Source organism: Haliotis cracherodii, unplaced genomic scaffold (genome assembly GCF_022045235.1).
Source record: "Haliotis cracherodii isolate W230 unplaced genomic scaffold, xgHalCrac1.p SCAF_23, whole genome shotgun sequence".
NCBI lineage: Eukaryota > Metazoa > Mollusca > Gastropoda > Lepetellida > Haliotidae > Haliotis > Haliotis cracherodii.
In genome coordinates this window covers 11,179,555-11,251,643 of record NW_027266279.1, presented here as the reverse complement: position 1 = coordinate 11,251,643, position 72,089 = coordinate 11,179,555, and the positions used below count along the sequence as shown (strand labels likewise).

At 40.6% G+C, this 72,089-nt stretch overlaps 3 protein-coding genes across 4 annotated transcripts in view; 2 read left to right on the top strand and 1 right to left on the bottom strand.

Moving 5' to 3' along the window:
• The first annotated feature begins 12,300 nt into the window (after positions 1-12,300).
• LOC139471648 (2-phosphoxylose phosphatase 1-like) lies at positions 12,301-22,988 on the top strand. 2 transcript variants are annotated; one of them, XM_071254058.1, is made up of 4 exons: positions 12,301-12,383; positions 14,560-14,728; positions 16,980-17,438; positions 20,977-22,988. In XM_071254058.1, exons 2-4 carry the CDS (start codon positions 14,608-14,610, stop codon positions 22,188-22,190), a joined length of 1,794 nt encoding a protein of 597 aa, XP_071110159.1. In that variant the 5' UTR covers positions 12,301-12,383; positions 14,560-14,607; the 3' UTR covers positions 22,191-22,988. The 2 variants fall into 2 exon arrangements, with proteins under 2 accessions (XP_071110159.1, XP_071110160.1); XM_071254059.1 differs by lacking the exon at positions 12,301-12,383 and adding an exon at positions 13,158-13,265.
• A 19,629-nt stretch (positions 22,989-42,617) lies between these two features.
• Positions 42,618-50,483, top strand: LOC139471565 (uncharacterized). The gene is made up of 4 exons (XM_071253943.1): positions 42,618-42,834; positions 45,089-45,440; positions 46,603-46,685; positions 50,377-50,483. The coding sequence occupies exons 1-4, from the start codon at positions 42,618-42,620 to the stop codon at positions 50,481-50,483; spliced, it is 759 nt and encodes a 252-aa protein (XP_071110044.1).
• A 19,628-nt stretch (positions 50,484-70,111) lies between these two features.
• Positions 70,112-72,089, bottom strand: part of LOC139471988 (hepatitis A virus cellular receptor 1-like) — a 5,235-nt gene continuing 3,257 nt past the window's right edge. The window contains exon 3 of the mRNA XM_071254495.1: positions 70,112-70,128. Within this exon, the coding sequence (XP_071110596.1) occupies positions 70,112-70,128 (17 nt within the window). The remainder of the gene's footprint in view (positions 70,129-72,089) is intronic.

The following is a 72,089-nucleotide window of genomic DNA, read 5'->3' as shown; positions in this document are numbered from 1 at the left end:
TTTATTTCTCTGGTTATATTTGTTTCTTTGTAGAAAATAAATTTAAAGACCTTCAGTCATAATTTTAGAGATGTGAATAATCTGACAGTGGATTACCAGTGTATAATATCGAGAATGATGTTACCGAATGATCGCTACCAGTAATAGTTACAACGTACAGTTCCCAGTGTTTATTTCAAGTAGAATATTGTTACCAGTATATAGTTCAGCGTCCATGCTGTCAACCATTGGCTTGTCTGGTCTGGAATAGATTTCATGGCAGCGTGATATAGCTGCAATATTGCCGACTACAATGAAGAACAATATTTACTCACTATCTCACCCATATGCTTGAGGGACCCGTGAAGAAACAAATGTTTGTTTTGAAATTTGAAAAATATTATCAATATTTACTCTGCCTATAAGTCCCTAACGAGGGAAGAAAAGTGATATGAAGAGTAGACAAATGAACTGTTTCAACGTCAGTAAATTCAGAACTAGTGGCGTTATTTTTTAATTTTCTCTTGTGTACTCAAAATATAGAGACGTGAAGATCCGGGGTAGAATAGGTCTTCGGCAACCCATGTTTGTCGTAAAAGGCGACTATGCTTGTCGTGAGAGGCGGCTAACAGGATCGGGTGGTCAGGCTCTCTGACTTGGTTGATGTATGTCATCGTATCCCAATTGCGTGGATCGATGCTCATAATATAAATCACTGGACTGTCTGGTCCAGACTCGGTTATTTACAGACCGCCGTCATACAGCTGAAATATTCCTGAGTGTGGCGTTGAACAACCAACAAACATGTGCGTGAGGAGGACGATGCAATCAATGTATATTTTATGCGCGCTTCTAGAGCCTATCCGTGGGTTGTGTGCGTGCGTGTGAGGTAGTGTTTGGTTGTTTGGTTGTTTGGTTGTTTAACGCAGCACTCGGCAGTCTGTACGGGAATGTGTATGACCTAGTAATACTATACATACCGTATTCGACGTAATAAGCGCCCCGCTCTAATAAGCGCCCACGGCGATATTAGTTAATATATTGGCTAGTGAACAATCTCAATTAGCACCCCTTCCAATTGATTAATGTACACAAGACTTATTTATTTGTGTATAATACGCACTCGTATGTTATATGCACCCTTAATTATGGGCAATTAAATTCTGGAAATATATATCTGTCGTATATAAACATTTCAGGCTGTCGGCATAAATCACGAAATTTACGATCTTTCAACTCAAAATAATATTCTAATAAGAGCACCCTATTTCTAATTTTGAGAGCGCCCTGGGCGCTTATTACGTCGCATACGGTAATACTTTACCTGGTGGAAGAAAAGTGTTTTATGCAAGGAGCATGAAAACAAATTTTCGCATGTTGTGGACAAAGCGGAGTCATTGTATTGTCAAACCATTGTTGATGTTAAGTCTTTGAAAGGCATTTTGAAGTGATACACATAAGGAAGAGAATTTATGTCAACTGCTTTATTATGAGGAACACAATATTTCGGAGTATATACTTACTCCTTCTGGATTGACCTTTGTTTGTTTGTTGTTTAACTCCGCACTCAGTAATATTCCAGCTATATGACGGCGGTCTGTAAATAATCGAGTCTGGACCACACAATCCAGTGATTGACATCATGAACATCGATCCACGCAATTGGGACCGATGACATGCATCAACCAAGTCAGCGAGCCTGACCACCCGATCACGACAAGCATAGTCGCCTTTTACGGCAAGCTTGGATTGCTGAAGACCTATTCTACCCCGGATCTCCACGGCTCTCAGATTCACCTGATGAAGGAGTAAGCATATTCTCCGAAACGTTGTTGACATCCAAAAATCCTCCTCCTTATTGGTGATGTTGTTTTTATGTTCATATCAGACGTCCTTGGTATTTTGAAAGCAAAACAGGGTCCATATCATATATTGGTTGTTTGTTTGTTGTTTTACGCCGCACTCAGCAATATTCCAGCTATATGACGACGGTGTGTAAATAATCGAGTCTGGACCAGACAATCCAGTGATTAATATCATGAACATCGATCCACGCAATTGGTATTGATGACATGCATCAACCAAGTCAGCGAGCCTGACCACCCGATGCCATTAGTAGCTTTTTACGACAAGGATAGTCGCCTATTGCGGCAAGACCTCTTCTACCCCGGATCTTCACGGGTCATATCATATATACAGTCAACTACGGTTGACGAACTCAATGGGACCATTAATTATAATTCGTTATAACCGTAGCTCGTTATAAGCATATGTGCAACATATATACACAAAATGGCCGGGACCAAGAAACAGTTCGTTATATCCGGAAGTTCGTTATAAGCGTGTTCGTTATGAACATGTAGATTCAGGTATTTATTTCTGTACAGCTTCGAAGGCCTGTGGTTTGGGAATGATCATACACGAAAGTCGAAACATATGGGGGAGGTTCATAATTTAAAAGGCAAAATAACATATGACTGACATTACACCTAACCCAGGATTGCCTCGAGAAGAAGGTGAGTGATGGAAAACTAAGTGAGTGAGTAGAGATGTCCGCTGCATTTAAGAGTTTTCCGACAATAGATGAGATGAGGTGAAATAGGGTTTAACGTCGCGTTCATCCTTATTGCGATAATATAGCGACGTGCCTCAGCGTGTGTGGGGATACCCATCTTGAACGCAGTGTTCTCTGAGTCGACCTTGTTTTATCCCCGTATAATGCCGAACGCCAGTTCGGGTAACAACAATCGCCATCTTTTGACGTCTTTTGTCATGGCGAACTGTTGTATGATAGAGCTTTTTCCGGCAGTACCACGACAATGACAACAAGGATGGGCTTCATGACAATAATCTTTGTTAGGAGAGGAACCTTGGTCTGCGGCCTGACGGGTAAACGCTTAATCATCACATGCCGATTTACTTATTTAACACCATGCACACTACATTAAACAATTAAGAGACCCTTTATCCTATACTTTTACAGCAGGCTATATTAGCGGCCCGGCCCTTATTCCTTATATGTAACGACAAATAGATATGAATAAGTTTGATGGGAAGGAAATTAATACAGTTGATAGCCACAAACATATAGGCGTTACGTTCGAATCAATCGGCGAGGGTTTTGCCATGTAAACATGGCTGTTTAAACAACCTCAGAAATACTCATTAAGAAACTTAAGTTTATGTCAAACCGAGACAACTCAAAATTTCTCAAGTTGTGGGGTGGGGTGGGGTGGGGTGGTAGGTGGGGGTTGCACAATAGGTCAGAGTGATTGACAAACAAGAGAGATTGCAATTCTAAAAAACTAGAATCATTATTGTTAGACCAAAATATACACCGCGAGCATCATATTATTTCGAAACTGGTTGGGAACCTGAGCATGCATAAAGATGGAAACGAATACCCTGTCTTTTTTATAAAATATACCACAACACAGTCCCGTCTTTTTTTACCAAATTCGGTTGCTTCCAAAAATACATATTCTATTAGTAATTGAGAAAATATTACCAAACAAACTAATAAATCAATATCATCCGAAGGCCCCTTCATGCTTCTCTTTCGGACATAAAAACATATTTTACATACTAAGCTAAGACAAAAGGTTAGTTAGTTAAATTATGATTTATGCAGACAGGAATAAAAGACAGAGCACAATGTTTGTGTGATAGTTAATGTTAAAATGGACCGCCTCCGTGGTCTAATGGTAGAGCGTCCGCCCGAAGAGTGGAAGGTCCGGGGTTTGATCCCCAGCCGCGTCATACCAAAAGACGTTTAAAGATGGTACTTGTTGTTACCCTGTCTGGGGCTCGGCATTAAGCGGCTAAAACAAGGACTGGTCGGCTCGGAGTCAGTATAATTTGTCTGAGTGGGGTATTCATGTTAAACTGCGGCATGGTATCTCAGTGGGCTAGCACTATAAATCGGCATCAGTCCGGACTAGTACAAGCAGCCACACACATACACGTGCATGCACGTCGCTATATAAGTGCAATAATCTTGAACGCGACGTTAAACTCCATTTCACCTCACCTCACCTCACCTAATGTTAAAATGCATTTACATGTAAGTTTGTCTTTGAGCGTGACTTATTAAATGAAGAAAGAGACATTTTACTTTGAGAGAAGGTTCCGTAAGTGAATAAAATATGTTTAAATCAAATGAGAAGGGACGAATTAGTTTGGTAAACGTTGTGATGTTGTAATGTGATGGGAAACCATTAACTGGTGATGACCCGGTCTCGTGCGAGGAATGATCCCTCAGTTAAAAAAATCCGGCTTTTAACAAGACGTTATGACAACACATATGATAGAAGGCGTCTACCTATTCTCAGTCCATCAATCAGTCAAATCCAACATGACTGTATTACGTATAAAACAGATATTTCGGTGATGCTTGCATCCAAGTGCACTCTTTATATACATGCATATAGAATACGCAAATATAGAGTGAAGTTAAATGAACTCATGATTGCAAATAACGATTTGTTTAACATTGCTGGGGTATGCAATTATACATCACTAACATGGAAGACTATTGGATAGCCCCATGACTATAGCTCGACAATGAAAAAGAAAACGATGTCTTTATTATTAAAAGGTTCACGTACTGAAATCGGGTACTCTTGTAATTTCAAATTTAACCTATTTAAACTGCATTTCCTTTAAAGCATGCCATTCTAGCGCTTACAAAGACGTTCTTCGGTACAGCATCTAGTCAACCGTGTGACGTTGTAAAGTAATGCGTTAATCTTTAGATCGGGGCAATTTGTCACCGGCTTGTCGGAAGTGATAGGTGAATCAGACCCTTCTTATTGTAGATGGCGATTGTATAATAAATCACCAAGGTTGTATATAGCCTAGTTTGTCATTCATGGCCCAGTAGACACCTACACTTAGCAAGTGGAGATTTTTCTGTCAAGTCGCGCGACGTGATCTCGCGTTATCAAAGCTCTTCACAGCGATTCATACCACAAGGTGCGGTGAGCTCATCCAAGGAGAATAATTAGTGACGTTCATGACAAATTTATATTACCCAAAGACACGGGGGTTGCAAATTTGTTTGTTGGTCCTGGCATCAATAAAACTGTGGTCACTTGGCGATAAACTCAAATGAACCGAGACAGGTGTACAATGTGAGTAGAAGTGTCTGCTGTGGGTTAATGGGATACACGATGCGAGATAAATGAACTACAATCAATTTGCAACGATGGACGTCGGAGGTTGTATGTGTGGTCGTGTTTGTTTTTGTTGTTGTCACGTTTTGAAAATGCACGAAAATTCATACAGCATGAAAACTACAGTCTGACAGTAAACTCTGAACCTATAATAATAATAATAATAATAATAATAATAATAATAATAATAAGACCGAAAGCCAATACTTAGAAGTTGCTTCTGCGGTAAACGGAATCAACCTAAAACTGCCCCTAGCAAAGCGAAAGACACTAACTAACCAACCAACCAACCAACCAACTAACTAAAAAGGATGCATTTTAGGATTCCGGCTATACCATAAGCATGACATCATAACCTCTATATGAAAAGAAAACGTATATGTTTCTATTTGAAACATAGAATGGACACCCAGATATTAGGTCGTGACACCTCTTACACGTAGAAAGGAAATCAAAGTAGGATTTGTTCCCAAGTAACCCGGGTGCGTCGTATGAGTCGTACCAGCGCATCATTTGTACTGTGACCTTCTCTGTGACCCTTCACAGATTTGGGCCATAAAATGGCATTCTTTCGTTAGCTGTGGTTCACGAGTGCGTTTTGGCTTAACCCGCTTTGAACAGTATTCGACGTATATCACAGCATGTCAGCTCGGCGTGGAATGAGACAGGTCTTTGATGTTAACACCTTGGTGACACCAGCGGGCAGGGTAGGGTGTTGAGGAAGGGAGAAACAATCAGGTACCCGTTCCACAAAGCGATCTTAGCGCTACGATTGTCGTAAGTCAGTGTTAAAGAATGGGAGTTACGATCGACTTAGCGCTAAGATCGCTTTGTGGAACGGGGGCCTGGACAAATTGCAATTGCGGCGTCTAATACCCCGTTCACATGCACAACATGTACTCACGTAAGTAATATTACACCTGTGTAACTATACACACGTGTGAATATGTAAATTTACTATGCGTTCACGTGAAAAGCATCTTAGGTGTGTAAATAAATGTTAATTATGTAAGGGACACATATTCGTCAGTCTGTTCACGACTTTCAACACAAAACAGGTTGTTTTACAATCACAGTGTAAAGAGAAGAGAGTTACTTAAGAGAGAGTTATTTAATTTGTACACAAAGTTTTAACTCCTTGAAACCAAAAGAAAACACCGTCCGCTCAACTCATTTGTATACACATAAAAGTTGGCAGCTGTTGACAATTTGTAACAGATATTAATCAGATCATCCTCTTATGTTGACAGAAACATTCACATTGCAACAAACACACACAGTGCAAATTTACATTTACATTTGCACCTGCTCCAGACATGATGCAAATGTGCTCCTGGTGTAAATATACACACATGAGTAAACACGTTCACAAGTATACTCACATATGTATTTCTACACACGTATGCACATGTGAACGGGGTATTAGGCGAATAGGAAACCATTGACCCCAATTGTGGTTAGAACTTAGATGACCCCAAGCATCACGCGGAGAGAGATATGAGTGCGTTTTGCTACAATGCCTTAGATCAGGGTCAATGGACATGCCGTGACGCCAAACCTGAGTTTAAGACACAATTTCTCTTCCAAGCGGGGGCGCGGGTGGCCCAGTCATCTAAGGCGCCGCGATTCGCTGTGCAGAGTTGCGTCCCTTGGGCACACCAGAAACCTATGATTGTGAGTTCGAATCCTGGTTCGCCCCGATTAAGTTTCTAGGTTTGTCAGCACCATACCCGTGCTCGTGGGTTTCGCCGAAGTGGTAAACGTCTGAGACCTGCATCATTTCGGGCTTTCCTCCCACATTAAGCTGACACGTCGCGATATAACTGTAATACTGTTAAAAGTGACGTTAAACCCAACTCACTCACTCACTCTCTTCCAAGCACTTGGCTTCATTAATTTTCTAAACTAAAACAATCAGTGTAAGGCATAGTAAGATTTGTACTTCTGAAGTAGTGTGGCATGCAACTGGGATACATTATACGCAACTGTTGCTACCTGTATTCTTGCGAAACTACAGCTTGGTTGAGAATAGTGACTTTGAAATATTGGTATTAGGACTATATAATATTTGGCGGCAATACAGAAATTTCTTGTTTTCTATGGAAGCTTCAACAATGTTTTTTTGTTGTTGTTTAACGCCGCACTCAGCAATATCCCAGCTATATGACGACGGTCTGTAAAATAATCGAGTCTGGACCAGACATCCAGTGATTGACATCATGAGCATCGATCCACGCAATTGGGATCGATGACATGTATCAACCAAGTCAGCAAGCCTGACCACCCGATCCCGTTAGTCGCCTTTTACGGCAAGTATGGGTTACTGAGCCAGGTACCTGATGAGGACATGACACATGCCTGTCAGTGTAGTACCAAGGTACTCGTCTAAATGATGCTGATAATGTATTGATCGACTGTTTTAAAATTTCGTGGGAAAAAGCACGCTCCTTGAAGGGACCAGATGGAAATTCTACTTGAGCTACACTATACTGAACCGCAAAAGAAACGTCACCTCAAGTAACATTGCATGAAAAGTTGTCATTTAAATATTTGGGTAATTTTTGTCAAAGTTTCTCAAATTTAACATTACCTTGTCCGGAAAAAAAACAAATCAAAGCAGATGACAATAAACCCGATCACCTAAACGCATCACGGCAACGGCCATGGTAACCCGATGCACGTGAGTTCCGTGCAAAATGAAATGCACATGCGTTCCCCCATTTCTTGCCCTATAAAAATCCACCAAGATCGGATAACATTCATTCCTTATTGAATTGCTAGAAATCAGCGACATCAAGCCCTTTTGACGATTGCAAGCTTGACAAACAGCCAACACTACAGATGCCCGACCACATAGTGGAAGACCAAGGGTCACCACCCGACGTCAGGATCGTCAGATTGTGCGACAGCATCTTCAAGATCGCTTTGTTACTGCTGCGGAAACTGCTCGACAGACCATGGGGACACACTAGCGACACAGTAGTACGGACACCGTGCGTCGACGATTGACGAGCAGACACCTCCACTGTCACAGGCCACACTGAGGACCCATTCTGACACCACGTCATCGCCGGGACCGTCTTCAGTGGGCATCACGGCACCAGCATTGGCGCCACCAGCAGTGGAAAAGAGTCCTCTTCCCAGACGAGAGTCGTTACTCAGTCGTATCTCAACAGCAGATGGCAGAGAGAGAGAGAGAGAGAGAGAGAGAGAGAGAGAGAGAGAGAGAGAGAGAGAGAGAGGGAGAGAGAGGGGGTGTCTGTCTGGTGACGCCGTGGGGAACGTTATTCGGATGCTTGTGTTGTTGAGAGAGACTCGTGGGGTGGTCCGAGCATCATGGTGTGGGGTGGAATTGATCTTGCACAGAGGGTGGTCTTCAAGAACATCGGTCCAGGGAGACGCAATGGTGTCACAGCAGCTCGGCACATTGATCAAATCTTGAGACCACACGCCATACCTCATTTGGCACGTCGCCGCAACCACAACTTTCAGCATGATAACGCCCGTGCCCACACTGCGAGGGCAACAAGAGACTTCCTCAAGCAGAATGGCAACAGAACCATGCAGTGGTCCCGATTTAAATCCAATTGTTCACCTGTGGGACGAGTTTCAACGACAGCTGAATGACGTCCGACCAAGGCCGACAACTGCAGCTGAACTGCGTCAGGCGTTCCTCAGAGTGTGGACTCAAGTGCATATGGCCTTCATCAACTGCCTCATCCATTCCATGTATCGACGTTGCACGGCAGTCATCAATGCACATGGCGGACACACGACATACTGACTTTTGATGCGATTTTCTCAGAGACTAGTGTTGTGTTTCACTTTAAGAACATTTGACACTTTAATTTCAACCTTGATGATCAGTTTTGCCATGTTTCATCATTTTAATATGTCTCAAAGTATGTTTACAGTGTTTGGACAAATAATGTTTCTCATATATCTATCCATGGTGACGTTTCTTATGCGGTCCAGCATATTTACCTTTACCATGCCTTTCAGATTCACTGAGATGCAACTGTTTGTTTGTTTGTTGTTTTAAGCTGCACTCAGCAATATTCCAGCTACATAACGGTGGTCTGTAAATAATCGAATCTGGACCAGACAATCCAGTAATTGATATCATGAGCCGACGCAATTTGGATTCGATGACATGCATCAACCAAGTCAGAGAGCCTGACCACCCAATCCGGCAATAAGGCAAGCATGGGTTACTGAAGAGGTGAGGTGAGGTGAAATGGGGTTTAACGTCGCGTCCAAGATTATTGCACTTATATAGCGACATGCATGTACGTGTGTGTGTTTGTGTGGCTGCCCGTACTAGTCCGGACTGATGCCGATTTATAGTGCTAGCTCACTGAGATACCATGCCGCAATTTAACATGAATACCCCACTCAGACACAGTATACTGACTCCGAGCCGACCAGTCCTTGTTTTAGCCCCTTCATGGTTGTCGTCATTACACTGTGAAACGTGTGTATCACTTCTTTCTAGTTGTCGTCATTACACTGTGAAACGTGTGTATCACTTCTTTCTGGTTGTCGTCATTACACTGTGAAACGTGTGTATCACTTATTTCTGGTTGTCGCCATTACACTGTGAAACGTGTGTATCACTTCTTTCTGGTTGTCGCCATTACACTGTGAAACGTGTGTATCACCTATTTCTGGTTTTCGTCATTACACTGTGAAACTTGTGTATCACATCTTTCTGGTTGTCGTCATTACACTGTGAAACGTGTGTACCACTTCTTTCTGGTTGTCGTCATTACACTGTGAAACGTGTGTATCACTTCTTTCTGGTTGTCGTCATTACACTGTGAAACGTGTGTATCACTTCTTTCTGGTTGTCGTCATTACACTGTGAAACATGTGTATCACTTCTTTCTGGTTGTCATTATTACACTGTGAAACGTGTGTACCACTTCTTTCTGGTTGTCATTATTACACTGTGAAACGTGTGTACCACTTCTTTCTGGTTGTCATTACACTGTGAAACGTGTGTATCACTTCTTTCTGGTTTTCGCCATTACACTGTAAAGCGTGTGTATCAATTCTGTCTGGTTGTGCTTCCGGTTGCAAAAGAAGCGCTGAAACCTTTTTGGCCATAAAAACTTTCATGTCTTCATATGTGGCTTGATTAAGCGCCGGTGCTCGCTCGTCACGCCGAAGACCCGGGTTCGATTCCAGGCACGGGTACTATGTGTGAAGCCCATTTCTGGTGTCCCCCGCCACTACCGTCAAAGCGGCGTCAAACCATACTCACTCACTCACTTTCCCTGTCTAGCGTCAACAGGATGATGAAAAGAAGGGTTGCATGGTGTTATTCTATGCTAACATACAGCTGTTACATTTTCAGCTGTACACGACGTCGCCTTTTGGAGCCTTTCCACACATCAATACAACATTGGGATTTTCAAAAAGATGTTTGACCCGTGAAGATTCCGGGGTAGAATAGATCTACAGCAACCCATGCTTGCCGTAAAAGGCGACTATGCTTGTCGTAAAGGGATCTAACGGGATCGGGTGGTCAGGCTCGCTGACTTGGTTGATGCACGTCATCAATGCCAATTGCGTGGATTGATGCTCATGATATTAATCACTGGATTGTCTGGCTCGATTATTTACAGACCGCCGTCATGTAGCTGGAATATTGCTGAGTGTGGCGTTAAACAACAATCCAACCAACCAACTAAAAAGATGTTTGCTGAATGATGGTCAGTTTATGCCAAGGAACCTGTCTCAACAAAAGAACCATGTGTGGTCAGATTAAGAGATATTACGTGCGCTTCAAATGAAAATTTCGACAATTTGACTTGGTGTGCGAACCGAAGAGGTGTGGTGAAAAGAGTTTCACGTCTCGTTCAAGATTCTTGTGTGTGAGAGAGAGAGCATGATAACATCCGTGCCAACACTGTGAGAGCAATAAGAGACTTCCTCCAGCAGAATGGCATCAGAACCATGCAGTGGTCCCGATTTAAATCCCATTGAGCACCTGTGGGACGAGTTTCAAAGACGGCTGAATGACGTCCTACCAAGGCCGACAACTGCAGCTGAACTGCAGAGTGTGGCCTCATCAACCGCCTCATCCATGTATCGACGAGAGAGAGAGAGAGAGAGAGAGAGAGAGAGAGAGAGAGAGAGAGAGAGAGAGAGAGAGAGAGAGAGAGAGAGAGAGAGAGAGTCCAACCAAAATGTGTAAACCATTATTTATTTAACTTTAACGACCATCATGTTATTTATTTACTTAGTTTCTGGTTGGTGGAGAGTCATTTATGAAAATATTGGGAGGGGTATGGCCAATCCAGACCTAGACGATTGATTGATGCATGACATTGTACCTCACTATTGCGTGGATCGATGCTCATCATATCAATCAAGTGATTGTCTGCCCCAGACAACATTGCATCAACAAAAAGAAAAAATTCAGAAGTATGCACTGTACCGTAAAAGGAAAATTATGTTTTCTCTGAAGTAACGCAGAGTGATGTATACATACACATAGCTGTTGTTTTTCGTATGTGTACGGTAATGTTGAAACGGTGGTGTCCATATGGTAACAGCTTGGTAAAGAAATAATGTTTATTACTTCAGATTACGTTATTTGTACATTGCTTGTGTTTGAAATAAAAAAACAAGGCAATGACAATGTACTTTGTACCCCATCTGACTATTATAATCAGACTAATACTACTATGCCACCGTTATTCCACCACCAACACCACTACTACGACCACTACTAGTTGCAGGTCGGTAGAAAAAGAAACAACAACCTTAAATATCAAACACATATTTGTTTTATGTCCTCTCACGATTTGTGCTTCGTCAAAATTCGTTGTGGGAGTTTTTTAAATAAATCAGCAACAGGTTTTAATTATAATAAGTAAAATAACATATTTATATTGACAGCAATAGTAAATGAGTTTATTTAATTCTGGTCGGCGGTATAATCAAATCAAGTTATTGATATCACTTCATCATCTCACATGGACTCCCCTGCCTTACATATTAAGATCAATGGCATCGTCGATTATCCAGTAACTCACATCTCCATTCTATTTTGAAATAGATGGAGATATCATAAGCTGGATAAGCATTTTAGCGGTGTGATGTCGTGTTTAATTTTTAGAGTTATGTCCCTTTGATGGTTACATCTCACATCCGGAAAAAATAATGTGATGTTTTCTTCCGAAATATTTGATATTAAGCAAATCTTCCAACCTCATACAAGTTAGTAGACTGTTAGTCCATGTTCAGCGCAATAAGTACATTATATGCACGGTTGTAATGTATAGCGCAGTGTCCTATTGTCCTTGTTTTGGGGGGCTGCGTGGGCAAAATCTTTCTGAACATACCCTCTGACGTAAGGGCTGAAGGTCCCAAAGATTACGCCGAATACGTCATTCGTGCAGTGTTATTGAACACACCAACATTTTCAGTTTATTTATTGTTCAATGAAAAGTGACCCAACTGTATCAGCTGCTGAGCATATATGTTTTTTAAATTTAGAAAAAATACCGTCTTACGGACATTGACACGTTTCAGCTGAGTTTTTGTGTCAACATGGTAAATAGTTCAGTCAGGCCTCTATGTTCTCTCATTATCAGTATCATCTGTGTCAGTACTTAAGTATTGTCATGAATGCTGTTTGATGTTCAATATTATTTGTTTTAAAAATGTTAATCATTTGACGTCGATACATGGTAGACATGATATCATTGACAGACAGTCACAAGGTTTCAGATTGGTTAATTTTATCCACCCAGCAAATAATCTCGGTGAATATAGGGGTCATAACCTGGTCTGTCTGTTTGTCCATTTTTCGTTGTCGTAGCATTACTTGAAAACTGTGACACATTTTCATCAAAACTTGGTACATATTATAACAAGGGGCTGAAGTGGTGCCTTTAGAATTTTATAATTTTTTTTTTTTGGGGGGGGAGTTTCATCTTCTGTTAACTCTTGTCTACATTAGGAACAATTTTCGTGATTCCAGTTCGTGCCGTGTGAATAGAGGATTGAACTTGCATCGCTTGTGCCAGCTTGAAGTACTATTTGGATTTAGTTGATTTTTTTGGACCATGAGTGCACATTTACCCAGTGATCAGTGAAGTTGGTGTGCAGGTTGGGTAGCTTCCTCTTTCTGCCGAACATGATAAAAATTGTACAGATTTTCAGATAACATTGGATTAATTAACCCGAACTCACGACTAACGCTGAAGATCGGAAAGAGTTGTTTAATTTACAAGGGTGTCATATCCTAATAGTCACGAAGGGGTGCTTGATTGGAAAGAGGATCCATGAACTAAGGATAGAGTTGGGTTGACAGGGCTCCATTTCAGGAACTAGCTATAACTTGCATCTGGTGCATGTTGACATCAAAACCTTGTCACATCAGACAAAAACCAATTGCACAAAACCATGATTGGATCGTCTGGTCCAGACTCATTATTTACAGGCAGCCGCCGTCATGTACCTGGAATATTGCTGAGTGCGGCTTTAAACAAAAAAAACAAAAAAAAACATAACATCAACTGTAGATGTATGTAATAAGAAAATATACTGATGAAAATAAATATGGGAACGCTTAGTTTTAGACAATGTAAATTGATATGCTGTCATCTGTTCCTACTGTTTACCAAATACATGTTGGAAACAATGATCACAAACACATCTCAACATCTGAATTTGTTAGCCCACTATTTCAAATGTACTGACATCAAAACTTATTTCCCAATATTTTTCATTGTTCCCTTTTTCTTTTCCATTAGTATATGATCCTTGATACCAGATCAGTTTCTTTAATATTCTGAAATTTTCAGTTCACTGACATGATCGCTTTGAATGGAATCACTTATACATCCAATAAATGTCTTGTCATTATCATAAGATTGACTTCATTCAATCACAATTTGTATCAAATTTGGACATGCATTGGGTTGATGTATTAGGTTGCATTTTTCAATATGAGGTTATACTAGTGTATGTTTCATATAGTTAAATCAGGGGGCGGTCGAGTAGCCTAGTGGTTAAAGCGTTCACTCGTCACGCCGAAGACCCGGGTCCGGGTACAATGTGTGAAGCCCTTTCTGGTGTCCCCCCACTGTGATATTGCTGGAATATTGCTAAAAGTGGCATAAAACCATATCCTAACCTCCACTCCCTGGAGAAAACAGCACGAGATTTGTAATTAGGTATAAAAGAAAAAGTGAAAACAGGTGCTACCCTACCATTCACCATGCATTCATTCCTCCAACATTCTCAACATGCATTTATTCCACACAACATGCTCAAGCTGACCATGTTTACCAAATATAAACCAATACATTTCATCATTTATTCACACAAACTCTGCCCTGAACATTCTGAAGATGGCACAATGTATCTGTTTCAATGTGTTTTCCAGCTCTCTCTGATGTGATGATGTGCTGAGGTGTGACGACCAGGGCAGGTGATGCTGGTCACTCGATGCTTTCACTACGCTGTATCTCACACAATGGGTCGGTGTTCGCTCCGCAGGCTGGTCGTGGTCATCGCGACACTGTCTGTCATGGCAACCATCACATTCTTTATATGTAAGTATCTCTCTACAATACAGCAATTCCATTCTCAAAAGCCAATCTCTCCCTGTGTCCAGTTGAAATATTGTACACCTTGTGACTTAAAAGCAGTATTTGACCACAATAATAAACATTACTTCAGTTACCCATACGGTTGGCCACAACAGTAAACATTGTAACAGTTACCCATACTGGTGACCACAACAGTAAACATTATTTCAGTTACCCTTACTGGTGACCACAACAGTAAACATTGTAACAGTTATCCATACTGGTTACCACAACAGTAAACATTATTTCAGTTACCCATACTGGTTACCACAACAGTAAACATTGTAACAGTTATCCATACTGGTGACCACAACAGTAAACATTGTAACAGTTATCCATATTGGATGACCACAACAGTAAACATTATTTCAGTTACCCATACTGGGGACCACAACAGTAAACATTGTAACAGTTATCCATACTGGTGACCACAACAGTAAACATTATTTCAGTTACCCATACTGGAGACCACAACAGTAAACATTGTAACAGTTATCCATATTGGATGACCACAACAGTAAACATTGTAACAGTTACCCATACTGGTGACCACAACAGTAAACATTGTAACAGTTATCCATATTGGATGACCACAACAGTAAACATTGTAACAGTTACCCATACTGGTTACCACAACAGTAAACATTGTAACAGTTATCCATACTGGTGACCACAACAGTAAACATTGTAACAGTTACCCATACTGGTGACCACAACAGTAAACATTGTAACAGTTATCCATACTGGAGACCACAACAGTAAACATTGTAACAGTTACCCATACTGGTGACCACAACAGTAAACATTATTTCAGTTACCCATACTGGTGACCACAACAGTAAACATTATTTCAGTTACCCATACTGGTGACCACAACAATAAACATTGTAACAGTTACCCATACTGGAGACCACAACAGTTAACATTGTAACAGTTATCCATACTGGTGACCACAACAGTAAACATGGTAACAGTTATCCATACTGGTGACCACAACAGTAAACATTGTAACAGTTACCCATACTGGAGACCACAACAGTAAACATTGTAACAGTTACCCATACTGGAGACCACAACAGTAAACATTGTAACAGTTACCCATACTGGTTACCACAACAGTAAACATTGTAACAGTTACCCATACTGGTGACCACAACAGTAAACATTGTAACAGTTATCCATACTGGTGACCACAACAGTAAACATTGTAACAGTTACCCATACTGGAGACCACAACAGTAAACATTGTAACAGTTACCCATACTGGAGACCACAACAGTAAACATTGTAACAGTTATCCATACTGGTGACCACAACAGTAAACATTGTAACAGTTACCCATACTGGTGACCACAACAGTAAACATTATTTCAGTTACCCATACTGGAGACCACAACAGTAAACATTATTTCAGTTACCCATACTGGTGACCACAACAGTAAACATTGTAACAGTTATCCATACTTGTGACCACAACAGTAAACATTATTTCAGTTACCCATACTGGAGACCACAACAGTAAACATTGTAACAGTTACCCATACTGGTTACCACAACAGTAAACATTGTAACAGTTACCCATACTGGTGGCCACAACAGTAAACATTATTTCAGTGAATCTTGAAATTTTCCCTCTAACCCAATTTTAGTAACGTTTATGCTTTTGTTTATGTCTTTGAGAATGCCATGATATTTCATTTTGAAATGGTTTACGACTGACCATGTTTTCCAGATGAATTTGTTGTTTTAATAATCAGATTAGTTCGAGATTGCAGACTTACGGAAAATCAACCAACTTCTCCCTTACATTCCTACTATATAAATTAAAGATGATAGTTTTAATGAAATAGAAATTCAAATTGACAAACAAAGAAAGTAATTTATCAGCGATAAGTGTATTCGGCGTCACGACAGTCGTCACTTGTTTTTAAACATAACGGTCATTCGGTTGCGAGTTCAACTCCAAGCATGGTTGGGGCCCTCTATCACAGTGGGGAGTTTTGACTGGTGGCAGTGATAGTATAGAGAGCTCCCCGAATGGACTATCGCTGTGAGGAGCTTGTAGCTGGGTCCTGTCTCACACTTCAATGAAACAACTCAACTGGACCCCTGCAGCTTCAATTGCTGTCAAAAGTAAGCAGTAAATGCATTAAGGAGTAATGCAGGATAAGTGTACGAATGAAAAAATATTTCGATTTTTGTAAATTTATTTCAGATTCCCTCAGTCTGGATTCCCCAGGCCTTCCTGGTATTAAGCAAGGCCAGTTGGTGAAATTGCGAGCTCGGCAGCGCCAGTTGGAGGAAGGCATGACACCCCTGATGGAGAAACATGAGTCCGCCGATTCCGACCAAGCACTTCTATTCCACCATGCACAAGAAGGCAATGTTGAAGGCTTTAAGAGTATAAGGAACAAAAACTTTGATGTGAGAATCATGAACAGTAATGTGGTGCGAGAGAAGACACCATCCAAGGGGAAGAAATCCAAGCTGTCGGAGAAGATGTCGTGGCCGGACAAGAGGAAGGGAGACAAGGGGAGACAAGTAGCTAAAGTCCACAGTCCAAAGCACAGGTCTCAGAGACTGGATGAGTTCATGGGAGTGACGAATCCTCTTGCTGTGCCGCGGATAGCCGAATATTGTAATATACCTGTGAGGGAAGTCCGGGGACGGGAGGGTGAGTATCCGTTTCAGACAGGTGGGCCTCCTTGAAAATATGAGAGTGAGTGAGTGAGTTGGGTTTAACGCCGCTTTTGACAGTATTCCAGTTATATCGCGGCGTGTCAGCTTAATGTGGAAGGAAAGCCCGAAGTGATGCACGTCTCAGACGTTTACCACTTAGGTGAAACCCACGAGCACGGTAATGGTGCTGACAAACCTAGAAACATAATCGGGGCGAACCGGGATTCGAACCCACAATCATAGGTTTCGCGCATGCCCAAAGGACGCAACTCTGCACAGCGATTCGCGGCACCTTAGACGACTGGGCCACCCGTGCCCCTGAAAATATTAGAACAATATTCTATATATAGAAAAACACAGCGTGTAATCTTGTTGTGGGAGGTAAGCTCACAGCGGTGCAGGTCTCAGACATGTACTGCTTTGGTATAACAGGGCGGTCGGGTTGCCTGGTGGTTAAAGCGTTCACTCAACACACTGAAGACCCAGGTTCGATTCCCCACATGGGTACAATGTGTGAAGCCCATTTCTGGTGTCCCCCACTGTGATATTGCTGGAATATTGCTAAAAGCGGCATAAAAAACATACTCACTCACTGACTTTAGTGAAACCCACAAGTAAGGCTACTGGGCTGTCAAACCTAGAGACATTACCGGGGCTAACAGCAATTGAAAGCCACAATAGGTTTCTGCACAGAGAATTGTGGCTTCTCAGACAACTGAGCCACCAGTTCACCCCTACCCATGCAACAATGCACTTAAACCTTATAACTTCAAACTTCAAAGAGATTTTCAGAAAGAAAATCACAGAATTCATCATTCCAAAGTACTAATATGACAATTATAACTGAAAAACAGAATAAAAACTTCAGCCCATTCAGTAGCCCACCACGATGTAAAATATTTACAAACTTCACGTAAACTGCACAATGACATGAAATGCAATGATTAAAAATATTCACACTGTGATGGCAACATTATCTGTTTATGATTCTGAATAATGCCCTGTAATCTTTGCAGTGGCAACTATAGTGTAACTTTTACATTTCAACGCTGTTAAAACTATTTATTACCGTATCAATGTAATAAGCGCCCCGCTCTATTAAGTGCCTATGGCGATATTTGCTAATATATTGGCTAGTGAACAATCCAAATCAGCACCCCTTCCAATTATCTATCGTATGTGAACATTTCAGGCTGTCAGCATAAACCACGAAATTTATGATTTTTCAGCTCTGTGTTTTTTACCGAAATAAAATTCTAATAAGAGACCCCTATTTCTAATTTTGAGAGCGCCCTGGGCGCTTATACGTTGAATACGGTATGTACTTCAGTGAGATAGACTGACTTTTCTGAAGTTGAGAAAAGTGATATTTGCATTGACACCTGATATACAGAACTATTGTCATACAAGAGTTGCCTCCCCTTAAATTGTCTCCCTTTATCCTCTCAAGCCCTTACCAGACTGTTGACGTACTGTTGACGTCATTTTTACGTTTGTTCCACATTGACAAGGCAAATAAATGACAGATGGTCTTTTATGGAGTTAATATAACTTCTTGCCGTTTATTATTCTCTCGAAAATGTTCAGTTTTAAACTGTAAATTTCCCATTTAACTTGTCAATCTAGACTGTTCGTTTCCAAATACTGTAAATTAATTTTACTATTTACAGTATTTGGAAGGACCAAATATTTCATAAAGCAAAGAAAGAAGACAACAGATGTACCAATTTCTTCTGTATAAGTTTATTTTACTGACATCCTAAAATAAACGATCAACACGATATGCATGGACTATTCCATGACTGGTGTGATATACCATATTTGACGTAATAAGCGCCCAGGGTGTTCTCAAAATTAAAAATAGGGGGCTCTTATTAGAATATTATTGAAGGTTGAGTTGAAGGATAAATTTTGTGGTTTATGCTGACAGACTGCAATGTATTTTTACGACAGATATATTTTTCCAGAATTTAATTGCCTATAATTAAGAATGCATATAACACACGAGTGCGTATTATACACGAATAAATAAGACTTGTGTACATTGATCAATTGGAAGTCCTTTTACAAGCGCTTCAGTGACTTTGCCCAAGTACTCAAAAAGCTGGCCACATCATTAGAATTTTACCATTTAATTTTTATTTTCTGAAACAATTGGAAAAACTGTATGGCATTAGAAATATGATTCTCTTTAGGACAAGGGGAGCACCAGTTGCCCAGTCGTCCAAGGCCCCGCGATTTGCTGTGCAGAGTTGCGTCCCTTGGGCACACCAGAAACCTATGATTGTGGGTTCTAATCCCGTTTCACCCTGATTATGTTTCTAGGTTTGTCCGCATCATACCCGTGCTCGTGGGTTTCACCGAAGTGGTAAACGTCCGAGACCTGCATCACTTCGGGCTTTCCTCCCACATTAAGCTGACACGCCGCGAAATAACTGCAATACTGTTAAAAGCGGCATTCAACCCAACTCACTAACGCAGATCTGAAGTACTGTATGAAGTGATGCAGAGATTTATTAAGGATTCCATTATAGTGCTTTAGTTATTTTGTTCAAATTTGGATTTCTTATAAAGTGTTTATTTTCATGAGGTATTTTAGCTTTGAATTTTAACATTCATTCAACATGTTCAATGCAATAATGTTAAATGAAGCCGCTTCCTCTTTATTGGTCTGGGGCGGTCGAGTAGCCTAGTGGTTAAAGCGTTCGCTCATCGCGCCAAAGACCCGGGTTTGATTCCCGACATGGGTACAATGTGTGAAGCCCATTTCTGGTGTCCCCGCCGTGATATTGCTGGAATATTGCTAAAAGTGGCGTAAAACCATACTCACTCACTCACTCTTTATTGGTTCTTCAATCTCATTAAAATCAGACCTTAGTTCTCTCTACTGCTAAACAAAGATCTGAGGACATCCCAGTTGAGGTCATGTCAGAACGACCTTTCATCCGACCAATCAGAGCGTCGCTTACCAGATAATGAAAGTGACAGTCGGAATGTGATTTCTAATCATGCATCCTCGGAAACTTTAACATGGGGTATTCCGACGATAGTTATGGGTGTAATGACTGAGTCCATACAATCTAGACCATCTATTATCCATTCCAGAATGTTCTTTTGTTCAGGTTTCAAAATTTTAATCGAGAATTTGTCAAAAATATGTTTTGAAGCGTTGTCGCCAATTTGACAATAGTACCGTAAAGCACGAGAAAGCTGCCTTCTAATTGGTCATTCCATTGGTCGGTCAAAGTTCGCACAAGGTCGGTCTGACGTGACCTTTTATGGGATGTCCTCAGATCTTTGTTTAGCGGTAGCGAGAACTAAGATCTGATTTTAATGAGATTGTTGGTCCTGTTATCAGTGAAATACAAGTCACCTCGACAACATGTATAAAGCTGTAACAAGAGTTATAGTTTTCCAGCATGAACTTGGAAATGTTTCATTTTTACTGACATTTGCTGCAGACTTGGGGCCTCTAGCAGGTCTAGATAGATCCCTGTGATCTATTAACTCACGCCTTACTGTTTCATCCCCAGGTGAAGCTCCTCCAGGCTACTCCCTCAAGTCTGTGTATCTCATTGTACGACACGGAGACCGATCCCCGATGGGCAGCTTCAAGAACTCACCAAATCCAATTCTCAGCTGCCAACATGACTCATCCAAAAAATTTGACATCCCCAATTTTGACAAATTTGTCTCAACGATGCAGTATTACCAATCTCATCTCCATCCCGGAAACACCTTCCCTTTCCACCTGTACCCCCGCTCCCAGACGTGTGAGAGCTCAGAACTCACCGGACAGGGTTCCCTGCAGCATCTGCTGACTGGCTGGCACCTTCACGAGCGCTACGTCCAAAAATGGCGGTTGTTCTCAGAGCCCTTCAGCCCCAGCCAGGTGTATGTGAAAAGCACGGGTTACAGTCGAACATACCAAAGCGCGATAGCTCTTCTCTACACATTCCTCCCTGCTTTGAATTTGACCGATTTGAACATCTTTCGGTCTGATAATTTGTTTTTTTGTTCAGAGAAATCGTTTGGACATTCCTGTTCCTGTCCTGTGCTGAAGCATTACAAAAAGATGAGTGATGGCGAGGCAGGGGCCTATGATAGGAACAACACGGATTTGAAGCGGGTCCGACAATACATCGCTAATGTCTATAATATAAAGAGACAGGAGTTGCCATGGCTATGGTCAATGATAGACACCCTCATGGCATATGCTTGTCATAAGATATCTCTCCCTTGCAACAAAAACAATGACTGCATAGAACCCTCATTTCTAGCAGAACTTTGGCATCAGCTTGACTTGCATGGTGCCAGACTAGATGAATTAGATTCCTATCAAAAATATGCTCGTCTGGGTATTCATCCATTGTTGTATGAGATCAAACAACACATGGTTCTCACCACCAAGAAGAAGGCGAAGGTGAAGTTTGTTCTGTACTCTGGCCACGACACAACGGTCAGTCCTTTGGCCACTGCGTTAGGAATTGGACATGGACGATGGCCAAAGTATGCAACGAGAATTGCATTTGAGTTGTATTCAAGAGAAGAGCCGAAAAAGCATCACTTTCTCCGTATTTTGATGAATGGTGAAGACGTAACCTCAAGGGTCAGCTTCTGCAAGGGTCAGGCTAAGAGTGGGTTTTGTAAATTGAAATATTTTGTTGAGTTTGTTCAGAAGGAAAATCTCTCCCTATTTAATGGTAAGACTTATGCTCAGGCCTGTGAGATGCCAACAACACATTAAAAAGTTTGAAAGTGCTAACGTAGGTCATGTTGAAGTTGCCTGGTTGTTTCAATCATGATACACAACAACATAGAGAAAATGTGTGATTCCGGCTCTATCATGTCTATAGGCAATGTATTGTGTTCAATGAGGATGACAATGATTGTTTGTTGATGGTGACAAGAAAGGGGATCTGTTGGGATGATAGTTCTGAATGGTCTTGTGTGAGCTTATGTCAGCTTTCTCTTGTCAGGCTGCTTATTATAGTTTAGCTTTTGAAGTCTCCCAAACCACAATGTCAATGATGCTGAACCTTTGAATTGCTGATCTGAGCAATGGTGTCTAAGGATGTGCTCCCTGCCACTTCATTTTGGCCCATACTCAACCATGTCCGTGTGCATCTTTGTCATATTGACATTAGTTATGAACGTGCACTACATTTCTGTGAAAGAATAATTGTGTATTATGGTCTACCGGTACATGTGTTGGGAACTTTGACCTCATTCCTGTTTGTTAAAAGATGGTACTTGTTGTTACCCTACCCCACTCGGCATTAAGGGGCTAAAAAAAGGACTGGTCAGCTGGGAGTCAGTATACTGTGTCTGAGAGGGGTATTCATGTTAAACTGTGGCATGGTATCTCAATGGGCTAGCACCAGCACTAGCACCCCCATATTTTGGGGCGACCCTCCCCTGGTTCCCTCTGACCCACCCCAACCTGTAATAAATGACTGGTCCCTGAGTGCTCTAACCAAACCCCTTCTAACAGGGTTCACATACAAGACAGAAAATAGTTCGAACTGTAGGTTGGTCCAGCTGCTCAGTTTGTTGGCGAATTGGATCTTCATGCATGCAATGTGCACTTCTTTCTGGTTGTCGGGGACACGGGTGGCCCTGACGTCTAAGGCGCAGCGATTCACTGTGCAGAACTGCGTCCCTTTGGCACCCCAGAAACCTATGATTGTGGGTTCGAATCCCGGTTCGCCCCGATTATGTTTCTAGGTTTGTGAGCACCATACCCTGCTCGTGGGTTTCACCGAAGTGGTAAACGTCTGAGACCTACATCACTTCGGGCTTTCCACCCACATGAAGCTGACACGCCGGGATATAACTGGAATACAATTAAAAGCGGCGTAAAACCATACTCACTCACTCCCGTGCAATGTGACAGCAGAGGCCATCAAAATGGGCTTAACCTCTTGTACCTTTCAGGAGTCAAACCAGAATCTTGAATACAATGAGCTAATACTCCAATTCTACCCCACTGCCCCTGAACAAATTGAGAAAAAAGTATGAAATATTTACAATTCAGAAGCATATTAAACAACATAATTCAGATTTATTTTTTTCAAAGTGTGATGAAGTTGCTTTCTTCTTGATCATATAAGCTGGATTACATTTGTAATTGCCAACTTTGTATTAATGCCTGGAGTATTTGCTGGTTGGTTTTTAGTTTATGCATTAGGCCAGACGCTTTTTCTTCTTTTCTTTTTTCTTTTTAATTATATTTGCCCCAAAAAGTTCAGGTCGGTAGGTGAAAAAAACCACCCCAAAAAACAATCCTATTTCAAATATATTTACAGTAGAACATGGATATAACGAACTACAAGGGACCGGAGAAATCAGTTTGTTATATACATTGTTCGTTATATACGTTTTCGCGAGGAAACAACTGCCATCTTGGATCAAACCAACACAGTACAGCATGCAGCATTGCCTGCCATGTTAGCGTGTGAAAGTGAAGTGACACTTTGACATCATCTCATGAAATTTATGTTTGTCTTACAGACAGGATTAGTCCAGCTGCATGTAAGATAAGCATACAGCAAGTTCAACAAGTTTGAATCATCATCGCTGATTTTGTTGATTCGCCGCTGATTGCGTATAGCCAATTGTTAGTGACACTTGACACTGAGTGAGATTTCTCATTTCGCTATACACGTCACTAATTAGTGGTATTTGGGCTTGTTGGGGATCAGATATCTGTTCGCTATATACGTTAGTTTGCTGTAGAGAGTTCGTTATATATGCAAATTTATATGTGACAATACAGAGGAGATAAATCGGCGATTTTGTAACACTTCGTTGTATATATCCGTGTTCGTTATATCCATGTTCTACTGTATTTTTTTCCACTAAATGTTAAGTAGGGGGGATTAAATGGGGGACGGAGTTTTCAACATAAAATATTGATAGTTTTTAATTATAGTATTGTAAATAATTTATTTTGATAGTGACTGTAAATAAGGGGTGTTTTTTAAATTTTGTTTACTTTTGTTGGAAGTAAGGAAGAAAATCACTGCTTTCATGTTTAAGAAAGTTTTTTTTTTGAGTTGGCGGCCTTGTGAACCAAATTTTTGAGGATTCTTGCCTCCTGTTTATAACCATGATGATGCTGGGAGAACTCATTCACAGTTTTAGCTTCTCATCATGTCTTCATCAATCCTACACCGCCTCCGTGGTCAAGTGGTAGAGCGTCCGCCCGGAGAGTGGAAGGTCCGAGGTTCCATCCCTGGCCGCGTCATACCAAAAGACGTTAAAAGATGGTACTTGTTGTTACCCTGTCTGGCGCTCTGCATTAAGGGGTTAAAGCAAGGACTGGTCGGCTCTGAGTCAGAATACTGTGTCTGAGTGGGGTATTCATGTTAAACTGCAGCATGGTATCTCAGTGGGCTAGCACTATAAATGGGCATCAGCCGGTCTAGTACAAGCAGTCCCCCACACACACACACAGACACGTGCATGCATGTCGCTCTATAAGTGCAATAATCTTGGACGCGACGTTAAACCCAATTTCACCTCACCACCTCATCAATCCTACTTTAATCATTTGTATATGTATTCAATTGTTTTGGGTGTACTGCGTTTTAGGAGGTTATGGATGGTAGGGCCACGTTCATTTTTATTTAATCTTGATCATGTTGATTACATAGAAACCTGACTTAGTTGATGCATGTCATCGTATCCCAATTGCATGGATGGATGCTCATGATGTCAATCACTGTTAAACAAACATAGAAACCTGCCATACATTTTGACAGATGTATTAAGAATTGTGACCCTTTTTGGTGATCGGTATTTATTAACAATGCAGCATGTTGCAATCTTTTTCAAGCATATAATTTGTTACAATAAAAGCATTGGGACAAGATTATTTGGGAGACTAACCTATTAACTTGGAGAAATACTGTCTCCTTTACTTGCCATGAAGAATGACCTTGATATACTTTGTAAATAAGCTTGTATATGAACTATTCTACTCAAAAGAATTTAAGAACACCCTATTCTCTCATATTACAATAGTTTTATGCCATGATGATGTTTGATCAACTTCAGTATTGTGAAAAAATTGGGTGGTCTTTAACTTCTTTTGAAAAGTAAATATGTCATCCATCTCTGCAAATGACTGATCATGTGAATTGCTCCTACTTTTGGCTGAAAGGTCAAGCCAAAATATAAATACTGTTGATAGCAACGTTAAACTCACTTTATTAGATTTTCAAAGTTCACTTTTTCTTCTTCCCCAGTGGGAATTTTAGTCAACCTGTGTTTGTCGTAAAAGACAACTTAAGTGATCAGACTCAATGACTTGGTTGAATGCATGTCATCGAACCTCAATGGAATGGAGCATTGCTCATAATATCAATCACTGAATTGTCTGGTCTTTGATTATTTACAGATTGCCATCATTTGGCTGGAATTTTGCTGAGTGCAGCGTTATATAACACATTTCACACCAAAAACTATTTTGTGATTTTATTCATGTTTTTTGGAAAAAAAGTTTTTTCACTCAGACAACTTATGAAAAATCTGTGCTCCAACAAATAAAAAAATATTTGCATTGTGGTTTTGATTTCCCCGTTAGAAAAACTTCTTTCTTTGTCCCTAACAAGTTGATGCTTAAACTAGAGATATTTTTTTTGGTCTTATTGTATCCACAACTTTTTGTATTATTTATTTTCTTCAAACAAACTGTCTTTAGATATCTGTGTTATCTATTATGGATGTGATTCATATGAAGCATGAATGTTTGGTAGGACTACGTATGTACTGTTTTATAAGTGTGAGTGAATATGGTTTTACGCCGCTTTTAGCAATATTCCAGCAATATCACGGCGGGGGACACCAGAAATGGGCTTCACACATTGTACCCATGTCGTGAATCGAACCCGGGTTTTACAAGCAAAAAAAAGACGATTCAAAGAGCAGTTGTTTTTGTTGGTGCTTGGAGACAACAAAATGATGTGAGGCGGGCTGTTTGGTAGTGAGACGAAGAAGAAAATCTATTAATTAATGAAAGAGTGCTATGAAGAGTAGACAAATGAACTGTTTCAAGGTCAGTAAATTCAGAACTAGTGGCATTATTTTTTAATGTTCTCTTGTGTACTCAAAATATAGAGACGTGAAGATCCGGGGTAGAATAGGTCTTCAGCAACCCATGTTTGATCAGGTGTTCCGGCTCACTGACTTGGTTGATGTATGTCATTGTATCCCAAGTGTGAAGATCAATGCTTATGACATTAATCACTGGATTGTCTGGCCCAGACTCGACTATTTACAGACCGCTGTCATACAGCTGGAATATTGCTGAGTGCAGTGTCAAACAACTAACGAACAAATACAAAAAATATTTTGTTTCAGTTACACTTAACATGCAGTTAATTTCACATACACAACACAATGAATGTATGTCATATATTGATCCTATTTGCTTTCTAATTATCCAACTTGTCAAAGGTTGTAGTTGTTTCTGTTTTTGTAGGAACTGAAAATGACCAGTGCAGTTTCTGCCAGTTGCATGTTTTTGGTAACTTGTTTCTTTGTTTATAATGTATATTTTGCATATCATTTTGTGTATGAAAATGTTGAGTGAGGAATATGGTAATATTCTGGAATGAGGGAGTTCTTTTCTAAGGGTATGGGGTTACAAGAACACATGCAGGCTTGTGATCGATCTCTATTGTCTTGTATACACTTCACTGGTGGATCCAGAGGGGTGCACTGGTGAATATAGAGGGGTGCACTGGTGGATATAGAGGGGTGCACTGGTGGATCCAGAGGGGTGCACTGAGGGGTCCAGAGGGGTGCACTGGTGGATCCAGAGGGGTGCACTGGTGGATCTAGAGGGGTGCACTAGTGGATCCAGAGGGGTGCACTGGTGGATCCAGAGGGGGCACAGGTGGAGATAGAGGGGGCACAGGTGGAGATAGAGGGGTGCACTGGTGGATCTAGAGGGATTTACAATCCCTTTTTTTATACACCTTACATGTTAACTGCGCCAAAGGACAACTTTAGTATTATGTGCTACCCCGTTTTTCAAAATCCTGGATCCACCTGTTCCTGCATCTTGTGTATACAAGACAGTATTGATGAGGATGCAGATGTTGACCTTCAACTTGAGACTGGTCACCTTGGTCACTGAGACACTGTCCAGGCCACACTTTGTATTTATATGTAATGGTCCACATGTTTGTGTGAACCAATTAACTTGGGTAGGAAGACACAAAATATCCAAAATATGGTGTAGCTAAAGTTTGTTTGGGTCGTTCAGTGTCATTGGAAAAGGGACATGTTAATACTGTATTAAGTGCTGGATGTCTTGCTTTGTTTACAGTAACATGTAAATGTATTTACTTCTGTCAGAGGGGGCATGGGTGACCCAGTCGTCTCAGGCGCCACGATTCGCTGTGCAGAGTTGCGTCCCTTGGGCACACCAGAAACCTATGATTGTGGGTTCGAATCCTGGTTCGCCCCAATTATGTTTCTAGGTTTGTCAGCACCATACCCGTGCTCGTGGGTTTCACCGAAGTGGTAAACATCTTGAGACCTGCATCACTTCGGGCTTTCCTCCCACATTAAGCTGACACACCGTGATATAACTGGAATACTGTTAAAAGCGGTGCTAAACCCAACTCACTCACTCACTTCTGTCAGAAAAGGTTTTACTCTCTTGGTTAGCCTTTTGTAGGGTAACAGACTGTATACATTGTATACAATGCTCCTGATCAATTATTATTTAAAAAGGTTAATCATGTTAACAGTTACTGTTTTGAGATGTGTGTGTTTTATGTTTTTATTTTCTAATTTATCAGAGTGGTTGAGGAAAAAACATCAATTAATTTTTTCAATATTTGTTTTGTGACTTTAGACACCAGTGGTTTGAACTGAAAAGTGTTAAAAAAAAATTCTGTGATAGAGCCCCTTTGATGGGTGCACAGAGGTTATGAGTGAGAAGACTGTGAGTGACCTCCCTTGGTTGTCTCACAACTCGCATGTGTTGAAGTTGAGGGAGGTGGGCATTGGAAGCTGATCCTTATATACCCACATTCCACCACCAGGTAGCGTGAAGATCCAGGGTAGAATAGGTCTTCAGCAACCCATGCTTGCCGTAAAAGGCGACTATGCTTGTCGTTAAAAGCGACTAACGGGATCGGGTGGTCAGGCTCGCTGACTTGGTTCATGCATGTCATCGGTCCCAATTGCGTGGATCGATGTTCATGATGTAAATCACTGGATTATCTGGTCCAGACTCGATTATTTACACACCGCCGTCATATAGCTGGAATATTGCTGAGTGCGGCGTAAAACAACAAACCAAACCAAACCAAATCAAACCACCACCAGGTAGATGTCCGATCCATCCACTACTGTTCACTGCCAGGCAGATGCCTTGTCACTGTGTTGTCTTCATTTACGACCAACAACACTTAGTAACATGACTACTATCTTCACCATCACATGCCACCACCCACTGTTAACCAACCACAACCACCACAACTCCACCTACCACTGTCACCACCAACCGCTACCACTCCCACCATTACCCACACCACCAACCAGAAGTACCACCATCACCGCCATCCCCACCAACCACAGCTACGCCCACCACTACTACCACTACTACCACCAACCACAATGCGCGCGCACGCATGCAAGCACGCACACACACACACACACTTTGATTATCCACCATTCTGTAAACCAGCACCCTAACAAAACAGCACCCTCTAAACCTGCAGGGGGCATGGGTGGTCCAGTTGTCTAAGGCGCCGCGATTCGCTGTGCAGAGTTGCGTCCCCTGTGCATGCCAGAAACATATGATTATGGGTTCGAATCCCTGTTCGCCCCGATTATGTTTCAAGGTTTGTCAGCACTATACCTGTGCTCGTGGGTTTCACCGAAGTGGTAAACGTATGAGACCTGCATCACTTCGGGCCACATTAAGCTGACACGCGGTGATATAACTGGAATAATGTTAAAAGCGGCGTTAAACCCAACTCACTCACCCACTCTGCACCTCCACGTTGATAATCTTCACATCCCACAACACCATAACCTAACACATTTCCACGTCTGGAACACCTGTCTTGTGCATACTGTGTGTATATATCGGTTAATCTAAACCAAAGACCAGCTTTCATGTTGTTTTTCATTTCACATTGTTTGTGTAAATAACTGCATATATGTGCTTGCATAATTATATATATTTGCTTTCTGTGAAATAAATGTTGATATTAGCCAATTTGACTTCGTCATTGTCATCTTCTAACACGCCAGGCTTAATTACAAAATATGTGGTAAATGTCATCGGTCACTTTGGACTGTCGCTGAGTCAACTTCAGCACTGTATGGGGCGGTCGGGTAGCCTAATGGTTAAAGCGTTCGCTCGTCACGCCGAAGACCCGGGTTCGATTCCCGACATGGGTACAATGTTTGAAGCCCATTACTGGTGTCTCCCACCGTGATATTGCTCGAATATTGCTAAAAGCGGCAGAAAACCAAACTCACTCACTCACTTCAGTACTGTTGAGCATCGTTATAACAAGGATGAAGAACGGGTCCCCAGCATCCCATGCTTGCTGCCAGCTTGTTAGCTTGTTGTTCGCTGATACGATCTGACAAGAGAGTATTGGGTGGTCAGACTCCGTTACCTAATCTTGCCAAATTATCCCTAACACTTGGAATACTACTGAACAAGTCTTTCAAGTCAAATTGCACTAGATGTCCGGTTTTTCTAAATGCCGAGAGACCCAGGAATATCGGGGGTAGAATAGGTCTTCAGCAACCCATGCTTGCCGTAAGAGGCGACGGGATCGGGTGGTCAGGCTCGCTGACTTGGTTGATGCATGTCATCGTAACTATCCCAATTGCGTGGATCGATGCTCATGGTGTCAATCACTGGATTGCCTGGTCCAGACTCGATTATTTACAGACCACCGTCATATAGCTGTAATATTGCTGAGTGCGGTGTTAAACAACAAACCAACCAACAAAGATGCTGTAGTAGTCGAAGTGGAAGTAATTTCAATTGTAGCATCAGCTGTGGTAGTAGTAGCAGTTGTTCCACGGATGATGTATTCGTCTTTGTAGAAATTGTGCATAAACCTCCTAAAACATTACAGTAAATATGTCTTTTACGGTGGCCCATAAGGGACATGGAGTCTGTTTTTTTCAATATTATGATATTTCACTTACTTTTATCGTAACCTTTTGCAAATTAACACAATTTGTCATACAAATATGTGATAAGTCATGTATAAAAACAACCCAAAACATGGACAATGTACTTTCAAGTAGCTATTGAATCGTTGAAATGTGAAGCGAAAATGTCGAAAACTAAAATGGAGTTGTCAAAAACAAAAACGAAAATGTCAAAAACAAAAGCGAAAACATCCGAATTTCTTTGTGACGGGTGCCACCAAGCGTGGCAGGATACACTCACCTCTTCCAGAACATCCGAGTTTCTTTGTGACGGGTGCCACCAAGCGTGGCAGGATACGCACACATGTTCATAATATCGTTGTAATCGTACAATCGACTCTGCTTTTGCCGGAGATTTCTTATGAATATGGAAAGGGTTTTGTCGCTTTTATTTAACCTGCGCTAGTAACAGCACTGCAAGCTCTGTTGGACGAGACTCCAAGGGGATATGTCACGAGCGGTCTTGACATATCCATGACAGACTAGGCAATCAAGGATTCTACTTGCCACAAGTGGTCAAGAAATACACTATTCATGCTCATTCTTCCCTTGTTTGCGTGTTGTTGTTTTTATCTTGACCGATTTTCTGTATCTGGGTCGTAAAATATCGGCGGAATGAAAAGGAACGCTGTGAATTAAATGTGCTTACCTTCAATAACAACGTTAATTTCAGCGACAGACCAGAGAGGACAAACATGTAACGGAGGCAACTGGTCTGTGATGAGGACCACGAGAGATAGATATGATGTAACTTTATCATGGTAACGAGAATCCAAATGCAACAGAACTGTTTGCCACGTTATAAATGCAGGTCGTTCGTTGTCAAGAAGCCTGAGAACAAGTTTACCGTCGTCGTTATGCATTGTTGCGATCATTCAATTGATTTGGGTTTGTGTGTGAACTTTAATGATTGACTTTCGTTACATTATGAATTTTATCTTTTGTTTATTGACTTTGACTTGGTATAAACTTGAACCTTTGTTTAATGACTTTGATTGAGTATGAACTAAAACCTTTGTTCATTTACTTTGATTGAGTATGAACTAAAACCTTTGTTTAATGACTCTGATTGAGTATGAACTAAAACCTTTGTTCATTTACTTTTATTGAGTATGTACTCAAACCTTTGTTCAATTACTTTGATTGGGTGTAAACTTGAACCCCTTGATTTACTGAATTAGACTGGATATGATCTTGAATCTTATTGGCATGGACAGGAGGAACGGGTGGCCCAGTCGTCTCAGGCGCCGCGATTCGCTGTGCAAAGTTGCGTCTCTTGGGCACGCCAGAAACCTATGATTGTGGGTTTGAATCCCGATTCGCCCCGATTATATTTCAAGGTTTCTCAGGACCATACCTATGTTCATGGGTTTCACCGGAGTGGTAAACGTCCGAGACCTGCATCACTCCGGGCTTTCCTCCCACATTAAGCTGACACGCCGCGATATAACTGGAATACTGTTAAAAGCGGTGTTAAACCCAACTTACTCACTCACTCAGTATCCATCCAATGACACGTGTCTCCTCGCAAATTTCATGTTTGCGTGTTTCTTTGTCTTTTCAGACTGGGATTGCACTTTGTCCCCTTTCCAGTCCTTCTTTGACAATATTAATGTTTCAGTGCAAAGACGTGTCCAGGATGACAGACATGTTTATTCAGTATTTCGGCCTTGTGGCCACATGTGAGTACACATCAGTGAACAGAAAAAAATTGGTAGTTACGTGACTGACATGGCATTTGCTAAATTAACAACTCCATGAAATATTATAGAAAGTGTGTTTGATAAAGATGGCTACTGACGTAATAGTATGTACATCATTTGAGTTGAGTAAATTGTAATTGATGGTGATTTAGGTATGTATTTTCTAAATGTGGCATTTTTTTCTTTCTTTAAGGAAGCAAAGGCATCGCAGATAAACGGAACTCCTCTTCAATGGACACAGATTTACAATATGTACAAATAATATTCTATAATATAATAATAATTGTCTATGTCTTTGTTCTTCCTAATGTCTTGTTTTTTTAAACAATGTAAAGAGATTCTTAACTTACACATCACTCGTTAAATGTTAAACATTTCTCAGATTCAAACACAGATTTAATGGAAGCATAATGTGAAAGAAAGTGATAGGATCTAATACTTTCCGACCAATTTTGAAGGAAAATATCAACGAGTCTTTGTTTAAAGGGGAAGTGTACACGCAAAAATTACTTTCTTTCTTATTTTAAACAAAAGGGAATTCTAGAATTAGTTAGTATCAGTGTTTGAAAATATGCACTCATTTTTCTCACAGTCAATTTGATACGTGTGATATTTTAATTGTTTTGCCTTCGAAAGTACTAGGTAAATATTTTTCATGATGAAAAAGTACAAAAAAATAGGTTTATTTTCGTGTGAACTTGCCCCTTAAAGGTAGAAACAACTGATAACTTATCCCCAACATCTTGGGCAATCAAAACATAGGAAAAACCACAAGAAAATAATAGTGTTCTGATAGCAGATACCCATGTATGTTGGCCATTATTATCTAAAGATAACAACAGGTAAATCCGGTAAGGGTAACGATAATGCATCTTCCCGAGGCAAGAGAGTTAACTGACTTTAAAAGTCCAGTTTCCACCCTTGCCGAACTAATGATAATAATATTTGATTTGTAAAGCGCCTAATATCCATCGACTGTTGCTCACTGGCGCTGTGACAAAGTTAAAAAGTAATGTCTATGTACATATGCCAACAATCAGGAGATCTATTGAAAAGCTGAGGTGAAGAAGTGGGTTTTGATGAATTACTGGGCTCGATCGTAGCACTACCAGTGGCTATTACCAGCTATGTCCCTTCTATGCCTCTCCTATGGACCAATCAGATTCCAACTCTCGTATCACTTGCGTTTGCTTCACACAAAATGGTGGCGCCGAGTCAGGACTATCTGATCGATAATCAAGATCTATAATGTGATAAAAGGGGTCTTACATCGCGAAATACATCAAATCACGTGAGCACCTTGATTAAAAAGATGAAAATATTTGGAATAATATCTGTTGACAACGAGTTGGCGGTGCACATGCTTTGCAAATACTGCAGTCGATCGAAATCTGCACGACAGTTTACGAACCGGATTTCGATTCGATGCGCGGTTTTGATTGGACTATGCAGAGACTCGTTAGTCCAGCCAAAATGTAACTCCATAATACCAGAATGTGCGGCAAGGGTGGAAACTGGACTTTTATAGTCAGTTAACTCCTGTGCATCGGGAAGATGCGATAATTTTAATCCGATATTTTGTTACTTTCATCTGGTTTTAAATAAATATAATATAGCGCCCAGTCACCCCTAGCATAGCTGTATTTGAAGCAAACGTTCCTACAGCAAGAAATCTTTAAAAATATGACGCATAAACCTTTTCAATTTCTTCAAAATGCCTGGTGCCCCAAATCTCTGCAGCATATACAAGAATTGGTATCTGTTTTTCAAAAAGTATATGACAGAAATCTCCATGTTTGAAAGATGGGGCACAGTTTGGACAGGTATGCCTTTTGAGCTGTTGTGTATGTGAAGGAATGAGTGCGTTTACGACAATATACAATGCTTTGGACAGCACTTTAGGGTTCACATTGGTGTATATCACGGATAGTCAGGTTAGTCCTGAGTGACGTTGGGTGTAAACTTGTATAACTTTTTGGGACATCTGCGCATTTCCTGAAAACCGAGATCAACTGTTCTAATCATTCGTTGAAAATAACTTATCCTGGCATATGTATCTTCAGAAGAGGACCATATCAACATAAAGATATTATTTCAAAACAGGAGATTTTTGCTAAATCTCGCATATTTACCTTATTACCAAAGGTCAAGATAGCGAGAATGTCCTTTACAGAATAATACTGCCAAGATTCTACCACATAAGTCTTCTCAATGGTAAACTTCGAACTGACGAATGGAATACGTTATTATTACGCTGATCTCAAAATGAACCAGAAACTAGTTTACGATTTTCTTGTACTGTGCTATTTACGACTACCGGCGGTCACACAAGACGTCTTATGTACCATGTGAACACCCTGCTGACTGGTTTATGTGTCAGTGTGACAAGTGAGAGTATTAACGTGGTCACGTAAAGAAAGGAGAAATAACACACCCACCTGATACGTTTGATTCATGGAGAGATTACCCATTTCACAACGCACTTTCAATACAGTAAACTACGTTTAAAACGAACACGCTTATAACGAACTGACGGATATAACGCAATGTGTTTTGATCCCGTCAGTTTGCTGTATATTTGCTGTATAAATGTTGTATATATGCTTATATCGAACTACGGTTATAACGAACTAAAATTAGTGGTCCCTTTGAGTTCGTTATAACCGTAATTTACTATATACATATTATTGTGAACAATTTCAAACTGCTTCAGCAATTGAAATAGGAAGTGAGATTTCAAGATATTCTCTTCACTGGTGTTGAAACATTCATCAATTCTTGTTAACCTTATCTATATTAAACTTACTTGTCAGCAATTTCTTCCAGTATTTACATCTGTAGCTTAAATTAGTCATGTAGTTATAGATATGCATTACCGGGACAATTTAGCCGAGGAATTAGTTTGTGAAATTCAATAATACGCAAACATGTTGCAAGTAAGCAGTATAATTGACTGAGCGTGAATTTAGGAGCCTCGAAGCGTTGCCTTTTATATTTACGATTTCATTTTCAACAAACCTTTCCATTGTATCTTATTAAATATGAAATTAGTACACAGTCAACCACGTTTAAAACGAACTCAAACTTAAATTATGTCTCACATCAAAATATGTTTAAATTTAAATTTTTAAACATGTATTACAAATTATGTTAACAAATCAATATGTAATACAATAAACAGTAATAATAAATCCTACAATGTTTTAGACATAAAGTCGTTTATTGCCTGTCAAGACAATATTAAGTATTATTAGTTGCAGAGTGGACACATCAGTAACCTATACGCCGACAAGCAATATTGCCTCAGGGATCTGTCAGGTCATTGTCAATTTCCTTCATTACGTGCAAGTCACATGCTTTGACCAATAAATCCACTCTATGAACAATGGGTCACTGATGTGCCCCTTGTCTATTGTACTGATCAACGTCCATCACTATTACGTGTAAATTGTGCCTGCAATTTCGGCGTATGTTTGTGTAAATGACAGGTATGACTGACAAGCATGACGAGACCATGTAAATACAGGTCAGGGAATAATTCATGCTTTCAGTGCCCATGTGTGGAATATTGTGAAGGACATACGTAATAGTGGTAGGGTGTTGCCTGAATACTACGGTGGCCCATAAGGGACATGGAGTCTGCTTTTCAATATTTTGATATTTCACTTACCTTTATCATAACCTTTTGCAAATTAACACAATTTGTCATACAAATATGTTATAAATCATGTATAAAAACAACCGAAAACATTGAAATGTACTTTTCAGCGATTCAGTATCTTCTTTATACATGATTAATCACACATTTGTAGTGTTAATTTGCAAAAGGTTACGATAACAGTAAGTGAAATATCAAAATATTGAAAAACAGACACAATGTCCCTTATGGGCCACCGTAGAATACAGTTCGGGGGTATGTGAGATGTATCTAGTGGCCGTCATCAGTGACTTACGGCGTATCAGTTTAATGTGGGATGAAAGCCCAAAGTGACACAGGTCATATACATTTACCTCTTTTGTGAACCCCACGAAACTTATAGCCATACAGCGGCGTTAAACCCAACTCACTCACTCACTCATAATGTGGGATTCAAACCAATAGATAAGGGACGCAATAGGGAGCTCTGCACAGCGAATTCTGATGGCTTTGGTCACTGGGTCACTCTTGTAACCTTTTCCTCCTAAGGGGTCAACCATTTAATATTGTTTGAGTACACATTATTTTTCCAAACATTTTCGGGAATAGATTACTTTTTTGAAATTATATAGGTGTCTATACACAGAGAGTGAGTGAGTGAGTATGGTTTTACGCCGCTTTTAGGAATATTCCAGCAATATCACGGCGGGGGACACCAGAATTGGCTTCAAATATTGTACCCATGTCGGGAATCGAACCAGGGTCTTCGGCGTGATGAACGAACGCTTTAACCACTAGGCTACCCGACTGACCCCTTTACTCGGAGAGATAATATTGACATCGTTACCATGAAGTGCACGAATGTTATTGTTCTAAATGTAAATATCAGCCCCACAATTATTAAGTATCTTGACGCCATGGACATAAAACAGCGAGGAAATCAGCTTTAAGAGGTGTATTAAACGTATCGAAATATAAAAAGAACATCATCGCCGTCTTCGCAGGTGGAAAGTCCACGCCATGTTGATCCTTATGTGTGTCGTTGGCACAAACGTAAACAGGGTCACAGGTCTTGTACATGTTTTTTAGATTACAATGACGGACAGACGCTGTCAAAGGTGATGTATTATAGCCACGAGTTCATGGATGTTAAATTGTTTTTCTTTAAACGTGATTGATGGCTTGTGACCTGAAAGTTACTCCTTCACGTACATCACCATATTGAGAAATAGCGTTGTTTGACCTGTATGTATGTTAATGTCACGGCCAAGAATTCCTTAATACATGATTTTCCACACATTCTTAATACACATAATATCAAACATACATCAACGTGACATAATTTATGAAAAGAGAAAATTTGAATTTAAGATGTAAATATTTTGTTTTACGTTTGTGGCCCTTATATACTTATATTGGCAGGAAACGTATACAGACTACAACTACTTTTTCCTTAAGAAGCGGGGCGGTCGGGTAGCCTAGTGGTTAAAGCGTTCGCTCGTCACGCCGAAGACCCGGGTTCGATTCCCGACATGGGTACAATGTGTGAAGCCCTTTCTGCTGTCCCCCGCCGTGATATTGCTGGAATAGTGTTAAAAACGGCGTAAACCCATACTCACTCCTGAAGAAGCCGAAGGTTTTCATATTTATTTAGTTTAAAATAGCTCTTGTATTTACCATAATATCAGCTGGTGATTATACGACATTTTTGGACAAAAGTTCAGGCGAACCTTCACTGAAAGGTCAAGGTCGACACATTAAATGGCATTTTGTGTTACCTGTTCCATTGATTAATGATATGTTTTTTTGCACAGTCTTGTCTTTCTTTGTATATTCCTGTTTCCGGGTTCAAAAGAAGCAACTTCGAAAGACATTTTTCTTTTGAATGCCTGTTTAATATGAATAACATCGCCACGACGATCACTTCACTAATTCGTTAGGAGAACATGATGAGCCAATTGAATATGTTTCTTCGCGCTTCAGGCGGTGGGGTAGCCTAGTGGTTAAAGTGTTCGCTCGTCACGCCGAAGATTGGTTGGTTGGTTGGTTGGTTGGTTGGTTGGTTTGTTGTTTAACGCCGCACTCAGCAATATTCCAGTTATATGACGCCGGTCTGTAAATAATCGAGTCTGGGCCAGACAATCAAGTGATTAATATCATGAGCATCGATCCACGCAATTGGGATACGATGACATGTATTGACCAAGTCAGCGTGTCTGACCACCCGATCCCGTTAGCCGCCTCTTACGACAAGCATGGGTTGCTGAATACCTTTTCTACCCATCACGCTGAAAACCTGGGTTCGATTCCACATATGAGTACAATGTATGAAGCCCATTTCTGGTGTGCCCCGCCTTGATATTGCTGAAATATAGCTAAAAGTGTCGTAAACTCACTCACTCACTCATTCAATTCACCGAGCTTGGCTACCGAGTCGCTTCTTAAAACCAGCATAGGTTGCTGGGAACGTATTCTATCCACACAAGTAAAACTAAGAATGGTTACCCATTGTAAAGTAAACTAGGAACGGTTACCCTGTGTGAAGTAAACTGGGAGAAGTTACTCTGTGTGAAGTAAACTGGTAACAGTTACTCTGTGTAAAGTAAACTGGTAACTATTACACTGTGTGAAGTAAACTGGGAGAAGTTACTCTGTGTGAAGTAAACTGGGAGAAGTTACTCTGTGTAAAGTAAACTGGTAACTATTACACTGTGTGAAGTAAACTGGGAGAAGTTACTCTGTGTGAAGTAAACTGGTAACAGTTACTCTGTGTAAAGTAAACTGGTAACTATTACACTGTGTGAAGTAAACTGGGAACAGTTACTCTATGTGAAGTAAACTGGTAACAGTTACTCTATGTGAAGTAAACTGGTAACAGTTACTCTATGTGAAGTAAACTGGGAACAGTCACTCTGTGTGAATTAAACTGGGAACAGTCACTCTGTGTGAATTGAACTGGTAACAGTTACTCTGTGTGAAGTAAACTGGTAACAGTTACTCTGTGTGAAGTAAACTGGTAACAGTCACTCTGTGTGAAATAAACTGGTAACAGTCACTCTGTGTGAAGTAAACTGGTAACAGTTACTCTGTGTGAAATAAACTAGTAACAGTTACTCTGTGTGAAGTAAACTGGTAACAGTCACTCTGTGTGAAATAAACTGGTAACAGTCACTCTGTGTGAAATAAACTGGTAACAGTCACTCTGTGTGAAGTAAACTGGGAACAGTCACTCTGTGTGAAGTAAACTGGTAACAGTCACTCTGTGTGAAGTAAACTGGTAACAGTTACTCTGTGTGAAGTAAACTGGTAACAGTCACTCTGTGTGAAGTAAACTGAGAACAGTCACTCTGTGTGAGGTAAACTGGTAACAGTCACTCTGTGTGAAGTAAACTGGGAAGGTTACTCTGTGTGAAGTAAACTGGGAAGGTCACTCTGTGTGAAGTAAACTGGTAACAGTCACTCTGTGTGAAGTAAACTGGGAAGGTCACTCTGTGTGAAGTAAACTGGGAAGGTCACTCTGTGTGAAGTAAACTGGTAACAGTCACTCTGTGTGAAGTAAACTGGGAAGATTACTCTGTGTGAAGTAAACTGGTAACAGTCACTCTGTGTGAAGTAAACTGGGAAGGTTACTCTGTGTGAAGTAAACTGGTAACAGTCACTCTGTGTGAAGTAAACTGGTAACAGTCACTCTGTGTGAGGTAAACTGGTAACAGTCACTCTGTGTGAAGTAAACTGGGAACTATTACCCTGCGTGAAGTAAACTGGTAACGGTCACTCTGTGTGAAGTAAACTGATAACAGTTACTCTGTGTTAAGTAAACTGGGAACGGTTACTCTGTGTGAAGTAAACTGATAACAGTTACTCTGTGTGAAGTAAACTTGGAACGGTCACTCTGTGTGAAGTAAACTGGGAACAGTTACTCTGTGTGAAGTAAACTGGTAACAGTCACTCTGTGTGAAGTAAACTGGGAACTATTACCCTGCGTGAAGTAAACTGGGAACTTTTACCCTGTGTGAAGTAAACTGGTAACAGTTACTCTGTGTGAAGTAAACTGGTAACAGTCACTCTGTGTGAAGTAAACTGGTAACAGTCACTCTGTGTGAAGTAAACTGGGAACTATTACCCTGCGTGAAGTAAACTGGGAACGGTCACTCTGTGCGAAGTAAACTGGTAACGGTCACTCTGTGTGAAGAAAACTTGTAACGGTCACTCTGTGTGAAGTAAACTGATAACAGTTACTCTGTGTTAAGTAAACTGGGAACGGTCACTCTGTGTGAAGTAAACTGATAACAGTTACTCTGTGTGAAGTAAACTGATAACAGTCACTCTGTGTGAAGTAAACTGATAACAGTTACTCTGTGTGAAGTAAACTTGGAACGGTCACTCTGTGTGAAGTAAACTGGGAACAGTTACTCTGTGTGAAGTAAACTGGTAACAGTCACTCTGTGTGAAGTAAACTGGGAACTATTACCCTGCGTGAAGTAAACTGGTAACAGTCACTCTGTGTGAAGTAAACTGGGAACTTTTACCCTGTGTGAAGTAAACTGGGAACAGTTACTCTGTGTGAAGTAAACTGGGGAAAAAACATACTCTTCAATTTCTATGTTCACTCTGTAGGAGTGTGCCCAACTGACGTTCATTAAACACTGATTAAACACCACAATGGCTGATAATTTGAGAGCGTTACTAATATTGGATGTTTGTTTTGTACTGTTACACAAGCAAATTGTTCATATGATGTAGTGGTACAGACAGTTCAAAGGCACGTTTAAAACTTCATCTTGCAACACGTATTTAATCGTGTCTGAATTGTCTCTTGTGGTTAAAAAAAAGAAAAGGAAACAGTGAGAAAGAAATAGTTCAAGCATTTGCTGTCGCTTACCCACCATCTCATCGTTCTTCAGATACATAGCTACACATCTCCGACCCACATCATCAGCCTACGGCGAAATACGAACAGCACACAATGGCATAGTATAGTTAAAGATACTACTACCCAGAAGGTATGCGGTATATGTTGTCTCTGAGCGTGACGATGTCAAGAATAGTGGGTGACAAAAACACAGAGATAAAATATGTTCCCGAGTCTTTGGATCTCCTGGATAGTCTGTGACCCATGCGAAGTTTCGTTGTGCTCTATGACAGTTTTGTTTATGGCAGAAAACTTGTCTCAAGTAACTGTTATATGTATGTTGTATACTATTAAACAGCTGGACCATTGTTTAACAGGCCAGTTAGTGATTTCAGGCCGATTTACGAAAATCGTGGGTTATTTTGGACCTATTCTACCACAAAATAAGGAAACTTCACTTCTTAATATTTTTACGGTATATACAAAGTGTATGTGATGGTTATATGAATTGAAATATTTTCTCCGCTTATAAATAGTAACATCGATAATCACAATGGATGTAACGATTAATAGAAGTGTTGCAATTGCCCCTAGCCCGATTGAAATACATCGATGGCGAATTAATATATCAATAGTTCACAACGAAGGTTTGGATAATGTAACGAAATAAAAGAATAATAAAATCGCCCAGTGAGTACATAGTCATTCATAGCATTCCATTGAGTCTTGGCAATGGTGAAAGTGATACCCCTTCACACTATGCAATAAATACAAGCGACAAAACTCTCCATAGTCATAAGAAATCTCTGTTAAATGAAAGTCCATTGAAGATTCCGACTTTACCATAAGCATGTGTTTATGGATCACTCAAATAATGTTAACACCGGTTGGAGTTTAGCATACCCTGGCCTGGCGATTGGCCTCCATCACAAACACATGCGGAGGGGTCAAACAAACAAACAAACAAACAAACAAACAAAGCCAAAGGGACCTTCATTTGGGGAGGCAAAGGTATTAGCAACAATATTATAGTAGTTGTATAATTATTATTCATGTATGCGAACTTATGGCATAAAAACCAGGACAGTTTATAGATATGCCTTACGTGGATAAGCTAGCCACAATAAATGTTTCCTTTTAGGTGTCTAGCTGTTCATACACTTGACTGAGCAAGATGTTGTCATCTTCAGATTCTCTCCTCGCTATTGTATGCTACAGTAAAACATAGTCTTAGCTCCAGGCGTTCATCCTGACGACGTGTACACTGCACCCTCATTGTGGCACGAACCAGACGGTGACCCTGCACTCGGCATTAGCTTATATAGAGAAACGTAAGGGCCACGTAAAAGATCTACAGTGGCCCAAGTTTAAATTTGTCATAAAACTCATCATTTCATATAACCATGACGTTCGCATTAATCGTAGCATTCTTGGCCTGTAATATTACATAAGAAACACAGAGGATTAACCTTCTCACCCATGGTTTACAACACGTCACAAGTTCTAAACATTTGTAGACACTGTCCACCTGATTGCCATGGATGATGCACGTCAGAAAGACGCCGACGTTGACGTTGACGTTGATGGGACGTGATTGATTATCATCAGAAACAATAGTAATTTTACTTGTGCTCCGGTCAGATGACAAAACAAGGCCAGTTTTGTCCATGGGCTGTCTCATTTGCATATGAGTGATGGTAGGCGTGGCTTAGAGGGACAGGCGGAGCTGAGGGTATAAGAGGACATTTTTTCCGTCTTTCGTTGTCCACTTTCAAAATGGTGTATCTCAACAGAGTTTTCGCGGGTGCGCTTCTAGCGTTGTGTGTGTGTGTAGGAGTAGAAGGCCAGTTCAGACGCACTCCACGGATGAGGTACGAAACACCTTGCCAGTACCTTACATCACGACCCACCCTATGGCCTGAAAATTCGGCACCTTTCGAGCTTTCTTCGCGGGGATTACACAATGATGTCAGAAGAGGCAAACCCATTGAAGGTACAGTCTTTCTTTTGAAGTTTTCTTGTTTTGTTTATGTGATTGTTTTCATATTTTGTTTTTGTCAGTTGATTTGAAAGATCTCAAGAATGTTGTCTGCAGTAGAACACCAAGCTAAGAATTTGAATTCTTTAACGGAAGTCGGCTTTTCGAGGACAGTACACAAACATAATTCTAACTTACTCATAGCGTGGGAATGTTCCGTCACCTACTTCAATTTTATGTCATCGTGCGTTGATCCAACGTTTAATGTGGTATCCATGACGGCCATAGTTGACTTACGCGTTCTTCAAAAATGCACGCACCATTTCAAACGCAGAAAACCATTGTTCCATTTGAGGCTCATCATTTGTGAAACATTATCATTAATTCTTTTTTGAGACTCTTTCAAACTTTTCGAGGTAAGGGACCGGCCATGTAAATTTTCGGGACGGGCGTTGGATTTAAAGTAAATAAATATTTTGTTCAAGAAAATATTGAAAACAACGGACATGCCGCATTTTTACAGACACCAAATTGTACGCTGGACGTGATGGATGTCATGAAAATTTGTTTTATGAAAAAATTAATCATCTGTTTTAAGAGATAGACATGTATCTCTTGAAGTTGTAACCGATGAAATTTCAATCTGGCAAAACTGTCAGGGATATCAGCGATTATCGAAGAATGCAGCGAAATCCCGTTAATCCGACCGGTGCCATTCAGGTCAAATCGCCCGGATAATCTCATTCTCGGATTAACGAAAGAACATGTTTGTATACTCAATGACTAGATAAAGAAGTAGACGTGAAGTACATCTTCGGTACTTTTCAAAATAATACGCAAAAAAAATCATCTCAACAATGTAAAGTATTGTAACAATAAAACTTTTACCCAAAGACACTAATTTAGTGCATAAATGTTTAGTCACAATTCAAGGTTTAAATATACCTTAATGCTTTTGTTCAATGTGTGGCACATATCGTATCCCTTCCTTTAGAACATTAACAAAAATAGTATAGCAATTAAAATAAAGCAGGTTATACAGATATCCAGTCTCATTTGACAATTGATATGTAATTGGAATTGTGTAAATGTAAATACAAATTCAACGTAAATGTAATTCATTAATATCTTCTTGTAATTATGCAGCCGGCAGTGGAGATGTGTTTTCTGTATATTGTCCTCAACAAAGAGATGTTTTGGCATATAATGTTTAACTGTCATAGAAAGACTCTGGAACGTAGCAACGGTCAACATTACGTATTGGAGCAATTGGAGTAAATATCCACCATCTGCATTGCAGATCTTAATTATATTTCAAATATTTCATTTTACGACTTGTCAGTCAATCTTCCTAAAATAGTCCCTTGATTGTAATTACTCGAGCTTCAAATTGGTGTTACATCTGACGTGATAGTACAGTAAACTACGGTTATAACGAACTCAAAGAGACCACTAATTTTAGTTCGTTGTAACCGTAGTTCGTTATAACATATATACAGCATATATACAACAAATGGCCGGGGCTAAAATAAGTTCGTTATATCGGTTAGTTCGTTATAAGCGTGTTCGTTATAACCGTAGTTTACTGTATTTTCTTATCATGGCCATGTTCCTGTAGTGGAGTACATGTCTGACGTCATTGGTTTAGTTTTATATAATTTTGACAAATGAAGCCTTACTGACATTGCATAGTGGACATGTCGTGTTCAGCATGACGGATCACTGACAATCGGACGTCAGGCGTCATGTTTCTCTCATTTCTTATGACGTAGTTCACATTACGACCGCCTCCGTTGTTATGGATTCTGTTGTTCACTGTGTCTAGTGTTGTGTAGACGTATTCGTATTCTACATTTACACTGTATACGTCGTTTTCTTTGTAAAATGTTATAAAACCTGTGTCATTTGACCAACATGGATGTTGCAGTTTTAAGGTAAGGGAATCAATTTGGGGAAGAAAAAACATGTGAACATATGCCGTTTATACCATTTCTCATGAGAAGTTTAATTTTTCATGGTAATCAGGCATTTTCAACTCTGAAAGACGAATTATGATTTTTTCGATGTTTACACAAGGAAACATAACTCTTTTGCTTAATCCATCCAGATAATCCTGACATTCATAGAAGCGGCATATATTTACCAAACAAAAACAAAAAACAAAAATGGCTCAATCGGCATGTTGTACATGACAATGGTGAGAAACCATTTTATAAACATTTCATGACCTTACTTATCATGGAACGTAATATAATTTCATCTTTTCCAGTGCGTATCCACCAGTGGGAGAACTCAATCTACAGTTTCGAGAACTTCACCGACTTCGTCATCTACGCAGAACCCGCTGTTGCCAACGCCGAAGTAGGAGCTCCCTGGAGGCCAGTGGGCGTGTTTTCTATCTACCCTCAATACGCGTCTGGAGGCGTCGGATTCAGGTGTAACCGCGGAGCTCAGGGTTATGACGCTGTAGGGAGTGTGGAAGAGCGCCATCTTGAAGTTTACCGAATGCGCTACCCTAACGACCCCAACCTCCGCCGCTACACCGCCAGGCAGAGGAAGAGCGCAGCGTTCATCTGGTTCCCGAGTGAAGGGGCAATGAAGTCCGAGAAGATTGTTTTCGTGTAAGTCGAACAACAATATCCTGCGTTTTACCGATGCTGTCGTTAAACTGGTAAAATGTGTCTTCATAAAGGGTTCAAGATTCGACCCGAGTATTTTCGTTGGTCATCTAACCTGCGATCACGGTATCACCCAAATGGTCTGTCTGCGGCAATTTGGGCTTGCCTTCCACATGAGCTGATTTTAATAGTGGCCCGCCGTTACCACAACGGCCCGTCGTGGGTTTCACAAAAGTGCACGTGCACCCCTTTATGCTAATAGTTCGATCATCAGCGTGTTAAGTATAATGATCAACACCCCATGTTCCTGTAAAAGTCTAGGGGCACGGGTGGCCCAGTCGTCTTAGGCGCCGCGATTCGCTGTGCAGAGTTGCGGGTTGTAGGTTCGAATCCCGGTTCGCTCCGATTATGATTCTAGGTTTGTCAGCACCATACCTCGTGGGTTTCACCAAAGTGGTAAACGTCTGAGACCTGCATCACATCGGGCTTTCCTCCCACATTAAGCTGACACGCCGCGATATAACTGGAATACTGTTAAAAGCGGCGTCAATCCAACACACTCACTCCTATAAAAGTCTAAGTTTGAAGGAAAATCAGTGGCGATAAAATGAGGACCACTTTGCGCATGTCTCTACATAACGCGATATGTTATGAGAGCGAATGTTTTTAAGTCACAGTCAGCAGTATTCCAGAAATATATCACGGCGGCTTGCGAATAATTTAAGCTGGAGTAGGCAAACCAGTGACTGAAAACCGAACACGAACTCCCGGTCTTTTTTGGTCGTCTCTTACGACAGGTGAAAAATAAGGAATAAAAACGTTAACGCAAGAGAAAAAACAGTCTCGAACATCTTCTGAAATCGATTCTACAGGTCATTAAAGGCAAGATAGAGAAGAAAACTATATGTGTGTGTCATTAAAAATCAGAAATGACACCAAGTGTTCGCGAAAGGGGGAAGCATGTCCTGCTCTACCGGTAGAACCCGCCCCTCACACAATGTAAGCTCCAGTAAGTAAGGAGTTGTGAAAACTCTATGTTGAGTGATGTTTCCCGGGTCCCAACGGAATCGGTATATTATGATGATATTCATTTCGGGATTATTATGTGAAAGAATCAGGTGGTCTAAACAGTTCATTCTAATATTTCGATGTCTTTTCCTTGCAGAGCTCTTGTCAAAATCAAGAACGAGTGGTTCAGGTTGACCTCTCGTCCATGGACTGTGTACAACCCACCAACCTTCTGGCAAAGTAAGTGATATTCCCACTACGTTCAGTCTTACGCTCTGCTTCCAAGTTCTGGAAAAAAATGTCATACTTTTTTAATACTAACTTTTTTTATAAAGCGAGCTCTCGTTTGACAAAACTTTCGTTCCTAAATATCCAAATTTCGAAACAGAAACTACATCTTCCCAAATAGAGTGTCGCAATAACAATGCAGATAATCTGGAAATAATCATGAAAAAAATGTCATCCGACTCTTGGAGATTTCAGTATGTAGTTGTCATTCCACATGTACAGTTTGGTTAGAACCATTTCTATACTAACTGGATAAGAGTTGTCATCACATGTCAACGTTAAGTTTGATTATTTGGTTGATGTAACTCTCAAATATCTGTATTGCATGTTGAGAACAAGATAACAACATATGGCTATTAATTCTCCCTAATTATTGGCTGATTAAGTCTTACGGTTGCATTTTGTTACACATGAATATCATAATGGATGTAACACTGGGGAATTATCAAGTATAACTCTTATTTATAATCTTATATGCATGCATCGCAATAGCTTTATCAATAGCTTCTATGGGGTTTTGAAAAGGAATAGACTATTGACATACTTGTATATATTGCTTTCGTGAGGTTATGCATGCAACGTATATATCTACATTCATTCCATACTTACCAATACATATTAGATACATACAACAGTCCATCCATGAGGGGCAATGGAGGAGCCATGAAATTTCACGTTACCTCTCTTAACACAGAAATACTCAAGATATAATTGTTATCCTGAGCCTCACACTCATAGGTTTAATATTGTAACATAGAGGCTGTCACTCATACGTCACCTGGTCTGACAAAAAGCTTTTTACTTCCTGCAGCATGCCAAGCTGTCAGCCGCTGATTCTTTATTGTGGTTACATCAGGTTAAATCGTGATGATTTAAATGCATCTAGTTTTGACCTTGCTTTTGCCCTTGTTCTTGTCCTTGGGGGTACAATGAAACATCATTATCATCATCATCACAAACATCATCGTCGTTATTATTATAAGCAACATAATCATTATGATCTACAATTTCAACACACCATCATAATCCGTCAAGATGGCAAATAATTAAGAGAGGAAGTAAATAAACTGTGAAGAAAGACCTTTTCCGTTTCGTCCAATCCCATTTCGTAAGAAAAGCAAAGTAAGCATAAATAAATACATGGTGTGATTAAAAGGTAATAACAGAAATCATCATTCATAATGCGACTAGATTCCGATTGTTCTTTGGAATGTCTTGGTACTATGGCCTGCCATATAACAGTAGACTAGGCCTACCTGCCGACACCACGCGATGAATAGGAACCCCTACTGCAAGCTGTAAGTGACGTTAATGTCAGTAAAACAAGGGCAACAACTTGTGATGGGGTCAGTGAAAGAGGCAGATCTGTCATTTAGGAATCACGCAAGGGGATCTCCTAAAGGCGTGTTGATTTATGTTAACATGCAACTGCTGACGTTTCCACATCACACTGCGTATATGTTGTTAAGGTCTTGGGGCCTTTCATCTCCGCATTTCAAAAGATTCAGCCTCCTGAACTGTTTCCACGTATATACACGTGAAAGAGAGAGCTAGAGATAAGGAGATAATATTTTATGTAACTTGGACACCTATCTGTCCGCCTACTTATTTCTGTCTTTGTCTGCTTTTTCCAAACCATGACCTATATTCCTATCTGGCTTCTTATTCTTATCTATGACCTCTATACCTATATGGCTTCTTATTCCTATACATGACCTTTATTCCTTTCTATGTTTAATCCTATCTATGGCCTGTATTCTTTTATATCTTTTTGTTATCTGTGACCTATATTCCTACCTGGCTTCTTATTCCTATGTTCTGTATTCCTTTATATCTTCTTTTTGCTATCTGTGTCCTATGATCTTTGAAATCTTCTTATTCCTATCTATGGCCTAAATCTCTAAATGTCTATTAATTCCTATCAATGACCGTTACAACTGTATGTCTTTTTATTCCTAATTGTGGCCAATGTAACTCTATGTCTACTTGGAGCCACGGGTGGCCCAATCGACGCTGTGCAGAGTTGCGTCCCATAGGCTAGCCAGAAACCTATGATTGTGGGTTCGAATCCCGGTTCGCCCCGATTATGTTTCTGGGTTTTTCAGCACCATCCCCGTGCTCGTGGGTTTCACCGAAGTGATAAACGTCTGAGACCTGCATCACCTCGGGCTTGTTTCTTGTATGGCGCGTAATAAATAAAGGTAAACAATCGTGACATCCCTGTCGGGTTCATATTCTAAAGGAAAGTCCTAATGTCCCATTGTTCCAAATTGTCGCCATTAACTCCCATAATGCCTCTGCTCTCTCGTGACCTGGGGTGTCACGTTTTGTGTTATTTTCGTTGACATCTGACAACCGTTATGACCCTTTTCTAAACAGAGTACTTTCAGAAAAGACATCAAACAAAATTTCGTTTAGGTTCACAAATTTTCAAACTGTTCAGGATAACAACCTACATCTTTCTAAATAATCATAACAAATCACCTTGATATATACGCTAAATAGTTTCCCACAATTCACCAGTGGATATCACGCTAGGCCATAACTCTAGAATAACGTGACTTCCGGTTAAGAATGATAAATAGCCTTGTTATCATGGGTGTCAAGCGCGCTTGGTATGTCAGCCAAGAACATCGATCACTTTCGTACAAATACGACTTTATGGGAAATAGGTGGCAAACATATTCACATAGATGCTAAGATGTGCCCCTAGTTATCAGCAGTGACATACATAGAACTTTCATCACCTGAAGCGGAAAGAAGTTGCCCTGATTGGTCGTTTCAAGCATAAAAGAAGTGGTTATCTATAAAAGTCACATGTCTTCACGAATACCGCTGTGCGGCATCAGCCAACAACGAAAATATGTTTCATTGCAAATTGTAAGGGTGGCGGGTGCTTCCGGTAGGGCAGGACATGCTGACGCTTTTCGCGAACACCTGGACCATCGGTGATTTTCAGTGATCCATTCATAGAATTGTAACCCTATTTTTCCTTATACGCTCAGTGGAATCTGTTTCGGAGGATAATCGAGACTGGTTATTCTCTGGCGTTGCCGTTTTATATTCACGTTCTTCCAACTTGTAAATACAAACACTAAGCATATCCATTATGGGTATTTCTGGAGTTGAGGTGTATTTTATGACATTACATTAAATACCCCCAACAAAACAAAACGTAAAAACGAGTATACATATACTTGCTATATATAATTCAAATGATGAAAATAAAAGAGCGATAAATGATGTTCAGTAAATGTAAGAACCATTTACAGTTTTGATATATAGGATGTATCAATACAACCAATAAGCCTGAAAAGGCCTTCAAAAGTACCTAAAATTGTGCTAAAAGACTACTTAAAAACATGTGATGCTACAAGTAGGGTTTGGGGTGGGATGTAGACAGACATGATATGTGGGGCTCAATGTTTGGAGTTGTAGACAGACCCAGGTGCCGTTGTACAAAGCGATCTTAGCGCTCTTAGCGCTAAGGTGATCGTAACTTACGACAGCCGTAGCGCTAAGGTTGTTTTGTACAACGGCAACCTGATGCTCCATGTTGGGGAAATGTAGACAGACTCGCTCTGTGATTCGCCGTGTTGTTTTTATTCTGCCCATGGTTTCTATCAATATGTCGTGTTTCCAGCGTTCAATCAGCAGATGACACAGGTGCAGCGCATGAGGGCGCGAATGACGCAGGCTGAAAGGCAGGCCGCGGCAGCCGAGGCACAGGCCGCTGCAGCCGCTGCATAGGAAAACACCACCATCTCTGACATTCGGAGCAGCTCGGAGGATTCCCGGAGTCATGTGAAGTGACAAGTGCGGCCGGAATTATCCGAATGTATAGGAATCGGACAAAACTGAATGACAATCAATGAATAGGAACAGTGTTTGATAAATTTCATCATATTAATATTCCATAGAGTTTTGATGTCTGGATATGGCTGTTTATAATACTGAAGTCTTAAAATGAACCTATGAACGTGTTTTCCATGAAAATATGTCATTCATTGGCGATATATAATTACCTGTGCTTCAATTTTGTCACTATGAAGATGATATGAAGTCAACATTTTCAATTGAAATATATATACTTTTAATATAAAATGGTTTACTTGAAAAGTGTTTATAACTTCAATAAAAAATTACGCTCACGTTTATAACTTATTTCAAAATAATTTTAGAATAACACAACTCTCCATAAATTTGCATAATAGTAAGTGTTCAATTCTCGTAATTAGCGAATAAGGTTTCGATGTGAAATAATCCCCCAAATAACATGTTAATAGCGATGACATAATGCCATACACTAAGCTACTGTTATATAACTGCTTGTTCTTTGACATGATGTCGCTGTAAATAGTTCGCAGCGTAATGTAGAATGTGGCGGGGGATGTTTATTCACACTATGCGATCTACAATTAGGTACATGACTGTAACTTATGCAATAAAGATATTTTACACAATTTCCTCCTTGTGGTCATATGATAAAATCAGCTTCTCCAGCACAATTAACACAATGAATTAATCCTATTGTGCCTCTGTGATATTGTATTTAATTACTGTTAGCTGTTCCATGCACAACGCCCAATGTTGCATCTGCCAGGCATGTATACTACTCAAAAGAAGTTAAGGATCACCCGATTCTTTCATAACGGTAAAGTAAAACTGTCATGACATGAGAGATTAACTATAGTAATATGAAAGAATCAGGTGATCCTTCACTTCTTTTGAGTAGTATATAAAGCCTAGTGGTTAAAGCGTATGCTGGTCACGCCGAGGAACCGGGTTCGATTCCCGACATGGGTACAATGTGTGAAGCCCATTTCTGGTGTCCCCCGCCGTGATATTGCTGATATATTGCTTAAAGCGGCGTAAAACGATACTCACTCACTCACTCAACATATCGATGCTCACTATATCGATCTCTCGTTTGCCTGGTACGATACTCCATCACAGGATGAAGAACACCACGGTGTCCCATAAACGTTGCTGCATATTCACTGTGGTTTATACTGAACGGCAATCACCGAAGTGAAACCCAGTTATTCCAGACACCGGTAATCCGAAAATCCGATTATTGTTTGGAGCATACGCTATCGTCGGAGGCCATTACACAGTAAAATGTTCGTAATCCAGAAGCGTTTTAAGCCAGGAAATTTCATAGGATCGCTACATTGGATTTAACGGAGTTTCACAGTTAACGCACAGAAACAATGGATGGTTAAACAGAGGTACATTTGTTGATAAGAAAACCCGATCGTGTTGTACTTCAATTTAGTAGTTGTTTTCAATATATGATATGAGTTAGGGTCGGTCTTTGTAATCTTGGGTTCGGAGATGTATGGAGGTTCCAAATGTATGGAAACCGAAAGGTTTTTCTAAATATGTTTAAAAAACGTTTGGAAGACAATTTTCAGCATATCTGGCATAGCGAACTTCTTGCAAGTTCAAAAATGTCATATTATGCTTGTTTTAAAACTTATGTTCAATGTGAACCTTATTTGTCATTCTTAAATTCGAAAAATATGAAAACAACCCTCATGAGATTCAGACTGAGTTGCCACACTTTGGAAATTGAGAATGGACTTCATTATAAAATCCCAAGAAATTTAAGAAGATGCAAACTTTGTAAATTAGACTGTGTTGAACCCGAGTACCACTTCCTGCTTATTTGTCCATCGTATGTCAAGTTACGGCAAGATCTATTGTCATCCAAACGTTCATAAATTTAATATGCTTCTGTCATCACCAGATACATATTATTACAAATCTAGCAAAATATCTATATTATGCAAATGAAATAAGAAATGCGAAACTGAAAGCTTAATACCTGTCTATACTCACCTTTTGTACACAAAGGCCTGTGGCCTATATGTATTGGAAATAAAATGAAATGACAAAAATGTGTTAGGATCCCCAACAGCTAAAGGTTACACACAACCAAATGTTTTCCCATAGACTTCTATAGTAACGTTATAATTTATTTTTAAATAACTAAGCATTCAACAGCCATTACCTGTACGTGTGTGCACAGTTTGGCCTTAGAGCAGCAATAAAAAAAATAAATAATGACTAGCTTAGCCAGCTCCTTTTCCGAGTACAGGAAGCTAAACACACCACCCCCAGTTTCGCACCAAATGCCACCTACTTCAAAAAAGCTGTGGTCACATTCAGCATAAGGCATCATGTTGAAAAAGACAGTACTAAATATAAAAAAACATGGTTAGTTTTAATAACTGGATGGATGTACATTTGAAAGACATAAAAATCTTACAGAATATCCTCCAATCACAGCCTGCAGATATCTCTCGATCTGCACTGAACCGCACCGTCCAAACTGGTTCTGATTTGGTGTAGTAGAACCTAAACGCCATTCAATGCAGTCAAGAAAACCGGTTGCCCCGTCTGAGTATTAGCCATATGCTGTGGGTGGAAAATGCGGATCTCCTTCTGTAACGCTATGGTTATTGTATACTACACACCTGTTGATAGGGATGTCTCAACCATTCAAATGAGGAATTGAATGTGACTTTGTGGTTGGAGATGTTGTCATACGGGACAGGGGCCAATAAACCCCAAGTGTGCTCAGCTTCGTTATAAGTTATAATAATTAAATAGAAAATAACTGCACTCCGAGTTTAGTAACAGCATGGATATCGGTATCGCTGTCAAAGGTTGCGTGGCGAAAATTGAATGATGTTACCGACCAACAAACATCGATGGCTATGTGCATGTTGTATATATTACATAATACTAATACTAACATGTGATTGGAATATTGGTACATTTGATACCTCAAAGACAAAGTTCCCTGAAGATAGATAATTCTTGTGGCGTTACTCTATTGTTCTAACCGTGTAGAACAATTTCAGCCAATGAAATAACTGGAACCCCTATCAACATGAACAATTCCTTTGACATCGCGGATCTTACTGTGATTGGTTCACCCGCACCACATTAGGTGTCTGAGTCATCTCGACATCAAGTGCCTGTTTCATATTGACAAAGGTGTATTTGGTTGTGTTTGCGTGTTCGATTTAAATTATGTATGCAAAGAAAGACGTCAAAAGCGTTTATTCGTGAAAAGTACATCACAAGGACGCTTTTCGTTTTTTCTCCATTACGGAAAAACGCATTCGTGAGGGAAAGGTAAGAAATTCAATCATTTTGCGGATTCCCGATGGTATCTTGTAATTGCCTATACTGTCCAACATTAAAACCTGCAACCTGTATATTTTGGCGTAGCATATTTTGAGCAGAATTGTATTAAAAGGACATAGTTAACATCATCAACATCATGAACAGTATGACAAGAATACCTGTTTCTTTGAGTTTTCTTTTACCCTTACGAGAATCCTCATGTCAAGACTTTATTAACCATGTATCTTAACTTGCAAATTGATGTAAGGAAATATATTTTGTATAAAATTAGCAATGGTGGTGGATTTTTTATGTTGATATTTTTTTTCAGTTTTATCATGCCTCGTATTTTCCGAAATCGCAATCACTGTATTAAGGACCAAAACAAAGAGATTCTTTCTCTAAAAGACTAACAATATAAAAGTCAATATAGAAAATCCTCAATTAAAAATACTGAATTGTACTTAATGAAAATAAATGAAAAATACATGAGAGACTGAAACTAGATTTATTTATTTTTTGTCATGGTAGTTACGGGGGCCCGGCTGTCCCAGTCGTCTAAGGCGCCGCGATTCGCTGTGCAGAGTGCTCGCCAGAAACCTATGATTGTGGGTTGAAATCCCGGTTCTCCCCGATTATGTTTCTGGGTTTGTCAGCACCATACCCGTGCTCGTTGGTTTCGCCGAAGTGGTAATCGCCTGAGACCTGCATCACTTCGGGCTTTCCTCCAAACTTAAGCTGACACGCCGCGATATAACTGAAATACTGTTAAAAGCGGCGTTAAACCCAACTCACTCACCCATGGTAGTTCCTTTTTGAGACTAACAGCTCAATGATATATGCTACATGTAATTAATATTTGTTTTAGGTTAAATATTTTGTGCTTTCAGCGTTCGAACAACAACTTCGGCAATATACGTTGATGCGGCAACAGATGCATCGGTTTACGACACATGCTGAGGCTGTTGAAGCGCCATAGATAGACTCAATCGGAAAAATGGGGCGTGCCTTGATGAGCGATACATAATGTTCATTAAATGTTAGAAGTTAGAACCAAATTAACAGTTGGATATATGGGATTGATCAAAACATCCCATATGCTTCAAAGGGGCTTCAAAAGTACTAAAAAAAATTTTAAAGACTTCTTGACGTCACATGATGCTACAAGTAGGGAGGGGGGGGGGGGGGGGGGGGCGGTTGTAGACGGACATGATCTGCTCAATGTAAGGAGTTGTAGACGTACTTTGTGATTCGCCGTGTTGCATTTAGTCTGTCCGTGGTTTCTATCAACATGTCGTGTTTCCAGCCTGTTATATACGGTACGATCATTCAGGACATCTTCAGGATGTGTTTTCGGCTTTACGGGTAGTATTGAATATTTGACTCAGTTTCAAACATAAACATGTACCTTGTTAAAGTATTCAGCTATAAAGCAAGTACTGTCCCATTTTTATTAGGAATATGAATATTTAATAAATACAATATTCCTCTCCACGTTGTTGACTATTATCTGTTTTGAAATATGTGGTATTAATTAAGAAAGGTAATGGATAGTCCAGAAGGTTTCCTGACTTTGAATTCCATTTTTATCCACGCTTTTCAGCAAATCAAAATTTTATGTACAACATATATCAACGTTCGCTGAACAATGTCCATTTGAACTTCTTGTTTATCCTTCAGGCGTGTATTTGCAGCGAAAGGATTTTGGCTCGAGCCAATTCACAACTTTTGAGCAACAATCAAGCATGCCCCAAATACGAAGATTTCAAGGGCGCCAAACGACCCTTGCTGAAATAACAAACTGAGTGAGTGAGTGAGTTGGGTTTAACGCCGCTTTTAATATTATTCCAGTTATATCACGGCGTGTCAGCTTCATGTGGGAGGAAAGACCGAAGTGATGCAGGTCTCAGACGTTTATCACTTCGGTGAAACCCACGAGCACGGGTATGGTGCTGACAAACCTAGAAACATAGTTTAGGCGAACCAGGATTCGAACCCACAATCATAGGTTTCTGGCATGCCCAAGGGACGCAACTCTGCACAGCGAATAAATAACAAAATGAATGCTTCAGTGAGATTTTATGTATATGGTGCTTGAGTAACTGGATCCCCACTAGTGTGGAAGGCTTCCTACTGGTACTGTAAACGGTCCTTCACAACAGAAACGACGTCATCATTATAATGTGAGGGTGTTCAATGAGTTCAAAGCAACAGGCATGCATTGCAGCCATGGCGATAAAAACTTGTGAACATGTACATTGTCCTGGTGGAACAGGGGCGGTCGGGTAGCCTAGTGGTTAAAGCGTTCGTTCGTCACGACGAAGACCCGGGTTCGATTCCCCACATGAGTACAAACCGCGAAACCCATTTCTGGGGTCCGCCGCCGTGATATTGCTAAAGGCGGTGTAAAACTCAGTAGAACAACACACCTTTAGTGTTTGTTTGTTTGTTTGTTTGTTGTTTAACGCCGCACTTAGCAATATTCCAGCTATATGATGGCGGTCTGTAAATAATCGAGTCTGGACCAGACAATCCAGTGATTGACAATACGAGCATCGATCCACGCAGTTGGGATCGATGACATGCATCAACCAAGTCAGCGAGCCTGACCATCCGATCCCGTTAGTCGCCTCTTACCACACCTTTAGTGAGTATTCAACGATGTTTAGCCTTGATGGCTTTACGCAGTTGCATATTATAAGCAGATTAGCATAATATTGGCCATAATGATCTGGGCCCCGTTCCACAAAGCGATCTTAGCACTAAGGTGATCGTAAGTCCAATACTCTAACATAGGTTTACGATCATCGTAGCGCTGAGATCGCTTTGTGGAACGGGGCCCTGAACTTTCGGGAGGTAGTCCACAGTGGATTCCTTGCAATCCTAGGAAACCGAAGTGGTGGCAGTTGGAGGTTTTCCTGATCTTGGATCATCGTCGAGGCTCTCTCTTCCCCTCTTGAACTGAGCTGCCCACCTCTTAACACTGGCAAAGGAAGGCTGGCTGTTTGTGTCAGAACGCTCAGTTGGAGATGCTGAATGGCACCAGTCACTTTTAACTTCTTCGATAGGCATTTAGAGGTGGGAGTACTAAGTAAGGATAAGATTTTATGGATGAACAACTGTAATAAAGAGTTCTTCATCCATAAAATCTTATCCTTAGCTAGTAACTTTGATACCCTCAGACATAAAATGGTACAAGGTTGTGTATTTGATTCAAATGCAAACAAGGGAAGTATTTCACTGTGAAGTATATACACGTACTAAACATTCTAAGGAGTGACACTCAACCCTCATGCGTAAACCTCGTCGGCCTTTTTCAAGATATAGTCGTAATAGTACAATCGGCTCGTCTTTAAGTAGATATTTCTTATGAATATGGAAAGCGTTTTGTCGCTTTTATGTTTCCGTTTATGACCCTGTGTTGTTTTGGAAGCCCATCACTCAAAAGACCCATTTACGCCTTACAACAATTAATATGTACTGGTGTTTAAAAGGTGGACCCCGTGGGATCTCAAAATAGCTTTAATTCCTTAATAAAAAGTAAAGTCAAATTCTGCCTGGCAATTTTGGTTTCCTTTACACGCGTTTTGGTGAAAAATCGTATTACTCCCTGAGTACAGCCCTACCCACCCCCGTTACATGGATTTAAAAGCAAATGACAGTTTGAGATGTTAGAATGTAGAATTCCACCAATAAATTCTTGATCACAAAGAAATATTCACATATTATTGTAGGGACTTTCGAAAAATTCAATTCACATGAGACCGTGAACAGAAAGTTACGCTGTTTTTATCTGCAATCCCGAATTATCACGACACTCATGCTAATAATGACTTAGAATGTAGAATTCCACAAATAAATTCTTGATCACAAAAAAATATTCACATATTATTATGGGGACTTTCGAAAAATTCAATTCACATGAGACCGTGAACAATAAATTACGCTGTTTTTATCTGCAATCCCGAATTGTCACGACACTCATGCTAATAATGACTTCGAATGTAGAATTCCACCAATACATTCTTGATCACAAAAAGAAAATTGACATATTGTCATGGGGACTTTCGGAAAATTCGATTCACATGAGGGGGGCACGGGTGGCCCAGTCGTCTAAGGCGCCGCGATTCGCTGTGCAGAGTTGCGTCCCTTGGGCACGCCAGAAACCTATGATCGTGGGTTCGAATCCCGGTTCCCCTGATTATGTTTCTAGGATTGTCAGCACCATACCCGTACTCGTGGGTTTCACCGAAGTGATAAACGTCTGAGACCTGCATCACTTCGGGCTTTCCTCCCACATTAAGCTGACACGCCGTGATATAACTGGAATACTGTTAAAAGCGGCGTTAAACCCAACTCACTCACTCACTCACGATTCACATGAGACCGTGAATACGAAGTTACGCTGCTTTTATCTGCAATCCTGAATTATCACGACACTCATGCTATAAGGACTTCACGAAGAAAACAAAGGTGACCATGTACAATCTAACCGAGGTACTCGGCTGTCGTTCTGAAATGAGCTATATAAGCGAGCTCAATATGTTCCATCTGACGAGATGGAGATCGTATATTCCTGTGACGTATAGCGGTAACGTGTGTCCTCCTTGCATGTCATTTCACCCATTTCACTCTCACCCTATCTAGCATCCAATACAGTCACACCCATTTCACACTCACCCTCTCTAGCATCCAATACAGTCACACCCATTTCACACTCACCCTCTCTAGCATCCAATACAGTCACACCCATTTCAGTGAGTTCTATGTTTACGCTATTCTAGTGGAAAGAGCGGAAGGTCGGTGGTTCGATCCCCGGCCGCATCAAGTTAAAAGATGGTACTGGTTTTACTGTGTCTGAGTGGGGAATTAACGTAAGAAAACTACGGCATGGTCTGTCAGTGTGCTAGAACTGTAAAACCGGCATAAGTCCGGACTTGTACAAGCAGACACAGAGGCACGTGCATGAACGTCGTTATATAAAATCAGTAATCTTTAACGCGACGTTAAACCCCGTTTCACCCCACCATATCTGTCAAAACACACTTTCAACAATTTTATTTCAAAGATAAAATACAGTAGCGTTTTGCCTTTTAACCCTGATGGACCTGACAGAAGTGGTTGGTTGGTTTGTTGTTTAACGCCGCCCTCAGCAATATTCCAGCTATATGACAGCGGTCTGTAAATAATCGAGTCTGGACCAGACAATCCAGTGATTGACGTCATGAACATCGATCAACGCAATTGGAATACGATGACATGCATCAACAATGTCAGCGAGCCTGACCACCCGATCCCGTTAGTCGCCTTTTACGATTTCGATAGATAGATAGAGGTTACAACATCTAAATTTCAATAAAGTATGCCACTGTTTTTTCAGAGATAAAAAGAATAATTCTTTAATTAAGGTTATAGAGACAATTTTCTAAAAACAAATATACATATGAAGTAATATATGACCTATTTAGATGACTGGTTTTTAACAGAGAACTATAGTTGTTGCTTAATATCCGTCAGCCTTAAGTTAGGCAATGCATGCTTTTACAAAATTGTCTTTCCCAGGTAGAATTGAGACCTGTTTCACGGGAAATATTTTTAACCAATTCTAACCATTTATGATTAAAATTCCGACATAATGGTGAGCAGGTCGTGGTGATTCAGGGTTAGAATTGGCCCCCAACAACCTATATACTGGTCGATAGAGGCGATTTAATGGATCGGGTGGTCAGGCTCTGTGCCAGATAACATTAGGTCTATGCGTACTGACTCATGAAAGACAGGAGAGTTTTAACATAACGTTTGTCAACACAAATAAATAAAAATGACTCATTTCGTCTTTTAGACGCTAGGGGGTGAATTTTCAGCATGCCGTTGTCCCAGCGTCTTCATTCTGTTTAATGATGGCAACAGTGGCAACTCACAATCTAAAAAATCCCAAATTCTACACAAATCCAATGGATGGGTATCAAGTGTCCCTGGTCATATAAAAGGTACATTCGCATTATTATTTCATTATTAATCATCAACATTTGACAATATTTGAAGGTATGACCTGGCGTCAATTCTAGGACGGCGTGTTTTGGAAATCAAGTCGTCACACAGTGGTGTAAATGATGTTGAGTTACAATATTTCGACCACTCAGCAATATTCCAGGTATATGACGGTGGTCTGTAAATAATTCAGTCTGGACAATACAAGTCAGTGATAGATATCATGAGCATCGATCCATGCAATTGAGATTCGATGACATGCATGCATCAACCAAGTCAGCGAGCCTGACCATCTGATCCCGTTAGTCGCCTCTTACGACAGGCACAGTCGCCTTTTACGGCGAGTATGGGTTGCTGAAGTCCGATTCTAACCCGGATCTTCTCGGGTTTGTGTGCAGACCGATGACGTGTTATTACAAATGTATTTATGCTGAGAAATAACACAAGGTCATGCTGACACAGAAGCTCTAACCAGGGAGTCTGAAAAGTCTTTTTGTTGTGTCCCGGCGTAAAACAACAAACCAAAACCAAGCAGGAATATATTCCCGAGACGACTGACACGGTCCAAAATACAATCCTGGGTTTTCACGTGCTGCTCGCGCACGCTTTGTTTTGTACGTCAATCAAACGCAAACGACAACCACGAGGTACGCATGAGCAGACGTGTCAACAAACTGCCATTTAAATTTCACAGAAGGAGATGTTTTCTTGTGGAAAGAAGATACAGTGTTTGAACTTTCACCAGGAGCTGCACTTTCATTTAGATTGGATATAATTTTGTGCGATTACATCATCGTGGACATAGACATGATGGAGACTGACTGGATAATTGGCATCGGCGGAGAAAGGTGGGAAGTGGCCCAGTCGTCTGAGGCGCCGCGATTCGCTGTGCGGAGTTGCGTCCCTTGGGCACGCCAGAAACCATGATTGTGGTTTCGAATTGCTGGAATATTGCTAAAAGCGGCGTAAAACCATACTCACTCACTCTTCAAATGAAAACGAGCAAAAGTAAACAGATTCGACCACGGGCGCGCTAACTTTGGGTTGGCGAAAATTGGTCCTCCGCGATAGCTGAACTCCAGCTAGTTCTCAAAATGAAAATTAATGTCCGCACTGATCTGATGTTTATGAAAAGACTGATACAGAGCACATTTTGCTCAATACTTTAAATGTCACTGATAATTACAACCCGTTCGGGGTGAGAACAGGTCTTCAGCAACCCATGCTTGCTGTAAAAGGCGACTATGCTTGTCGTGAAAGGCGACTAACGGGATCGGGTGGTCAGGCTCGCTTTCTTGGTAGAAGTATGTCATCATATCCCAATTGCGTAGACAGATGCTCATGATGTCAATCACTGAATTGTCTTGTCCAGGCTCGATTATTTACAGACCGCCGTCATACAGCTGGAATGTTGCGGCGTTGAGTGCGGCGTTAAACAACAGACGATAATTAAAATTTCATTCATTCATTCTTACTGGTCACCGACTAGTTATCGCCATTTTGTTCATGTTATTCCTGACATTCCGTGTACAAAGTTGACTGTACCGAAAACTTTATTTTTTGTGAAGCTATGAGCAAATGCGCTTATTTCTGTCCGTGATATAAGATTCAGTTGATTTCTGTTATAACGCTGATAGGGAATCAAAACCGTGGTCAACTTACTGTATCAGTTAATGTCATCGTCTTCAAAGCACGTGCGATCACGTGGAGAGTTGGCGTTAACTAGTCGCTTGCCAGAATACGTAGCTTCTTGGGACTTCGTTTTCGCTATATGGCTAAAATTATGCCAATGCGACGTCATAAGGTTTGAACGTGATTGTAATCGTTCGGATTTTCATTATTATTAGGGCTCCATATACATACATACATACATACATACATCATCGCATCCACACACACACACATACACACACACACACACACACAACCCACACCGCACACCGCACATAACACAACATGTGCTTTGAAAATGCACTCTCAGCATTACAGCTCAGCATCGTTTTTTTCCTGCTATTCAGCTTCCCATTGGGTGATATACGCCTCAACGAAACAAAACTTAAGCATATCTACATAAATTTGTTGCGTTATTCAGGTGCTGTGGCTGCGTGGCTCTCCATTCAAACGGTTTGACAGACGATACCAGTGAACTCGTCACTGCAGAGGCGTCGCCAAACAGCCACGTAAATTTCATTGGAGGAGATGTTTTCTTGTGGATTGAAGATACAGTGTTTGAACTTTCAACAGGAGATATTTCAATTTGGATTGGACATGATTGTTATGGACACATTTTCTGCGATTGCATAATTGAGGATTGTGACTTATGACTGTACGGTCGACATCGGCGGAGAAAGGTAGGAAATTACGTTATTGTTAGTAAACTACTAGATGACATTTCATACGACGGTCTAGCTTCTATATTACACCGTTGAAAACATCACTATAAACAATAAAAGCTTGGGATAAATAGTTCCTTTGGATCCACCCAACCGACGATGCCCCTAATAAAAAAAGGTGGCATGGAACTAAAAGAATTATTGCCAACTTTTTGCCTTCTTTGAAACCACATTGTACTCAGGGCTAGGAACTACAAATTAGTACTTAAAACTTGGCCAACTGCCCAACAGCAACAGTCTGACGGTTGTTGTTTTCGTTCCAACAGTTGTCGGTCGAATTTTCATGGTATGAGATATCGGATATTATGCCCATGCGATGTCATAAGGTTTGAACCCGATTGTAATCGTTCGGATTATCATTATTATTAGGGCTTCCTTATATATATATATATATACATACATACATACATACATCCACACACACACACATACACACACAACACACACCGCACACCGCACATAACACAACATGTGCTTTGAAAATACACTCTCAGCATTACAGCTCAGCATCGTTTTTTTCCTGCTATTCAGCTTCCCATTGGGTGATATACGCCTCAACGAAACAAAACTTAAGCATATCTACATAAACTTGTTGCGTTATTCAGGTGCTGTGGCTGCTTGGCTCTCTATTCAAACGGTTGGACAGACGATACCAGTGAACTCGTCACTGCAGAGGCGTCGCCAAACAGCCACGTAAGTTTCATTGGAGGAGATGTTTTCTTGTGGATTGAAGATACAGTGTTTGAACTTTCAACAGGAGATATTTCAATTTGGATTGGACATGATTGTTATGGACACATTTTGTGCGATTGCATAATTGAGGATTGTGACTTATGACTGTACGGTTGACATCGGCGGAGAAAGGTAGGAAATTACGTTATTCCGATTTTCTTTATCAACTTGCTTCAAGTCATCCCTGGACCATACCTGGACTATCCCTGGACCATCTCTGGACTATCACTGGACCATCTCTGGACCTTGGCTGTGGCCTTCATGCGCAACACACATTCTTTTCTACCTGGGTTTTAAAAAAACTGTCTTAGAAAAAAAGGGGGCGTTGGGATAGCCTAGTGGTTAAAGCCTTGCCTTATCACGCCGAAGGCCCGGGTTCTATTTCCCATATGGGTACAATGTCTGAAGCCCATTTCTGGTGTCCCCGCCCTGATTTTGCTGGAAAAGAGCAAAAGGCGGTGAAGTACCTAACTCACTCACTCGTAGAATATAGCAAGCACTTAGAGTATTCTTCAAAACACTTTTGGTTATTTATAGAGACACCTTAGAAAATAGCAAGCACTTATGTTATCCATGAAACCTTAGACTTTTTCATTATCTTTCATGACTTGTTAAACTATTTGCCAGTTTGAACCTGTCATCGCAGTACAGTGTCTGACGACTTGCTGAACTATTCGCTAATATTAATGTGGCACAGTACAGTGCCTCACGACTTGCTGAACTATTCGCTAATATTAATGTGGCACAGTACAGTGCCTGACGACTTGCTGAACTATTCGCTAATATTAATGTGGCACAGTACAGTGCCTCACAACTTGCTGAACTATTCGCTAATATTAATGTGGTACAGTACAGTGCCTCACGACTTGCTGAACTATTCGCTAATATTAATGTGGCACAGTACAGTGCCGCACGACTTGCTGAACTATACGCTCATATTAATGTGGTACAGTACAGTGCCTCACGACTTGATAAACTATTCACCAATAATTACTTGTCAGGTGATGTAGGTTCAGTACAGTTTGGTTATTATTCAAAACCCCTTAGAATATAGCAAGCACTTAGGTTAGTCTTCAAAACACCTTAGTATAAAGCAAGCACTTAGGTCAGTCTTCATAACACCTTAGTATATAGCAAGCGCTTAGTTTCGATACATCTTCACCAGAACATCAACGTAGAAGATAAAGGTAAGTCACATATTTACTTCAAATCTCATTGATGTATTCTTTATTGCAGTTCATGTTAGTCCAGTAGCAAATAACCTCAAAACTCCATTAAACAGAAGAAACTCCCAGTAACCCGACTCAGACCTTTTCACGTGCGTGTCAATTAGTCCTCGCCGTTTTGTGACCAAATGCCTGGTGAAATCATTTTAGACACTACATGGTAGACATTCAGAGAAATTTACTTAATATGACACGTCGCTTGTCATATTGCTATCCTATGCTTTACCCCCACATGGAATTTGCATATTTCCCTACTCACAGGCTCCAACTTTTGTCATAAACATTGTGGGGGGCACGGGTGGCCCAGTCGTCTAAGGCGCCGTAATTCATCCCTTGGGCACGCCAGAAACCTATGATTGTGGGTTCGAATCCCGGTTCGCCCCAATTATGTTTCTAGGTTTGTCAGCACCATACCCGTGCTCGTGGGTTTCACCGAAGTGGTAAACGTCTTAGACCTGCATCACTTCGGGCTTTCCTCCTACATTAAGCTGACACGCCGTGATATAACTGGAATACTGTTAAAAGCGGCGTTAAACCCAACTCACTCACTCACTCACTCATAAACATTGTGAAAGTAGTGGGTGCTACCGGTCGAGCACCTGGTAGGGGTGTGAGATTAACTTTCTTAACCGGCATACTGCAATACGGCCGTCAGCAATACAATATCGCAATACAACCCTTGGTTATAGATATTATCCGATACAGCCACAAACGACTTAATATATAATTATATAAATTTTATCCACTATCTTGAGGCTTTTGGATGGACTGGTTTCCGAACTGAACCATGCAAACAGCACACGTTCATGCTGTTTAATGACGTAATAGATAGCCTCGTTTATCCATACTACCCTCTCGCAATCTGAATTATGGAATTAGGTGAGGTGAAATAGGGTTTAACGTCGCGTCCAAGATTATTGCACTTAAATAGCGACGTGCATGCACGTGTATGTGTGTGTATGTGGCTGCATGTGCTAGACCGGACTGATGCCGATTTATAGTGCTAGCTCACTGAGATACCATGCCGCAGTTTAACATGAATACCCCACTCACACACAGTATACTGACTCCGAGCCGACCAGTCCTTGTTTTAGCCCCTTAATGCCGAGCGCCAGACAGGGTAACAACAAGTACCATCTTTTAACGTCTTTTGGTATGACGCGGCCGGGGATCGAACCCCGGACCTGCCGCTCTCCGGGCGGACGCTCTACCATTAGACCACGGAGGCGGTCATTATTGAATGAAGAAGTACCATTTGAACAGTACACATTTGTATAATTTGGGCCAAAATATGTATTGCAATACAGCTCTCGGTGTTGCGATGTATTGCAACATGATTTATGTGCCAATCCGCCAACCCTAGCACGTGGTGTCATCACTTATTTTCAGTGATCCATTCTAATAAGGAATCATTGCCCGTGGTACTGATCACTTGATTGTCTGGTCCCGACTCGACTGCTTATAGAAGCATTGATGCGCGCGTGAGGCAATGACAGACAATGCCAACATATATTATGCTAATTTTGTGAGTGTCGGGTGCTTCCGTGGAGCATGACATACTTATCCGCTTTGTGAACACTTTGTGTCATAACTGATTATCAGTGATCCAGTTATATTATACCATCTCTGCCTTGCCCTTTCGCCTTGTTGAATCTGCTTCGATAGTAAGGTTTGTATCTAAATTACAGTCTAAAGTTTTTCAACAAACTATATTTAACATTTTATAGATGTTCACATCATATGTCCCACCACATTGCTTTTTTCAATGTTATCTTGGTTTTTTTTAATCTCACTAAAGTAGACCCCACAATTATGTAGAACTTCAAGAAATAAAGAGACAGCATGATTGATGTCAGCATGAACATCTGACAAACACTGCAGTTTATCTTTACACCAGTCTCTGAGGAGAGAGGTCTTGTATGTATTGTTTCAAAGGCATTTCTTAGAGGTTGACGGATGACAAAGTAGGCACAATTTAAGGATAAGTCTTGTCAGGTATGTAGATGCAAAGTGCTGATTCCATATAAGGCTATTCCAGCACTGAGTGTGATGGTTCGGACCTGGAGTGAAATGTTTTGTTTTGTTTGTTTGTCGTTTAACGCCGCACTCAGCAATATTCCAGCAATATCACGGCGGTCTGTAAACAATCGAGTCTGGACCAGACAATCCAGTGATTGATATCATGATCCGCGCAATTGGGATACGATGGCATGCATCAACCAAGTCAGCGAGCCTGACCACCCGATCCCATTAGTCGCCTGTTACGACAAGCATAGTCGCCTTTGACGGCAAGCATGGGTCATCGTCCAAGGGATATATTTCAATCAGAAAGTGGATACCTATTGTTTTACATAGAGTTACCAAAGTTGTTGATAGTAGATTCTTTTGAATATCTGGTAAAGTTTAAAGCGTCACTGGGGTATTCATCCCCACAAGGGAGATAATGTGAAGAGTCATCAGAAATGTCCAGTTCTGGCATCGAAATCTCAAGCAAGGAACAAATCTAGGTCACCATGTTTAGACATAATGTCTAGTATTGTATTGAGTAGCAGATTTATACCATTCGTTTCACACAGATTAACAGACCATTGTGTTGTCACAATCAAATGACATCACTAATCTCTGCCACTGAAGCTGGTGAGCTGTACTTTTTACACACAAGACACTGGTTATTACTGTTTACAAACTGACAAAGTTGGTAGAATGATTTTGGATGATGAATAGATTCTCACCCTCGTGTTTGTTGATATCCTATGTTTCAACACTCATGGATAACAGTTTTAAACTCCCCGACAATAGTTGCATCGATAGCCATTGTTCTCAAGAGAATTCGGTCAACATTCGAAGAAAGGGAACTGAGGAACACCATCTCACTTCTTGAATCTTGTACATCAAACTTCTTTGCAGGAACCTCTAGTTTGCCAAAATAGTTTGCTGTCATTTGTTTATCCAGACTGCTTTTTTTATCACTGATATCCGAAATGTACTCACAAAACGTTCTAAACGAAACCAGCGTTCACTACTATGACCTTTATCGACAGATAGTCGAGACTAATAATTCTCTGGCCTTGATGTTTCTGGGCGTGTCTCAAACAGGAAGTAATAGTCGGACGCGTGATGTCATCATTTTGAAATCATCTTTGAACTAAGAAATCATTTGACTTGTCAATGGTGTGGGCATCCCGATCTGGTTGTACCAGCCACTGCCTTTGAATAGAGTCATATTTGAAACTATATCATCCTTAGTCTCTAACTCTAGATCCTGAACACGCGATGATTCCAGGTAAGAATTTAGGTGCCAAGCAACCTATGCTTGTCGTAAATGGATCTGGTGGCCAGGTTTGGTGACTTTGATGGGGAGACTCATGCGAACACCTACCATTGTCTTTGTAAAGGACAATCCATTTGACATTCTTGGGGTTGTGGTGTTTACAAAAACTGATTGGTTCCAGAAAATATGGGAAAGAAATCATTTTGCTTTAGGCTTTAGACACCCAAAAATGTTTGCGAAACATGTCCAGAAAATGAAATTGTGACAAAATAGGGCCCCTCCTTGAGAGAAACATAATGTGTCTTGAGGCAGTGGCCGAAAACATCTTATTCCATCAGCGTTCAGATTACTGCGCCCGAAATCGGGACAAACGTATGATGTTCTGCTATTTAAAATATCAGATCAAAACCATTAAGGCAGACAATTACCGATGTATGTTTGGTTTATTATTCTTACATGTAGACCAAAACAAACAGGAACGACAGACAGTTTTCCCTCAACCATGGTGACCGTGACCGTGACCATGTCCGTGACCATGATGACCGTGTCCGTGACCATGGTGACCGTGTCCATGCCCGTGGTGCCCATGTCCGTGTCCGTGACCATGGTGACCGTGTCCATGCCCGTGGTGCCCATGCCCATGTCCGTGTCCGTGACCATGGTGACCGTGTCCATGCCCGTGGTGCCCATGCCCATGTCCGTGTCCGTGTCCGTGACCATGGTGACCGTGTCCATGCCCGTGGTGCCCATGTCCGTGTCCGTGTCCGTGACCATGATGTCCATGCCCATGCCCGTGACCATGGTGACCGTGCCCATGCCCGTGCCCGTGTCCGTGACCATGACATTCAACTAGAGACAAATACAGCATTGCAGCTGAAAACAATAAAGAAAAATAATTATTTCAAGATAATCCCTTCGCGCTGAGGTGAATCATATGCATGAAAAAGACATAATAAGTAAAATAAACTGTCCGTAAAACCTACCAAGTGCCACAAGAAGAGTCAGGCTGAAATAATTCATGGCTCTAGAAAAAGTGAAGATGCCTTGTGGATGACACTATTCGAGTGATGTAGAAATGTCTATGGTTGTATTTATACAAGTAAATCCACACACAGAAGTCATCATGAGTGTCACTCCTTCTGGAAAAAATACGTGGTCTGTAGATAAATGGGGCTACCATTCACCACAGGTGGCCATATGCTGTGTGAGGTCCTATGGTTACACCAGTGGTCAGGTACAGGGTCACTGCATGACTGCTCGTGCCCACACATCCACTGTGATGCTCTGCATGCCTGTTGATAACTGTGCTGCTCTACAAGTCAAAGTTCATTCACATCATCAGGCAACAAATCTCAAGTGTCTTATACTACATGATATAATCTATTCAATGGATTTTCCATCCCTTGTTCTTGTAATCAGCATTGATTCGTGATTTACACATTAATTGCTTTCACTATTGTCGTCAACATGTGACACACCAGTGTACTGCACTGCAGTTACTTGATTCATGCAGTAATACTTGCCATCTTCACTTGATCCTCTAAGAAGATTATCACCCTGTACTCCCGCTGTAGGCTTGGTGAGAGGTAACGGCGTTTGACCAATGGTCATCCTAAATGATATCCAACATTTGTGGCGATCATCATGACATTAATGTTTTATGTCCCAAATATATAAGGATATGAATCAGAAGTCGGTCATAAGGCTGAACATTGTAAAAGAGGTAACTGTCAAGATGAAATATTTTACAGTTCTTCTGTTTGTAGTTGCTGGTAAGTGAAATGTGTTTTCTTTTATTCAACTTCAAGGTTTATCTCGGGTGAGCTAAGGTAGTTGTATTTCATCAATACGCCCGTCTTGTTTCTTGTGTCATTTTGATAAGGCTTTAAATCAAGGTGTAAACATTTTCCTTCCTTGTGCCGCAACATACAGGTTACTGTTTACAAAACACTTCATTCTTGTTTCAGCATGGCTTTATGCTATAAGCTACTCTGATGGCCATGGTCACGGCCACGGTCACGGACATGGTCATGGTCATGGGCACCATGGTCACGGACATGGGCACCATGGTCACGGGCATGGACACGGACATGGGCACCATGGTCACGGCCACGGACATGGGCACCATGGACACGGACATGGGCACCATGGTCACGGGCATGGACACGGACATGGTCACCATGGTCACGGCCATGGGCACCATGGACACGGTCACGGGCATGGGCATGGTCACGGTCATGGACATGGGCACCATGGACACCACGGTCACGGGCATGGGCACGGACACGGTCACCATGGATAGGAAGAAGAGCAATATCACGTAAAAGGCATTTCTCATTTATCCTCAGAATATATAGTTTCCATTAAATTAGTTGAACATGGTACCTAGCCATTTTAAAATATAAAAAGTGCAGTGAGCCTGCGTGGCATTCTGTAGAAGTCATTTCGGCCACGGCAACAGTATTATATATATTATCATCTGTACGTAAAGTCGGGTTACTTAACTCTGCTGGAACCGTCAAATCTTTCAGGTTTCAGTTAATCTTACTTTAGAACGAAGCCAGTGTGAAGTATTTCACGGGGTTATTTGAATTAACATCCAACTTAATATTTGTTCTTTCTTTTTCAGTTGAGAACTGGTTCTGGAAACATAAAAATAAAATCACAAATTCACTTGAAACGTTTTGTTATATTTCAAGCATGTTTGATAAGTAAGCACGACTTTGTATGGTATTGACAGTAAACTGTGCCATTAGCTAATGTATATTTGCCTAGATGACAATAAGCCCATGTCTGATAGACATCAGGCGAGGAGACGAGGAAGTATGCCAATGGGCCAATTGAAACATTACGTTAAGGAGAACAAATAAGCGACTGTAAGTAAAGTAAATACACCGCTACTTTCTCATACTTAGAATAACTACGACTGTCTTAAGGTAGTTGAGCGGTGGGAGCCTGATGGTTAAAGCGTTCGAAGGTCCAGGTTCGACTCCCCTCATGTGTACAAAGTGTGAAGCCCATTTTTTGTGTCCCTGACGGACTATTGCTAGATTATTGCTCAAATCTGCTTTAAGTCATACTCATTCACTCTTCAAGTAGCCAAATACCTCGTCATCCAATTAGTGACGCACATGAATGGATTCACGAGAGTCTCACTGACTACTATCTTGCGAAACCACTGCCAAAATAAATATTCTGTGTTTATATATACGGTGTGATCTGTCACATTTGAGGAGGCTGCACCAGTCGAGTATTTTATTGATCGTTTGCACGTTTTGAGAGTATGCTCATGATCATTTCAGGAACTATAGAGTCCTGAACAAGGCCAATGATTCTCCTATTATCATTTTTTTCTCAACAAAGGTAAAATAATGTAAATCAACAATTTACATAATATTTTCGAAGCATTTAATGTTGTTATAATATTTGAAAATAACTGATATTTAGCCGATGTCGACTGTTTCACCTCCGCTTGTGACACATGTTTCCGGACAAAATTTGATATCATTCACTGCAGTTTAAAAACAAAAAGAGCTCCAACGACTCAAACTCAGATATCTTAATTCAGTGTAAAAGTCACACGGCCCAAAAAGTACAAATAGTTAACAACCTGTTTCAAGCTTCCATTGTTGAGAAAACTAAAATACATTAAAGCGTACATAAAACGCCCTTGGCGAGATGGTCAAAGATAAAGATCTTCCAGGTTAATACACATCTGGGCACATATTGATGTGCTGGCGAAATAAATCAAGGATACGTTTATGTAGAAATCTAATTTGTGTTTCATAGTCGTGCTACATTTAAACATATGCATCAAGAAAAACGCAACATGTTTTATTGTAGTTGCATATTTTACTGAAGAACATTAAGGTATGTTTACTTTTATACTGTAAATGTATATTTGATAGATATTTGCTTCGAATTGACTTAAAGTTGTATCACGATATCCTGCTAGTGGTGCGTGAAATCAACTTTCATGCGGCTAACTATCAATGCAAGCAAGGGTGTTGGGGGTATATTTGTAGACCTCATGACTGAGCATCCGCTTCAGGCATCAAACCATTTGGGAATAAACAGGAACATGGAAACGAATATATGTATCTCCCCGACAATACTTTATGTATGTTTGCGTCCCTTGAGGGTTCCAGTATCCGATGATCGAAGGTTCGAATTCCACATTCAACCTGATTATGATCCTTAATTTGTCAGCACCATTCCCAAACCAATGTTGTTTACCAAAGTGGAATACGACCTCCATCACTTCCTACAATTCAATTCTGGGTTATGGTTTCCTATATTTGGTACCTCTACTGAAGTAAACCAAACAAGAAAGAATTTTAGGGCCAATTGTGCTAACAAAACGGAACAATTTCCCATCTCCAATTATCAGTGAATGACGCTCGTCACGCTGCCGATAATTGGTCGTGGATCTAGTTTGAACAGGCTAATGTCTGGATCACAACTCACTTGTCCAGAAACTCGAAACAAGTTAGGTTTATGTAGATTCAATAAATTCCTCTCGTGTTCAGTAATTAGAGGTATCTCGGAGTGTATTCTGTACTTAATGTAGTGAGTGTCTTCGCACAATTCTTTATCATAAACT

Coding starts and splice junctions, on each gene's coding strand:
- LOC139471648 (XM_071254058.1), top strand. CDS start 14,608: ATGCTGGTCACTCGATGCTTTCACTACGCTGTATCTCACACAATGGGT. Junction 14,729..16,979: donor AACCATCACATTCTTTATAT/GTAAGTATCTCT, acceptor AATTTATTTCAG/ATTCCCTCAGTCTGGATTCC. Junction 17,439..20,976: donor GGAAGTCCGGGGACGGGAGG/GTGAGTATCCGT, acceptor TTTCATCCCCAG/GTGAAGCTCCTCCAGGCTAC.
- LOC139471565 (XM_071253943.1), top strand. CDS start 42,618: ATGGTGTATCTCAACAGAGTTTTCGCGGGTGCGCTTCTAGCGTTGTGT. Junction 42,835..45,088: donor AAGAGGCAAACCCATTGAAG/GTACAGTCTTTC, acceptor CATCTTTTCCAG/TGCGTATCCACCAGTGGGAG. Junction 46,686..50,376: donor CCCACCAACCTTCTGGCAAA/GTAAGTGATATT, acceptor TCGTGTTTCCAG/CGTTCAATCAGCAGATGACA.